Raw genomic sequence first — 72089 nt, 5'->3', positions numbered from 1 at the left:
CATTAATGAAGGGGACAGACGCAGCTAGCAACGCCTTTTGCCCTTTCTCTTATTTCCATCTGGAATTCAGAGCTGATTCTACAGAAGAGGCCACCATCTTACAACTAGAAAGCAACAAAAGTGAAGTTTAAAAGTGTCATGACCTGCAACTATAAAGGCATAGTGGAAGCATTGCTTGCCTTCCCTGGATTGCCTACCTCCAGACTTCTTGTTAGGTTTAAAATGCAAATCCTTATTTTTTAAGCCCATTGGAGTCTAGTGGTGTCATATGCAACTATATACAAATTCCTACCTAATACAAGGAATAACTAAGATTTCTATTCATAGTTTCCTTACTCTATTTATGAATACCTATTATTCCTAAAAAGCTATGATAGAGAGAGAGAGGGAGGGTAAGTGGGGAGAGGAGGAAAGGGGAAGACGGATATGGAGCTGTTAGTGGAGCGGTGGGTCTGCAGCCAGACTAACTAGGTTAGAATCCAAGCTCTGCTACCCTGATTCAGTTCACTTATTTATTCAACAAATATGAACTGAACACATACTATGTGCCAGGCACTATTCAAAGTTCTTGGAAATAAAATTACTTAACCTCTCAGTGCCTCAGTTTCCTCATTAGCTGCTGTGGTTTGGATATGGTTTGTTTGGCCCCACCAAGTCTCATGCTGAAATTTGATCCCCAGTGTTGGAGGGGGGCCCGAGTGGGAGGTGTCTGGGTCATGGGGTGGATCCCTCATGAATGGTTTTGCTCCATTCTCACATGAGTGAGTGAGTTCTCACTCTTAGATCCCATGAGAACTGGTTATGGCACCTCCCTCCCTCTCCCCACCACCTTCCTCTGTTGCTATGTGATCTGGACACACTGGCTCTACTTCCCCTTTCACATGAACAGAAGCAGACTGAAGCCCTCACCAGAAGCAGATGCTGGCACCATGCTTCTTGTACCATCTGCAGAACCATGAACCAAATAAAGCTCTTTTCTTTATAAATTACCCAGCCTTATGTATTCCTCTACAGAAACACAGACTAAGACATTAGTTAAGTGGAGATACTGATAGTACCTACCTTATGGGGTTACTATAAGGATTAAATGAATTACTATTTGTAAATACTTAAAGCAGTATGCAGCATCAGCTAAGTGTTCAATAAATATCAACTATTGCTACTAAAAATAATTTTGTAAAAAGATTAACACAGGAAAAACAAATTTACTTGTGTTAGCAAGAGAAAAATATCAAGCTGTGGAGTGGCATTATCTCATTTTTATCTTGGGAAAGACAGATGTATATTTAATAAGAAGATTGAAATGATATACAATAAGATGTTAACAGGTTATCTCTGAGTGGCATAATTATGATGATTTTAATATATTTCTTTTTACCTCTTTATATTACCTATATGTTCACAGTAACAGATGTTGTTAGCTGAGTAAACATGTATTCCTCTTACAATATAAAGTTTTTTCTAAGTTATATGCACAACCCTCATAAGAAATACTGCTTTACGGAGCTCCAGTGGCACAATCGGTTAGCGCGTGGTACTTATACAGAAATATTGCTTTATAGGGTCATGGAGCCTGACCATGCTCATGTAGTTTGGCTCCCTCCTAAAGGGAGTGGGCATTCTCATTCTCAGGTACGTACAGCCATACCTGGGTTATTTAAAAATAGAAAATAGAAAAATTAGCCAGGTGCGGTGGCATGCACTTGTACTCACAGCTAGTTGGGAGGCTGAGGCAGGAGTATCACTTGAGCCCAGGACTTTGAGTTTGCAGTGTACTCTAGCCCGGTGACAAGAGTGAGAGTCTATCTTAAAACTAATAAACAAACAAACAAACAACACAGGGAATGCTGGTATTGTAGCTGGAGAAATTGTTTGTGGGAATGTAAATTAGTGCAAGCACTATGGAGAACAGTACAGAGGTTTACCAGAAAACTAAAAATAGAACTACCATATGATCCAGCTATCCCACTTCTAGGTATATACCCAAAAGAAAGGGAATCAGTATATAGAAAAGATACCTGTACTCCCATGTTCATTACAGCACTATTCACAACAGCCAAGATTTGGAATTAAACTAAGTTTCCATCAGTGAATAAATGGATATATACATAATGGAATATTATATAGCCATAAAAAAGAATGAAATCCTGCCATTTGTGACAACATGGAGGGAACAGGAGAACATTATGTTAAGTGAAACAAGCCAAGCACAGAAAGACAAATCTTGCATGTTCTCACTCAAATATGGGAGTTCAATATTAAAAACAATTGATCCCACATGGAGACAGAGAGTAGAATGATAGTTACCAGAGGCTGGAAAGGGTAGCAGGGAAGGGGGGATAAAGTGGGGATGGTTAATAGGTACAAAAATATACCTAGATAGTTAGAATGAACAATATTTGATAGCACAACAAAGTGACTATAATCAACATTAGGGTATACTTTAAAATAACTAAAAGAGTGGAATTGGAATGTTCCTAACACAAAGAAATGATAAATGCTTGAGGTGATGGATACTTCAATTACCCCGACTTGATTAATATACATTGTATGTCTGCATCAAAACATCACATGTACCCTATAAATATATATAACTATTATGTACGTATAATAATTACAAATAAATTTTTTTAAAAAACATGTCTGGTTAAAGAATAAACAAAATTTAAAGAAAAAGGCAACCTGCGAAAAAAGTGTGCAATGTATAATATATCACAGAACTAATTTCTCTTGTAAAATCAATAAAAAACTAATAATATCCCAATATACATATATATAATTCCTGTGTCCATCCTATCTCCACATATGATCAATTGATTATTAACAAGTTGTTATCACTAATTCATACTATGTGTTACCAATGTATTAGCAGAATCATAAGATATGCTCCAAGAGGAAAGCTCTTCCAGTACCTTGGAACCTCACTACTCAGTGGGCTCTATGGAGCATCAGCATCGCCCGGGGCTTGTTAGACATGCAGTTTCAGCCCCATCAATCAGAATTTGCATTTTAACAAGATCCCAGGTGACTCATATGCTCGTTAAAGCTTTGGAAGCACTACCTTAAAGTATTACATTGCTTTTCTGCCTTACAAATTCTGCTTCAAAGGCAAAATTCTCACTTAACAATCTTTGGGATCTTCTGACAGATCTAGGTTTGTTGCCTTGGATTTAATTCTAATATATAAAAGGCCAGAAGGAAAAAATATCACATGTGAGATTACTTTGAATAGTCTACCAAATGAACATTCTTTTCCATTGAGGTAGACTAAGAAACCTTAATGAAAACAATGAGTTCACTTTATAGAAACACTCTAGATTTTTTAATTTAGTAGAGTTTTTCTGAAAGTCCCAATCCCACCTACTCTACTGTACCCATCAGCTGCTCTGAACCATCACTGTCAACATAATTGTTGTTAGACACTATTGTTTCTGACCATAGAAGTATAGAACGGAGTTTAAGGAATCTGTGGACAGTAATCTTTTCAGAACTGTCACCTCTCACGCTTCACCACCCTCAAGTAAACAAGAAAGCCAAGCCGTAAGAATGGTGCAGACTTCTAAGAAAGATGCTCAGGGGCAGTTTGTTGGAGCAGGTTCCCCTACAACGCTTGCCAGGTTTCCCTGCACTGAGATGCCACTCCGTGATCAATAATGAGAGTCATTCCTACCAAAACGCTGAAAGGGCAGTCTGGTCTATAATTCCCTAGATAAAATCCCTCCATACTGAATTGAGGACCTGTAAGATTATTCTGTATGTTATCCTGTTTTTGTCTACCTTCATTCAATTCCCTTGATAAAATTATTTTTTACAACTTAAAAATAAAAGTTAACACATTCAGATAAAAATTAGCTTTGTTAAAGCAGAATTGTGGTTTTAGCTTCTTTGGGCACAAAAATTTTTACTCTAATTGACAGTAGGGTATATCTAGTTTAGGTATGTATTATTTGACACTACCTACATGGGTTATTTAACCTGGACTTTACAGAACCAACAAAAGCTTTTTTGGAACAACAGAGCTCAAACTCTACAATTTAATTAGTGGTTTTTACAGTGCTGGGCTGGCTCATAAGAACCACCTGAGAAACATTTTTAAAATACAGATCCTAAGGCCCTATTCTCTGGACTCAGGTTTCTTAGATGACGGGTGAGGTCTGGAGTGGGCATTTTTTACAGACTCCTCCAGATGATCCAGATACACAACGAGGGTTGGATACACATAAAAGAACACCAAAGTCTATGCATTGGGTTCTAGTATCCAATTCTCACTCCTCCACACTGCATAACTAATAACCATTAACACAGAATTTTCAGACAGTATTAAACAGAACACAATTTCTTTGAAACATTAATGAACAAAATGAGAAAACAAAAATAAGATTCTAGACTCAAAAAGTTTTGAGAGACACTGAGTTTATTTCAAAGTTATATATCTTAATTTATATAAAAGACCATTTTGTTTACTATATATGACTATATAACATGTATTACCCATCTCCACCTGGAAGAATGTGGTAGGTGGTATTTCCTTAACTTACCTATAGAACCCTCTTTTTAGTGTTTTATATCATAACACTTTGCAGAACTGGTGTTCTGTAGAACATGGTTCAGGAAATGATCTTAACTGGATTGATTAGGAAGTAGTGTCTGGGATATTGCCATCTGGATCCTCTTCTGTGAGCCCTGTTGTCCTTTCTTGTCCTCCTTCCCTTTGTTCTGCCTCTACTGTGCTGTAATGTCCCCTTCTTTCTAGAGCCCCTTGTCTGGTCACAGATCACTCTTACTCTTGGTTCATGCCCATGTTCAGGCACAGTCATTCAGGACCAAGTCATCACCACCTATTAGCATGAAAGACTTCCCTTGGCTCCAGTCTGCTCTGCAGTATTCTTATTACAGCTGTGATGGTTAACGTTCTCTCTCTCTCTCTCTCTCTCTGGAGAGCACATTCTTTCTGCAGGTATCAGCATTCTTGTGTTCTAAGAGGGCAACTGAAAAGAGACCCTCCATTTGAGCTTCCCCATAACACTTCCTCTCTGACACCATCAAACAACCTCAGGAAACCCCAGGATATTACAGTTTTCATGCTTCATTGTACAGGTGAAACTAAATATTGTTACGGGTGAAACTAAAAATGTTACAGATACAAGAACTTGTTCCCCATCAACCACAGTCTCTATGGTCGGGAGGAAACATAAAGGAATGCAAGAGGGGGCAGAGCCTATTTATTTGGCTGGGAGGATGCTAGGAGATTTTTTTAGACAGATGATGCCCTTCACGTAATGGGGATCAGTCAATGTCCTTGTCATAAATGAGTGTTCAGGCCGGGCGCGGTGGCTCACGCCTGTAATCCTAGCACTCTGGGAGGCCGAGGTGGGCGGATCGTTTGAGCTCAGGAGTTCGAGACCAGCCTGAGCAAGAGCGAGACCCCACCTCTACTAAAAATAGAAAGAATTATATGGACAGCTAAAAATATATATAGAAAAAATTAGCCGGGCATGGTGGTGCATGCCTGTAGTCCCAGCTACTCGGGAGGCTGAGACAGGAGGATCGCTTGAGCTCAGGAGTTTGAGGTTGCTGTGAGCTAGGCTGACACCACGGCACTCACTCTAGCCTGGGCAACAGAGTGAGACTCTGTCTCAAAAAAAAAAAATAAAATAAAATAAATGAGTGTTCACATAGATTTTATAAGCTTCAAATATTACAGCAAGTTCCAATCCTCTCCCAATTCAATTCCTCCTCTGTCATCATGGCAATCCAACAGACAAAGGGAAATTAGGAGAAATTTCCTTCCAATTTTGTCTTGACCAGAGGTCTTTCCATTACTTTGACACTGAAAATAGGTGGTTACTATATATATGGAAAACACATATTCTTTGCATTTCCCAACCCATATTCTACCTCAGAAAGGCCTATAAATAGTCTAATGTAAAGAATGAGAAGAGAAGAGAAAAAAAAAAAAAACAACCAAACAGAAAACCATCACATAATTATACAGCCACTTAAAACCAGGCTGCCCTGAGGAAGTAATGTCAGATAACGAGAGGGAGCAAATCTGAAAGAGTTCTACCCCTCAATTCTGTTTTAATATTAGACCTCTGTATGATTAGTATTAGCGCTCTATGTGATTGATTCATAATTACATATCTCCCGCAGAGACAACAGAGCTGAGCCAAAATCAAGGCCTGCAAGGTCTGGGTCACACAAATGTGAGAGGATAGATTGGACGAGGTGGCATCGCCATGGTGATTACACTTGAAACTGTTCCTCCAAGGGTGGCTCCACAATGGATAGTACCAGACCATGAACAAACTCCACTAGAGACAAAGTGAACTGATGGTTCAGTTATAACTGCTAAAGATAGATGAAGCCACAAAGAGAAGACAGGAGCTATTCTTCTCTGGCCCCTGTGAGTATTAACGTATTATCCCCAGGTCTCCGCACTCTCCGAAGTGGAACTTGCTGCCAGCTAATAATTGGCTAATGGAATTGGAGGTGCTTCTATAGTCAAATGTTTCTGTATTTCTGTTTCTCTGAACTCCTATTACTTGTTACAATATTTTGGAAGTGGTTATCCCAGAGAGCTCTTACAACAATGAAGAACTGTTTGCTGAAGACTGCTTTTATTCCTCATTGGTTTCTTATTGTTCCCTAACCCAATATTGTAACAATCAAGGACCAACTTGTCAGTTCCAGTAGTAAATGGACTGGCAGCCACCAAAAAGTGAGACCCACGTTGTCAAGAACATGCAGTTAGCCAGTAGCTAACAGCAGTTAAGCCAGGAAACTGGGTGGCTTCATTGACTGAATGAGTTCAACCTGCATCAAGGAAATCAAAGAATGTAAATCCCACTCCAGTCCTGCATAGAGTGTCCTGACATATAAATTAGAATATGGTGGTGCAGATGATGCTCCTCTAAATTTCTGGCCATGAGAATATGCTGGAGCTCCTATTGTCAGGAGCAGAATGGACCCACAGCCCCAGCTGCATTCCTCTGGATGCATCACCACATCTGTACCAAAGCCATGCTTCCCTGAGACTGCCCCAAATCTTGACTGTGCATGGCCAGGGCAGTAGTGCAGGCCCATTCCTACAGGATGGGAGACTCCTCTAACAGGTGACCTGGGCTGGAGAACTCTCCATCAATCTGCTTGACATGTTCTTAGAATTGCACTGCCATCTGAGACTCTTCCTGCTGAATTCTCCTTCCTTCTCTTTTTCACGGGTGTTAGATCCACATCACAGTCTGCAGGTTCTCCCCACATACTCCTACTATCTGCCCCCTTTATCTTTCACAAGCATTATCCCCAGTAAATCTCCTGCACATCTAACTCCATCTTGGTGACTGTGGCTCACAGAACCCAAACTGACAGAGAGTTTACACGTAATAGTCAACATTTCTATATTGATTTTAACTCCTTCAAAGTCTTTTCCTATACATGATCTTATTTGATCCATGTAATTATTTGTAAGCTTTTCTTGAGATCTTCACAAATATACAAGTCTCTTCTTCCTTAAATGAATAATCATACTCTACAAGTATCCATGACCTCATACTGCTAAATAAGAATAAGCTGTATTGTTCATTCAACCATTCAACAAATATTGAGTTGCTTCTATGCACCCATCTCTGTTCTGGAGTCCCTTAGGAATATATTAATAGCAGTGAGTAAGATAGATGGTTGGGTTGAGATTGGGGCAGAGCACCCATTTCTGTTCTGGAGTCCCTTAGGAATATATTAATACCAGTGAGTAAGACAGATGGTTGGGTTGAGATTGGGGGCAGAGTGGTGCCACTGAGTAGGCAGAGACAGGAAAAAGCCCTTAGACAGGAAGCAACTAAGAGCATGCAGAGAATCGAAAAAAACTCAGTGTGTCTTGGAAGTAGACAGCAAATGAAAGGGAAGCACTAGATAAGGCTGGTCAGGCAGACAGAGGCAGTGCTTCAGGCCAGAGGAGTTTCCAAGATCTTGCTTCTGTATCCCTCCAAAAGAATTATGAAAAGCTATGTATCCATTCATCCACTGACATGTTATCACTTCACACCTAAATTCTCTGATTTTAAATTTAAATATATAGTTGCAAAGGATTTGATTTCTGGTATATCATAAATACTGACATTTTAAAATAATGGAAAAAATAAATAAAAATAAAAATAATAGAATACCATATCCAAGAAATATCTAAATACCAAAGCTATTGGTACCCAAAACCATCCACTGAAAAAATATATGAACAAGTTCATCTTCAATGCCCAGAAATTTTACATCATTTTTTTCTCCTATAACTTATTCTTTCATCCCACTTTCCCTACTTTCATCCCACATTTCCCCTATAAAATATTTTTATACTTGAAAAGCTTTTACTGATCACCTTTCATCCTTCTCTGCAGCAAAATACATGTGTATAAATTCATGAACTCATAAGCCTCTTGAGGGTAAAATTTTTCCTTCTGGACTGAGTTATCACTTAATTATTAATATGTAGTTTATCAAAAACAATATAAATATATTTAAATTTTTTAACATAAAAAGAAAGAAATTCTTTCCTTGATGGGATGGATGAGGATTTTTAATTGCATTTATGTTTTGGTGGATGAATATTCTTTATTGCTATAATGAGACTGAGTTTAGTATCAATTCTAATGTTTTGTAAGCTCTAAGAATCATTGTTCACATATAAAAATAGATATAACTGGAGCAAAATTTGCTATAGAAATGTCATTCAACTCTTTGAACATCTTCCATTTTACATGCCAAAAACCACACAGTGGCACATCTTCAAATATTATTTTTGTGATCCATCAGCTGACAACTCAATTATGTCTTCCTCAATTTTATTGAAAACAAAGAAATGGAAATCATCCTGAATTGTGAAGAGATATGTTACCATCATTAGAGACATCAATTTCTCAATTTCTGGGAAATATATCAAAAAGACTTTTCCAAGATTTATCAAAAGACTATTAATTATATCTTTCAGTCTTTCATTTAGAGGCATCTTCTTTAACCTAATATACTAAAAATAGTATATTTTACTACCTAAAAATAGTATATTAGGTTAAAGAAGATTATTTAAATTAACAAAATATTGTTAATTATATTCAATATTGTTAATACACTTTCAATATATTGAGTTAAATCTTCAGCTTGAACTTTTAAAAAATGTATTAACAAGGAAATATTCAAAATACTCATCATATACATCTAATCAGGAAAGCTATTCCTCATTGTCAAACAAAATAGCCAATCAGAATTCTGACTTCATCTTTTTATTTCAAATAACCCTGGGACAGCCTCTCCCATCTGAATTCTAATTATAGATATATAGGTAGATAAGAAACGGAGTCCTGCCTGAGTGTGTCATCTGGATATAAAAGAGACATGGACAACCTCTGCTTCAGGAACAAATATGGCTTTTGGTGTGGTTCTTACTAACTTCTAAAAAGGAATTATACACACTGTCCTATGAAAGTTTAAATATTTATTGAAAACTTAGGCCGGGCGCGGTCGCTCACGCCTGTAATCCTAGCACTCTGGGAGGCCAAGGCGGGCGGATCGCTGGAGCTCAGGAGTTCGAGACCAGCCTGAGCAAGAGCGAGACCCCGTCTCTACTAAAAATAGAAACAAATTATCTGGCCAACTAAAAATATATAGAGAAAAAATTAGCTGGGCATGGTGGCGCATGCCTGTAGGCCCAGCTACTCAGGAGGCTGAGGCAGTAGGATAGCTTAAGCCCAGGAGTTTGAGGTTGCTGTGAGCTAGGCTGACGCCACGGCACTCACTCTAGCCCGGGCAACAGAGCAAGACTCTGTCTCAAAAAAAAAAAAAAAAAAAGAAAAGAAAACTTATGGAGGCCAGGTATGGTAGCTTATGCCTGTAATCCTAGCACTCTGGGAGGCCGAGGCGGGAGGATTGCTTGAGCTCAGAGTTCAAGGCCAGCCTAAGTAAGAATGAGACCCCGTCTCTACTAAAAATAGAAAAAATTACCCAGACATGGTGGGGCACATCTGTAGTCCCAGCTACTTGGGAGGTTGAGGCCGGAGGCTAGCTTAAGCCCAGGGGTTTTAGGTTGCTGTGAGCTATGATGACACCACTGCACTCTAGCCTGGACAACAGAGTAAGACTCTGTCTCAAAAAGAAAAAAAAGAAGGAAAAGAAAAGAAAACCTATAAAACTAGGTAATTGCATTAAAATTTTAAATTATTATTATTAGTGACATCTGTTTATATTCAGTTAGAATTGTTTAATGATTAGACTGATGGCATAGTTACAGTGTACGAGCAAATAGAAAATCTGTTTAGACCCAATTTTCTATGGTCGAAAAGGAAAATGAACAAGAGTGAACTCGAGTAGCCAGCGCTGGCTACGTGAAAAATACTGAGGTTGATCCTTGTATGGTGGCCAAGAAAAGAGAGATTGTTTTTCATCACCCAGTCCAATGTAATTCACCCACAAAACACTGCTGGCATTCACACAGCACTATGTCAGCATTATGTACAAAATAAGCCATGCATGATCCATGTTTTAGCAGAACTTACATTTTTGCATGGTCTTACCCATTTGAAATTCAAAAGCAAAAAAAAAAAAAAAAAAAAGATACAGAATTACAATTCACCAAAAGACAAAAGAGGTACCTATGAAACGGTGTACTCAAAACAGGCTTCAAAAATCTTGATCTGAGCCTTGAAGGACAGGTTAGACAGAAAGCATTGCAGGTAGAGGGAACAGTGTAAGGAAAGCCTTAAAGGTGCTTCAAGGGTCAGCAAAGAAATCAACCAGGTTGGCACAGTGGCTTTGAATTAGGGACCAATGTAAGAAAATGTTCAAATTATAAAGAGCCTGAAATGAACCTATACTTAGGCTTGATCTGAGGCAATGGAGAGCCACAAAAGCCTGCTACACAGAGGACAGATAAAAAGAATACACAATGTCTAATGTTCTGTAAATGGGGAAGTTTAAGGAGAGACTAGAGACTACTAAAAAGTTATTGCAATAAGCCACATGTCAGGTGGTGGTGATAGTGAATTAGGGTGATGTAGCCAAAAAAGCAGTAAACTTTAACTTGATTTCTAGTACTAGCTCTGCACTAACTGGCTTCATGATCCTGGACAAGTCACTAAATCTCCTTGGACCTTTATTTTCTCCACTCCAAGGATCTCTTGGGGTTAAGAAAAACATCTTTGGTGACACTAGCAAGACAGCATGAATGAACTAAATTGGTTGGAAGTCTGTTCCCTTCCACTCTTGCTTCAACCAAACCAAATTTGCTTTTATCTGTTTTATTTTTGTCATTATTTTCAATTTTGGGACTTCAGTGTAACATTTGGCAAAAAGTTTCTGCTACTTAAAAAGTTTTGAAAAAATGGAACTATAGGAGTTTCCTTCAAAGACATAAAATTCTAAGATTCTATGGAGCAGAGCAGTTTTACAAGTTCTCTTTACAAGTTCACCTGCTAGGACTTGGGAGCTGATTGAGTAGAGAAGGGAAGAGTAAAGAGTGTCCGCAAAGATTGGATGACAGGAAGACATGAAGCAAATGAGGGTAAAGAACAGGAGCCAGTTCCTGGGAGAAAACATTGATTTTTCCCCTAAAGTGAGTGTGAAGGGATAAACCATATAGTATGAAAGTTTGTGTTTTCTCCTCCTTGTTTTTCTAGTCCTCTCAAAGTATGTCCTTTCCTATTATCTGCAACATCCAAAAAGAGAGTAATTCTATTCCAAACATAATATTAAATATCATATATTATTACTTTCATAATTATTTAGAAATGGAATCAATACAATCTCCAATTAAGAATACAATTTTTAAAATACATTTTTTAAATATGTACTTAAGCAAAATGCTTTTGCTTCAGTGATAGTGATAAGTGCAGTAAAGCTTCAGGGCTGAAATTACCAGCTTCAATTTTCTATTTCCCACATGTAAACCAAGCCAAAATCTCAAGAAATATTTTCTCCAAAGGTACTTCTTTTAACATAAAGGAAATATTAATTTGATATATCTTCTTTTGAAATGTTACCTTTGTCCTAGATTATTCATACTAAATTTTGGATGATATATTCAAGAATGCTTTGAACAAATGAAACTATAACCCTTCCATGTGTAAAGTCAGCATATATTTTAAATTTTCTTTCACAATTGCACTATCACATGCAACTGGGAACAAAAGCTACAGGGAACAGAGTGTAATGGATCGTGGTAACTATTTTAGAACAGCTTGAACCTGCTTGTAGCCTACAAGAAGGCTATGTGAGCTGAATTCAGAAGTGCTAAAATTGGATTTTACTACAAGCTGCAGTTACAGGGGCAAATATGCTTTTTTATAACTGACAATAGAAAGGCTCTCAAATAAAAGGATTCATGCCAATGAAAATGTGTTATCGTCCATGTCCTTCCATTTTGTGCATTTCTTCCTAATACAAAGCACACACATAAATACACATAGAATGGTTTCTAAATCACTAATACATTTTGTTCCAACTGCTTGCCACTAGTGCAACAAATAGCATTTTTCTATCATTCTACCGATGTTATGGTTCTTGTCTCTTGTGAACGGAATTATTACTACTACAGCAAATCAATTGGATTTTAATGTTTTGAGGCACAAGAGAGGTCAAAAGAGTGAGTTTTTGATTTATTGTCTCCATGTTCTAAATGTACCATACTTATGTTTGAAATAATTGTATTAAGCACAGAAAGTAGGAGAAAAGGAGAGAAATGTACCACAGTTTCATTCTATTCTAGCTTTGAATATCCTTAAGATATATTGCTCTTGTCCTAGCTCCTCAGCAGTAACTCTCATTGAGTACAGGGCCACTTTGGTTCAAATTAAAATGTTCAAGTTATACTCACCATCAGCAGGTTCTTAATGAACAGAAACCTCCTACATCCTGGGAAATCATGTCCCTTCAGTATGACTGGGATGATACCCTTCAGTTCCTTGATGAGGGATTATAAACTAATGTATGTAGGGAAGATGATGGCCAAGGATATTTGACACTTGATAATGCTGTTCTGCCACTAAGGTCATCCCACTCACCCCTCGCCCCGTGCCTGGGAACCCAGCATGATCAAACTGAATCCTTTATCAGGAGAGAATGCCACCGTTGAATGGCTCCTTCATTGTTTGGGAACCATGACAGACAGAGATTTAGTTGCCCATCAAGCACATTAGTTCATAGGAAAAAAAAAAAAAACACCTTCATTAATCCCATTTCCTCTAGTCTGAATCCTCCCAAGCACAACCCTCACACTCCCTTTTTTTCTGCGCTGTCACTCTCCAACCATTTCTGACAGAAAGACACAAGCAAGAATTTAATGGTGCAGAACAAGCAAGTCAGCCCTCTCTGCAGTGTACCCATAGCAATGAGAATGTGCTTCCCATGACTCAGAATGAATCAGATAGAGAAGAAAAAATAACGGCACAAAACTTCAGCTTCAGAAATAAATGACAATGTGTGACCTGGAGAAAAGAGACTGCACTACTGATCATGGTCACCCAACAGCTAGTTGTCCTGCCTGCTGCATTCTCCAGGAGCCAGGTAAAATGGAGAACAGGCTTTTCTTCCAGAGGAAATCAAAATGGTCTGTTGTTTATATACACTCCGGCAAAATAAATCATTTACCTCTGTTCTTCCAAGCTACATGTTGTATCCAATTCAGTGGTATATGTCAAAACCTGCTTTTTGCATTTACATTTTTAACTGCCCCAATTTTCTGCCCTTTATATGAAAGCTTAACATATATATACACATACACACACACACATATATGAAGACTCATACAGAATGAGGGCTCAAAATACAAATTATATTTTTTCAGAATATTCAGAACATATACAGAATATATATCTATATATACATACACACACACACATCTCAGAAATACTGAAAAGGGAAAGTTCTTTGGGTTATACCTACTTTTTCCTTTTTCATTATTTCTAATTGAAATACGGGGTATCCCTCAATAGGAATAGCCAGCAAATTTCCTCTACCTACTTGCTACTGTAATTTTCCTTCCTTCCATCCTCCCCTCTCCCTCAGTCCTGTGCTCTCACTGCTGCCTGGATCCTCACCCCCTCCTCATTCCCACACTTGACATTCCATGCCCCACACTTGACTTCACCCCACTGCTAGTGAGATGTGAAACCTACGGTAGAGGACAACCTGTCAAGGGAAGAGAAGGGAGATCAGCGCAAGGAAAACTTCTCTGAACACTCCTTGCTTTTTACCATGCCCCAATGCAATCTGAGAGACAGAAACAAGAGAATATCCCACTTTTCCCCTCTGCCCAGCCTCTCCCACCATTGCCTAATGCTGACAGGCTCGGCCAGAATTGGGAGGACAGAAACAGAGGGACAGATGAGAGAAGGAGGAGATGACCCAGGATCAGATACCAACTCTCCCCCATGCCTTAGCACAATGTGAGTTCTGGGGAAAAGGAGAGGACAAACCCTTAATTAACTGAGATTAAGGTCTTGCCGTCTGGCAAAATAAAGACTCAAAATACAAATTTATTTTAGCTACTTTTCTTGTCCACTTAAGTTTAAGCCTGAGAGTGATAGCTGTCGCCTTCTTAACATGGTAAGAAATATCTACTTTAAACCAACAGCCAACAAAATAACTTACAGTAAAGTGATAGAGGCATTCCCATTAAAAATAAGGATCAAAATATAAGTAAATACATTACACTCATTCTTCTGTTAAATTCAATTTAAAAAATTGAGAACTAGAAATAAAAATAAGCACTTTACTACAAATGAGGACACAAAATCATCATTTATAGCCTATATAAGAATCAATTGAAAATCTCTTAAATTTTTAAACTTCAACAAAATAATCAGATACAAGATAAATATACATTTTCAAAGTCTTGCCTATATAGCATCTAGGACCAAAAAGAAGAAATGAGAGAAAATCAAGTTTATACAAAACAACAGTATAAAGCATAAAATATCTATGAATAAACCTAACCAAAATGTGTGTGATTAATATGAAGAAAACTATGGAATTTTGCTGAGGGAATAAAATATTGACATGTAAGAAGAGATGTCACATATAAAGATGAAAAGATCAAATCCTACTAATGGTAATAAAAGGCAACATCTATTGAAAGCAATGAATAATGGGAGTTATTAATACTTAGTTGTTTTAATTAATGATCACTTACTATATTTCAAGGATTGCTCAAGATGTTTTGTATCTTTTACATTTCATTTCATCTTTCCAACAAACCTATCATATATTACTATCCACATTTTACAGATAATATATATCAGAGTACAAAGCCTGATCTTTTATCCACTTTGATATGTTAACTTTGTTAAAATGTCTGGATTTCTACCCCCAAAGTATATAACTTCAACAAAATACCTGAATAAATTCTATGGAATTGTTTTAACAGGATAAAATTAAAATCCTAAAAGGTATGAAGGGGAAAAAAAGCTTGAAAGAGCAATGCACAGAAGAATTAACAGAGAAGACACTAGTATACACAAATTTTGATATTTGATCAAGGAAGCATCACAAACCAATGGGAAAAACCATTGATTTTTTTCCCCAGGAGGAAAAAGTTACAAACTTATTTTAGCATGTATACACAGGAACTCTCAAAATGAAGATTCTACTTTGATTATATTTTAAATGATGTTGAGAAAATTGACTATTTTGGAAAAAAAAATTGGCCCTTGCTTCACACCACACATTAAATTAAGTTCCAGAAGTTTTAAAGAACTAATTTAAAAAAACACATCATCATCACCATCATAAAGTAGAAGAAACCATGAAAGGATAGACTGAGAATAAAAGCAAAAAAAATTACAAAGAAAAAGTTCAACAAATTTAACTACATAAGAAAATTTCAAATTTCTATAATATATGAATAAAATGTTAAGGTAAAAGTGAGGGAAATATTTGCAATGTATGTGACAAAGAGTTCATATATTAATATGTAAAGAAGTTCCATGAATCAATTTTTGAAAACACAAAGATCCCAATAAAAATATAGACAAAGAATATGAATAGGCAACTTATAAAAGTATTACTCATATATTTTATTTCTGTTTATATTAGAAATAGATATCCATTATGGTAAAGTGCCTTTTACTAGTAATTAGATTATATTATTTATTTTTTAAATTCACTGGAACAAATTTTTATAATATTCTATTTTTAAAGTCTATAGGATCGAAAGTGATCTCTTATTCCTAATTCCTGATATTGGTAATTTGTAGCTTTTCTTTTGTCTGAGTCAAACTTTCTTGCACAGAACCAACTTTTGTTTATGTTGATCCTATTATATGTTTGTTCCATTTTCTACCTCTGTCTTTATTATTTCTTTTTTCTCCTTTCTTTGGTTTTAATTTGCTGTTCTTTTCCAACTTCTTGAGATGGATGCTCAGATCACTGATTTTCACTCCCTCTGATTTCCTAACATATGCGTTAGGTATTACAATGTTCCCTCTAAGCAAGGCTGCAACCTTAAACTTATAAAGTAGTTATAGTGATTTGTTTATTCATGAAGTGAAAGTCAGTTAACTAGGCAAGTTAATTTTTCACAGCAATGATAATAGAAAGATAGTGGCAAGGAGATAACTTTTGGTTAAAGATAAAAATGGCTAGAGTAGATACTGACCATAAATAAGCAAGGATTTCAGGAAACTTAAATAAGAAGACAATGAGAAAATTTTTCCTAAATGTGAATCAGCTTTTGTCTTAATTTCCCCTTTAGGGAAAGTGGTCTCACAACAGATGTTCCATTCTCTTTTAAAGAAACCAGTGTTCATTTCTCCCAAAGCATTGAGATTACCATACATGATCCCTAGTGGTAGCAGGGATTGAAAGAATAACAGATTGTAAAATCATTGAACAGAGGGGGGAGTATTCCTACTGATACCCTGTAAATTTTTACTGGAATCAATGAAGTACAGAGGAAAAGAGAAGGAAATCCACCCGAGCCCCAGAGTCAAAGCCAGTCCCTGGCCCAGTCCCACTCTGCAGTCGCCTGCCTCATCTTTCCTTTCTACATGACAGATGCCACTGTGTCCTTCACCAAAGTCGCTAAGACCACAGTAGCGCCCATCAGGCAGGCCATGCTGCTGCTGCAGGTGCAGCATGCAAGCAAGCAACTCACTGCAGTGATGCAACACAACGGCATTATAGACTGTGTGGTTCATATCCCTAAGGAGCAGGGAGTCTTTCCTTCTGGCATGGCAACCAAACCAATGCCGTCAAGCGTGTCCCCACCCTGGCTATTGTTACCCTCAAAGATAAATACTGGAAGATCTTCCTGGGTGGTGTGGACAAAAGAGCCCAGATTGGACACTACTTTGCACAGAATCTGGCATCAGGTAATGCCACTAGGGCCACATCCTTGTGTTTTGTGTACCCTCTTGATTTTGCAGCTAGCTTGATTTTGTACCTGTCTAGCAGCAGATGTGGGTCAGGCCGGAGCTGAAAGGGAATTGAGAGGCCTCTGTGACTGCCTGGTTAAGACCTACAAATCTGATGGGATTAAGGACTTGTATCAAGGCTTTAATGTGTCTGTGCTGGGTACTGTCATCTATTGAGCTGCCTATTTGGGCATCTATGACACTGCAAAGGGAATTCTTCCAGATTCCAAGAGGACTCACATCTTCCTCAGCTGGATGATCACACAGTCTGTCATTGCCATCGCTGGGTTGACTTCCCATCCATTTGACACCGTTCGCTGCTGCTTGATGATGTAGTCAGAGTGCAAAGGAACTGATATCATGTACACAAGCATGCTTGACTGCTGCAGGAAGATCACTCATGATGAAGGAGGCAAAGCCTTTTTCAGGGGTGCATGGTCCAGTGTTCCCAGAGGCATGGGTGTGCTTCTGTGCTTGTCTTATAGATGAAATCAAGAAGTACACATACTAATAAATTATTTCTGAGCTTCTTTTTCTCCCCCTGAACATGCACGTTGATATAACATATCTTGAGCTTTCTTTGACAGACTCTTGGCTGTCTATTTATCAATGTCAGCTATTAATATTTACTGGTTGAAAATCAGGAGCAATAATATTAAATTACCAGTTTTCTCTTAAAGCCATTTCCATGATGATGATGATAAGGATGAGGATGAGGATGATGGGACTCAGTTATATTTTGTATTTTAGTCACTCCTCATAGTAACAAATTTGAAGAAATAGGAAGGAAGGAAGGAAGGAAAGAAGGGAGGAAGGAAGGAGAGAGAAAGAAAAGAAAGAAAGAAAGACTACAGAAAGAAAAATAGTAAACTTGGCACTCTTACCTTCCAAGAGTTCACTCTATTCTCTCCTGTTGTCTGGTAATGGAGTACCCCAAGGCCCACCTCACTCCTGGCCTCTCTTTTCTTCTTGATCCACGTATACATTCCTGCCCTTGAGCTCATCCAGACTCGTGGCTTTAAATCTCATCTTCCAAATGTATATCACATCTAGACTCCTCTCCCAAACTTCAGACTCGTACATAAGCATTTGTAATAGACATGTCAAATTTAGAATGTCTAAAACTGAACTCCTCATCTCCTCTTTTAATACTTGCTCTATCCACAGCCTTTTTTATCCTGGTTAATGGAAACACTATTTTTTTCTTTTTATTTTGAAATAATTTTAGGCTCACAGATAAGTTGCAAAAATAGTATATTGTTCCTGTGAATCTTTCACCCTGTTTCCCCCCAAAATAACATCTTACATAAGCATAGTACAATTACAAAAACCAGGAAACTGACATTGGTACAATCTTACTAACTACAGACATTACTTGATTTCACCAGTTTTTAATCTGCATTTTTCCCTTGATGTATATAGTTCTATGAAATATTGTCACGTTTACATTTTTGTAACCAGCAGTAGATACAATCAGTATACAGAGTTATTCCATTACCCCAAAGAAACTCCCTCATTTCCTCTCCCCTCCAACCCTAACCCCTGGCAACCACTGATCCATACTTCATCACCATAATAGTGTCACATCGAGAATGCTACATAAATGGAATCATATGGTAGGTGACCTTCTGAGATTGGCTTTTGTCAGTCAGCCTAATATCCTTGACATTCATCCAAGTTGTTACGTGTTCTTTTTGTTTGTTTGTTTGTTTGGTATGGGTAACATTTGCTTATATAAATAGACCGCAGTTTATTCACTTGTTGAGAGATATTTGTGTAGTTCCCAGTTTTGGTCTATTACAAATAAAGCTGCTATGGATAATTTGTGTACTGAGTTTTATTGAACCTAAGTTTTCATTTCTCTAGGATAAATACCCAGGAGTGGGATAGCTGCAACATATGGGAGCGTATGTTTAACTTTATAAGAAATTCCAAGCTGTTTTCCAGAGAAGCCATACCAACAACATATGAGATCTACTTGTTCCACGTTTTCACCAGCACTTGGTATTGTATTTTTTTATTTTAGGCATTCTAGTATCTCATGGTGGCTTTACTTGCATTTCCCTAAGGGCTAATGATGTTAAGTATCTTTTCATGTGCTTATTAAAAATCCTTTGGTTATGTATTTGTTCAAATTTTTTCCCCATTTTCAAATTGGATTGTTTATTTTCTACTATTAAGTTTAATATATATATGCCTATATGTATGTATATATTCTGTATACAAATCCTTTGTGATATATATGAATTGCAAATAATTTTTCCTAGGCTGTGATTTTATTTTCATTCTCGTTACAGTATCTGTCACAGAGCAGATTTTGATGAAGTCCAACACACCAATTTTTTTCTTTTATGGATCATGCTTTTGGTGTCATGTTTTTTTTTTTGCTGTTGTTTGTTTTTTGGTTTGGGGGTTTGTTTATTTATTTATTTACAGACAGAGTCTTGCTTTGTCACCCAGGTTAGAATGCAATGGTGTCATCATAACAATGCAATCTCAAACTCCTGGGCTCAAGTGATCCTCCTGCCTCAGCCTTCCAAGTAGCTGGGACTACAGGCACACACCACCACACCTGGCTAGGTTTTTTCTTTTTTTGCAGAGATAGGGTCTTGTTCTTGCTCAGGTTGGTCTTAAACTTCTGATCTCAAGCAATCCTCCTGCTCGACCTCCCAAAGTGCTAGGATTACAGGGAGGAGCCATAGCCCCTGGCCCGGTATCATGTTTAAGAACTATTTGCTTGCCCATAAGTCAGGAAGGTTTTCTTCTGTATCTTCTCTTAAAAATTTCATAATTTTACCCTTAGCTCTACAGCAAATTTTAGGTTGATTTTTGTATAAAAGATTCACTATCTTCTCAGTTACTCAGGCTGATAATTTTAAAGTTACCTTTGACTTCTCTCTTTCTCTTACACCCACATTAAAACCATTAGGAAGTTCTATTGAATATGTCAGGTTTTAGTCTGAAAATGTTGGTTCTTGGCACACCCATGGCTGAAGAATGACCAGACACACCAAAGTAAGGCAAGCAAGAAAATGAGGTTTATTGAGGACAGAAAGACAGGATTTTAGGCAAGAGCAAGGTATAGGTTTCCAGAGCATGGTACATATATCACAGATGATGACTAGACCCATTGTTGCAGCAAAGTGAGAGCCAAAGGAAGGGCGCAAAAAGAAGGATTGGTTATGGTCTAAGTCTTATTTTATAGTGCCTGGATAGGGACCTCCCCTGTGGTTCAGAGGTCACCATAGAACCACTTTGATTGGACAGCTGGGAGTCACATGACCTGAGCCTTAACTATGGATGTAGGTTCTAGGTCACTTTCCAGACTTTATGGTACCCATACTGCTTGGCCCATGGGCTAGAGTCCTCTGTATTCTTTTGCAGCTGGCACACCAAGTTCTGATTAGCAGATTCGTAGGGTGTTCCCTCCTCCCCCAGGTATGGAAAATTAGGGTGGGGCAGAACCAAGATGGGGCAACAGCACCCACTTTAGTCCCCAGGAGATGCAGAATCCCTCACTATCTACCTAACAATTCTACCTTCTCATCAGTTCCACATCTACCTCTCTGGCCTGGCCCACTGTTATCTTTTGTTGGGATTTACCACACAAGCCTCTTAACTCGTCTTCATTTTCTATCCTTGTCCTCTGCAGTCTATCTTCAACATAGCAATAAAACTGACCTTTTTTAAGGCATAAGAGAGATCGAGCCACTCTTCTGTTAATGGCCCTCGAGTGGTTCCCATTTCTCTACACAACTTGTTCCCTCCCTTACTTCTCTGATCACGTATTCTAGTATTTTATATTCAATCCCTCCACCTGCTCCTCACTGGTCCCGTCATGGATTCTAGCCACACCAGGCATACTGTCACTTCGTTGTCTTTGTACTGGCTACTCCCCTAACTGAAATGTTCCTCCACCAGATAGCCACATGTCTAACTCCCTTCCTTCCTTTAAGACTTTGCTCAAAATTATCTCCTTTGCAATAACATCTTGTTAGTTGATATTGAATCCATTTTTACTGACCCTGACCACTCTAAACTTTTAACGTGCTCCCTGTCACCCACCAGCACTCCCAATTGCTCTTACCCTGCTCTGCTTTTTATTTTGTCCATAGCACTTACCATCTCCTAATGCATTTCCTAATTTACCTATGATTCATATCTGTGGTCTTGTTTGTCACCACCCCCGCCAGAAAACAGCCTTCATGAAGGCAGAGCTCCTTGTTTTGTGCACTGACATAGCCCATGCACTCAAAAGTGCCTGGAAATCATAGATACTCAAGAAGTCTTTTTTTTTTTTAATGATAAAATGATAGTATTTTTTTTAATTAGTGAATCTCAAAGTATGGTTCACCAACTCTTGGGGGTTCCCCAAGTCCTTTCAAAGGACGTGTACAATCAAAACTATTTTCATAATAACACTGAGTTGGTATTTGTCTTTCTCACTGTGTTGATCTTCACACAGATGGTGCAAAAGCAATGGTAGGTAAAACTGCTGGGACTTTCACACCAATCAAGGAAGACAGCAGGACCAAACTGTTCTAGTAATCATTGTATTCTTCACTGCCATGCACTCACAGTTTTTGAAAAACAGTTTCACTTAGGAATGTCCTTGATAAAGCACTAAAAATTGTTAATTTTCAACCCTTGAGTGTACTTTTTTAAAATATTCTGTGTTATGAAATGGGAAGTACTCATAAAACCCTTCCTCTGTATGCTAAAGTACTGGTTGGCTCGAGGAAAGCAACTGGTGAGAGTTTTGAAGGTGCAGGCTGAACTAGACACATTTTCATTGAACGCCATATTTACTTGAAAATACACCAACATAGTATGGTTGTTCAGATGTGGGTATTGGTGGATATTTCACTTCACATTCAAGTCACTTTAAGAAAAACAATGGACAGTGTTTTTTTGCGAATTCTATAATTTCACACATACTCTGGCTTCAAAAAAAATATCCTGTTAGTTGATATTGAATCCATTTTTATTGTGTTTAAGAAGATATTTCATCATCAAGGTAAGTCTCTCAAAACTTTCTTCTGATACATTTTCTCTCTTTCACCTTCAGTTTTTTGTCAGCTCTGAGTATGGGTTTTAGTCAGAACTTTTCGTGTTGCGTGTGCTAGGAACCTAACTTAAATCACCGTAAGCAAAGGAGTGAATTATTAGCTCACAGAAAAACTGGCTCAGAAGGCCCTGAGGTGAAGCTCAATCAAGCCAGGTCCAGCGACTAGACCCCCAGGACTTCTTGTCTCTACTACTTGTCTACACCTGGCTGCATTCTGCATGTGATCTCACCTAAGGGAGCCAGGAAAGTGACATGATCATCCCCAGCTGTATGTTATCCCAGATGAGCAAATGAGAAAAAAGGAGAGCTTCATTCTCCCAGTAGCCATAGTTCATCTCTCTCTCCCTCTCTCTCTCTCTCTCTCTCTCTCTCATACACACACACACACACACACACACACACACGGTCAAATGGATTTGAGGAGAGATAGATCCACAAGAAAAAGATGCTGGCAGACAAAACCACTTTCCCCCTACAACATGAGACAGAATCTCTGTTTATTTGTACTCACTGCTCCCAGAGCTGAGCACCTTATAAAAACAATGTAACGTTTTTGTAAACAGGCAATTCTTGACTTATATTCTTCAGAATCATTACTCTATAATTCCGAGAGCTGTCTGATTTGAGGGAGTGAATTCAATTGACAGTAGAAAATCAATTGCCTTTCACTCACCCACCCCTACCTGACCATTCAAGAGAGAACAAAGAAATTCAAACTGTCAGTAAATTATTATAAAAGTGAAGATGGAGTTAAGTTAGACAATTCATGGAATAACTTATTCAAGTTATAAACCAGAAAAGGCTGCACAGACAGAATGTGGACCTACTTACTAGCAATTACATTTTTCTTTCAGAAACATTGTAGACCAATATTTCTAGATACGAGTTTAGTCAAAGGAAAGTCATTGCCATCTCCATCTCTTAATTTGTTCTCAAAATGCAAGTCTTCAAATCACAGGGTTGAGAATAGGGGCCATTCTCATATCACCATCTCCAGCTGCAGTGGCCACTATCGGTGCCTGACCCATAACCCTGGCCCTTACGTCAGCACATGTCACCAGAGTTCCACTCTCTTTGGCCACCTAAGCACCCCTTGTCCACCCATGCAGGCAGGTTGAACATGCAGAAATATTAACATCCCATCACCGTCCAACCATTGACTTACAGGAGTTGGTTGTGGTGACTCTGCAGGTGACTCAATGGGGAGTGACTCCAGCTCCAGCTGCCCACGGTGGTATCTGGCTTGTAACACACAATTCGCTGGCTGCCTTCACTTCCTTCTCCCACACCCCCACTCACTTGTCAGTATTTCCTTCACCTGCCAAGCAAACTACTTTAATTTGAATCCTTGTCTCAGAGTCTGCTTTTAAGACAAGAGACAGAAAAGAATTAAAAAGCCATGTATTGGGCCGTTCATGCTTTTTCTACACTTTGAAGTCCAAAGAGCTTAGTCCAATAGTCACTCTTTCGCAAACTTGAATAAACTAGGGGAACTAGGCACACAAAAATGAGAGAAAAAGGACCATGAATATATGCACTTGACTCTTACATTAAAGTATTTAGAGTCAGCCTCCTCCAAAACAAAAATGTGAAAAAAATAAAATGAAATGAAGTTAGTGATGGAATAACCAAGGTCATCTGGCCCTGTATCAACCCTCCATCTTCCTGAGTTTAAATTAATAGATTAGAAACAAGTGGGTGTGGGAGGGAGGGGAAGGAAAGGAGAAAGGAGGCAGACACATCATTTTATTTATGGCCTCAAACTACTATGCTGCTTCATTTTCTGATCTCCTTTGTGTCTATGAGCTTTAATAAACCTCAAGGCTGGCACCCTTTGGTGAACTGGCATGTATAATTAACACCTACAGAACTCATAGATTATATACTATATGTTCTGCTTAGGAGGGCAGGAAATCAAGCAATATGTTTTGAAAAAAAATGTTATTTAACTGGTTAAAAGAAGATAGCTGTTGAAGGTATAAGCTTTGGGTGTTCTGAAAAGTTATTCTAACAGATCCTTCTCCTCAAAGTCATATAACCTATTAATATTGTGTTCTAAGATACTTTCCCTTCCATTTCTTAATTAAATGTTTTAAAAGCAAGTTATAAAACACTTGTGTTTCACATAAGTATTCATTTAAATGTTTGGCGAGTACTATCCTAAATGAGCAATTTAAAGACAGAAGGTATTTTACTCACAATTGCTCATATTCAGTATAAATATAAATATACAAACAAAAGCCTACAAATATTGTACTCCTGTCACCCATAATCACAGATTTTAAAATATCAATTTACCTTAATAGTCCAAGCAGCTCATGAAAATTCATTGTCAGGGAAGAACTGAAATGAGTCAAGAGAACAATGTGTTCTTTTTCTTTTACTTCAATTATCTTTACATAATTCCTAATTTTGTGATGAGACATTTTGGAATGTTGATTGCTTTCTTAAAAACCTACTGATTGCCTCAGTACATGCCAGAGGTTCTGTCGGGTATTTAAGGAGTATGTGGGAAGAGAAATTCCAGTAAATTACTTATAAGTCTTAACTCTCAAATTGAATTATTTACTAAGGAATAAATAATTTTTACTTTTAGGGAACTTGACAGTCTTTAAAGCAATAATACTCCAGAGACATTTCACACTTAAGGAAGAAGACACTTAATCCAGGTGCCAATAGCTGTAACTCCAAGGATTCAGGGATGACCCACCTTTAGGTGTGACGGCTTAGTGTTTACACTGTTACAACTGAAAATAATTTGCATCATAACAATATTGAAAATTATACCATTAGCCCTCCCCAAACGTACAGTGTCCCTCTGGGGAGTCTCTGACTGTGTTTCCATCAGAAGGTGATCAACTTAAGGACTAATTGCCTAAGAATATACTTAAATAAACCCCCAAAACACAGACATTGGAAGGACTATAGGGCAAGGTTACTCAGTTATGAGGATGCAAAGTGTGGCTTATGAATTTCTGTATGATCCCTCAATGCCATGAGCCCATTATGCATTTTTTTATGCTTTTTCTTCTTGGGGCAGATGATTCCATCTGGTTTATGTGCACTCTGCTTCAGTTTGCCATTGTTTACAGGATCAAGGGACTGTTGCTGTGGTGGCTCCAACATGGGTAAGAAAGAGCCAAACGGCTAGTTGTGGTGACTTCTCTTGGCTCTGTGAACATAGACATGAAAATCCTACACAAAATCTTAGCAAATCAAATCCAACAATATGTAAAAACTGGTACTACATAGCAGCAATTTCAGCCTTAGGTATTTGTCCAAGAGAATGGAAACATATGCCCATAAAAACTTGTATGTGAATGTTAGTAACAGCCCAAACATCTATCCGCGGGTGAACAGATAAACAAATTGTTGTATATTAGTGCAATGGAATACCCTTCAGCAAGAAGAAGAAACAAAGTACAGACACACGCAATAACATGGATGAATTTCATAGACATTTTGCTGGGTGAAAGTGACCTGGCATAAAATTAGTGTATACTATATGATTCCACTTATGTGAAATTCTAGAATAGTTAAAACTCATCTGTGGTGATTTAAAAAAAAACAGACCAGTGTTTCATTAGGGTTTTTGTGGGGGGAGGGAGGGATATTGCAAAGTGGCACAAGTGAATTCTGAAGAGATAGCAATCTTCTATATCTTCATTTTGATGGCAATGATATAGGTGTATATTTTTGTCAAAAGTCATCAACCTATATGCTCAAAATATATAAATTTTATTATATGAATTATATCTTTAAAAGTTGATATAAAGAGAATATTGCTGAAAAGTGATGAATAAACAGTATCTTTTTTACAAAAAGGTTTTTTATCTTAATTTCAATGATTCTACTCTCTGGAGCCCACTTTCTCCCTCTCCTCCTCATTCCTTATGGTACCAATGCAACAATCCTTTGACCCCAGTGAGCTCTCCAGCTTTCCACTCTCCCTCACCTACCTCCCTTTCTCCTTCTTGCCCTGCACTTCAAGTGGCTAGAACCACATCCCAGATTAAATCGCTCTACCTACTCCACACCTACACCTAATCAGTGGCACGTGGCTGGAGAAAACCACACAACCAGGCTGACCGGACACATTTTAAGTGCATGACCACTAACCCCAGAGGGCCCTACTGCTGGCGGCAATGCTCTATTTAACCCTCTGCCTTGCTCCTCCTATATTCTTTTGGATACTCAAAACTCCAATATCTCTATACTTCCTCACTCTCAGCTGATGATTTTGCTACTTATTGCTGAAGAAAGCAGATCAGAGAGAACTTCTCAGCACACTCCCAACATGAACTACTTGCCTCTCTGCTTCATGCTCCTTCCACGCCCAACAGTTTATGTGCCTACCCTGCCCCTTTGCTCATGCATTAGATTCTGTCCCCTTTCACCTAGCAAGACCTCACTCCAGCAATTATCCTTTATCCCTCAACCTCAGACTTCCCACTTCTTCTGGATATTTCTAATAGCATATAAACACACTGTGATATCTTCCATCATTAAGGAAAAGAAATCTTCCCTTGACCTCCGATTTCACTCCATGTCCCTGCTCCCCTTCTAGAAACACTCCTCAGAATAATTTTCTGTAATTGCTGCCTCTATTTTCCTTCCTCCTTTTCTCTCTTGACCCACTCCAATCAGGCTTTTTTTCCATCACTAAACTAAAATTGCTCTTGTCAAGGTCACAGTGACCTCCATGTAGCCAAATCCCTTGGCTTTTTTTCAATTTCAAAGTCACAATTGATCACTTTCTTCCCTTGGCCTCCAGGATTTCTCTCAGTTCTTCTCCCACTTCTATAGCCACTCTTTTCCAGTTTCCTTTGCTTCTTCCTCCTCATTTTTCAACCTCTAAACTTGGGCATGCTCCTGGGCTCAACCACAAAACCTATTGTCTTTATTAATCCACGAGAAGATGTCCTCCAGCCCTACAGCTTTATATTCCATGTGTACACTGTTGAGTCTCACGTATCTCTCTACCTCCTGAACACCAGACTCTAGAGCCAATTGCATAATGGACATCTCCACTTGGATATCTAATAGACACAGTAACATGTCTAAAATCAGACCTTTAAGTCCCCTCCCGAACTCGCTTCTCTCTCAGCTTTTCCCATATTACGAAAGAAGAATTCCATTATACCAGTCTCTCAGGCCAAAAACCCTGATGTCACCTCTATTAGTTAGGAACTGAGATTAGTTGAGATCAGGAAACCTGAATCCCTTAAACAAATATATTGTTTTTCTCAAGAAACAAGAAGTCCATAAGTGGACAGATCCTGGAATCCTTTTTAGAGGCTCATGAACTTTAAGACTAAAGACTCTGTTATTCTTTTGGCCTTTTCCTCATGGTTTCAAAATGGCATCCATATCTAACTGGGAATGTAATTTTTAACTTGCCACCCCCAACAAAATCAGGGATCTTACAGTAAGGGAAAAAAGAAGATGCATCTACAAGTATCTGCCATATTATCCTTGACTCCTTTCTTTCTCATGTACCCCACATTCTATCAGTTAACAGTCTTGGCTCTACCCTCAAAGTACATCCATAATTCAATCAGTTCTAACCATTTTCACCACCACCAATCTCACCTAGATTACTACTGCATTTACCTCTTAATGGGCTCCTTGCTTTGTGGTTTCTCCCCCACTATTTATTCTTAACAAAGTAACCTGCCTAATTATATCCTGCCACTCTTTGGCCCAAAACCTTCCTATGGTTCCCCTTCTCAGTCAGAGTAAAAACTGAAATCGTTATATTGTTTTAAAGGGCCCATGTAATCTGTTGCTTCAGTTACCTCTATGAATTCATCTTCTACTAAGCCACATTCACTTTCTTGCTGTCTTTCAAACACACCAAGACTCTTCATCCTCAGAGCCTTTGCACTTGCTGTTTCTTCTGCCTGGGATGCTCTTCCCTCATGGTGCCCAGAGAATGTGCTCTCTCACTTCCTTTAAGTTCATGCTCAGGTATCACCTTATCATCCCCTAGATAGAGCAGCCTGCCTCTATCACCATAGTGTCTGTAAGTTCACTGTATGATGCTCACACAACAACACAATCACCTAACAGTGCATTTCTTAGAATGTATACATATATATACATACATATATACTATGCATGTACACACACATACATTTGTATTCCTTAAATTTAGTTTTAATAGCTACTTTGGTACTTAAAGACACCAATGGGCTGGGGTAGTGGCTCACATCTGTAATCCCGGTACTTTGGGAGGCTGAGGTAGGAGGATCGCTTGAGGCCAGGAGTTCGAGACATGCCTGGGCAACATAGTGAGATCTTGTCTCTACAAAAAAAATTTTTTTTTTTAAATTAGCTGGGTGTGGTGGCATGTACCTCCACAGCTACTCAGGAGGCTGAGGTAGGAAGATCACTTGAGCCCAGGAGTTCGGGGCCGCAGTGAGCTATGATCACACCACCATACTGCAGCTTGGGTGACAAAACAAGACTGTCTCAAAAAAAAAACAAAAAAATTAAAAACAAAAAAAGAACACACCAATGAATGGGGAATGTAGCCTTATCTTGGGTAGGTCCTAAGTAGGAAATGCTATCTATGCCTCCTCGGATAGTGCAGCCCCCAAATCTTTGGAGCTAGTACTGGAACATAAGAGAATAAGTGAACACTCTGTGTTCTCCAATAAGTGAACACAGAAGCCCTGACTAGCAGCCCACTAGCATTTGAACTGTCTTTGCACAGGCTTCTCCCTCACCCCAAACCTCATTCCCTCATCTCCATTCCACCACATGAGGCTGTAGTGTCTGCTTGGTTTCTGTAATCAAGTCAGTGGGAGACTTGGCAAAACAGGCAGAATCGTTGACAACACATCTGTTATGCTCTCTGAATGCCTAAAATGTGTTTAGTGAGTTAGAGTTGCTAGGACAGGACTGACGGGTAAGGGGAGACATCTTTAATAAATCTGTCTTTGCATCTTGCTGGAAAACGTGTCTACCACACATTCACGGTCCTGGCACTTGTCAAGTGACAGTTTTGACCATGAGTCTCTAAAATGGTTTAGCAACTTCATTATGCAGGAGAAAAAAGTTAGTAACACAAAAAAATATTCATAATGTTTTACTAAATTAAAAAAGCAGATTATAAAACTACAGTATGCTCCCAATTATTCATATACATAGATATGTGGAATGACATAAATAAAATTATTTTTTTCTGGGTAGTAGACTTACAGGTTGACTTGCTTAACTTTTCTTCTGTGTGCTTATGCACTTTTAAATACCTTTCTATTTCTCTATAGTAGGCATTTACTACTTTTATAATCAGAGAAAAATGTTAGAAGTCACTTTTTTTCTCTTTAGTTTTGTTGAATGCACAATATAGACATTGCAGTGGGAAAACAGCAAATAAGAAATAGAGAATAACAAGTTCATCATATTACCAGGGACTCTTTTGATTGCCAAGTGACAGAAACCCAAACAAGCATAATCAAAATTGCCCAGGCACAGCGGGACCAGAGGCTCAAAAAATGTTATCAAGAGCTCTTGGGCTGCCATCTCTTACCCATTCTCCTTGTAGGTTGCCTCATCTTCTCCTACTATAGACAGCTTCCTCCAAGTGGCTAGGGAGAACAGCTAATATTGTCCCTAGAGCTTGCAATCCCAGTGGATGAGAGACTCTCACTCTCAGAGTTCATACATCAAATCTCAAGGAAGACTCTGTTGTACCCTGCTTGGATCATGTGCCCATACATGAACAAGGGACAGGGAGGAGAGTATTCTGATTAGCCAGGGCTAGGTCACCTGCTCTCTTGGGACAGTGGAGAAAGGGACAGAGTGGAGCAGCCTTGTGCTAGCACCACGCTAAGGGTTCCCCATAATAAAAAAAGATTCTAAATGGAAAGGAAATGGAATACTAGTTAGACACAAACAACGGTCTTCTATTCTGCTTTTTTAAAAGTGATACTTTGCTAAATTATTCTTTCATATCAAATTTAGATGTTTCCTAGTATGGCTCTTTAGTTTTAAACATTAAAATTATTTCTCCCTCATTTATAGAAAGCATGCTACTTATAGGTATAAATATTGAAATGCCTTTACCTTTACTCAGTTGTGATTGGTTTATCTCATTTAGTGGATCTTTAATCAATTCCAGATGACAATCATTATATTGTATTCTTTTTTTTTTCCTTTCTTGTTTTCATGTGAAAATTTCCCACAACAAAAATTTGACAAGTTATCCCCAAATCTGTGTCTAGAAAAAAAGAGTATATTGGCCAGGCATGGTGGCTCATGCTTGTAATCCCAGTGCTTTGGGATGCTGAGGCAGGAGGATCGCTTGAGCCCAGGATTTGAAGGCTGCAGTGAGCTATGATGACACCACTGCACTCTAGCCTGGGTGACAGAGCAAGACCCTGTCTAAAAAAAAATAATAATAATTATAACCTCTTATTACTGTTTCAGTCAGGGTTTTAAGTAGCAAACAACAAAATATTCCTGTCTGACTTAAGTAAAAAAAGAATTAAAGGCCAGTAGGTAGCTCAAAGAAGCTCTGAGAGAGCTTACGGATCAGGCTTGGATGCTGAACCGTCAGGAACAATGTCCAACTACTCTTCAGGAGCCACTGCAGACAAAACACCCATGCCACCACAGTCAGCACCTGTACCATGACTTGCACAAGTGCTGCTCAGCTCACGTGGGGATGCTCGGGACTGATTCCACAAACTCTGGCACTGATGCTTCCAAAAAGCCCAACCTCTGTTGCCATGCTTGCCAAATGACAAATTCTGCGTGCCTCTTCTCTCTCACTGCTGCTCACTTCTGAATTACAGTCACATGCAAGTGCATCTGGTTGATGGAATCCAGGACACATACCTATGCCCCTGCCTCAATGGAAGCAGGGAAAGCAAGTTTCCTGCTGCAATTTGGGAAAGTGGGACTCATAAAAGAGGAAATTTTCCAAACATTAGGAGAGCGCTCAAATGGTGCCAGGCAATCAGAAAGGTTCACAATAACAAGTACCCACAACAAGCCCTGAATGAGAGATTTCTCTCTGGTTAGTGCTTCCTTTATCTTACAGTTGCCACAAATACTCAGAAGACCAACTGAAAGGCGGGACTGATGATACCTACCAAGTAATACAGAGTGTGCCACTTTATGGAGTTACTGATGCTACATGTTACCGATACTACAATAATGCAATTGTCCCTTATTTCTCCACATCCCAAATTCAATGAGACTAAAGCTGGAATCCCAACTTTAAGACAATAAGGGTATTTATCTACATGAAAAACATTTTGTACAAATCATTCACCTGTACCAAAATTCAACCATTTTATAACTCCAAAATCATGTATATCTTAAAAATTAATCTCTTGATTTTTTAAATAAGTGGGATAGTCTGATCATTTGAGTTTCAAAAAATAATTGCACCTTTTCCAGCTATTCTCATATTTACAAAGTAGTATATTAATATTAACTTTCAATATGATCACTTCTATGCATTTTTATAAATGCCAAGGTTTATTCGTCTACCAGGATACATATTCATTTCTCTTTGTGTACCTACTGACAGTGCAAATAATAAAACTTCTTTTCTTCATTTTTCCCTGTCAGCAGCAGTCATATAAATCACGTGAGTCTTTGAATCTCCCACAGAAATTTGAGTTCATTTATCCCTTTTGTGTTAAATTATTTGCAAATGTCTTTTTTTGGTAGAACCCTACATTGTTTTTGCTCATACACCAGCTTTGGTGGCTGTGCAGGCGTGGTTCACACTGCCACCTGGTGTGGCTGGGACAAACTTCCTTCCACTCTGTGGAAGCTGCCAAGGCTGGGATGACACAATGACCTGGCATTTGCTGAGTCATGCCATGGGCTGACCTTTGTTCTAGAGAAATTTGCAGGCCTACATAATATGAGGAGAGAGGTTTGGATCAACAGCAAACACAAATAATTTTATGGAGGAAGGGGAAAACCACAGTCTTCAGTATTTTTAATTCAGCAAGTGCTTATTTAGGGACTTTGTGCCACAGGTGGCACAAGAATAAGGAAGGAACCATCTTTGCCCTAGAAGATCCAGTAATTAAAGGCAAAATGTAATATGAGCTAAGCATAAAACATGCATGGGGAGGAAGAGATCACAAGAAATAATATATAAACAAACAAATAAAAAACAAGAATGCACCTCTTAGGGTGAGTGTCAGACCTTGAAGGAGGTTTGAGATTTTATGGACAGAGATAAGGGAATTGAAGAGGAAGAGGGAAAATATAGACCAATAATAATAGTAATAGTAATAAATTAAAATATCTACTTAGAAAAGAGTCTTATTTTACTTTTACCGTATTATTTTTTATGAGCAAAGTGTATAAGAGAAAACATACAGTTTTCATTTGTGATAAGGATTTTATTAGAAAGATAAAAGATATTTAATTAGTGAAACTAGCATTTAAATTTTGCTTTCCTTGAAAAGCAATTCCTAATGATAGGATTTGATAGCAATTCTCCTATTAAATTTTCTTCAAATCCTTTTTGCCTCAAAAAAAAAAAGACAAAAAAACTCACCTAAATAGATCTCCTATAATTTTATTAAGATAGGATTGTGTATAATTTTAAATAATTTATATTTTATATTCATATTATTAAATAATTCACAATATATTGATATATATTCATAGGACATTAATAGCTGTTCACTTTTAAAGCTTTTTTGAAAAGATGCTTGGATCATCTATGTGATTGTTGATTCTTAGAAATTCAGCAAATCAACTTCATCCCCTCTTTTACTCTTATGGTAAAATTAATGTTTTTATACTGAACATTTTTCTGTTAACATCTTCGATGGCAATTTCAATTATTTGAATTATAGCCTAGACAAGGCTATCGTGGTATTCTGTGCTCTTGAATTTAAATTTTGATTTTATAGAACATGTTCTTGGCATGTTTTTTCTTAGAATTCAGGGTATTTACATAAATTTTATAAATGTTCAATGTCACAGGAAATACACCAACAACTTTTGAATTTTCATTAGAATAGCCTTTGAATACATACTACTGTGGCCTTAATGTTTATGTTCCCCCCAAAATACATATTTTGAAATTCTAACCCCCAAGGTGATGGTATTAGGAGGTGGGGCCTTTGAGAGGTGATTAGGTCATGAGGGTGGAGCCCTCATGAATAGAATTAGTGCCCTTATAGAAGAGACTTGAGGGAGTTTGGACACCCTTTTCACCATATGAAGACACAGCTGGATCTATGAACCAGAAAGTCCTTACCAGACACTGAATCTACCAGTACCTTGGACTTCCCAGGCTGTTTATCCCAGAACTGGGATAAACACATTTCTGTTGTTTATAAGCCACCCAATTTATAATATGTTATTATAACAGCCTGAATGAAATAAGACACATGCCCACTCATCTTGGCAAAATGATTTATATAAGTTGAATAATTACCAATGCTAAACACTTTTTAAATATAAAATTCTATCAACCCATAACTCTAAAAAAAACCTTTACTTTTTATATTAAAATCTATTTTTAAAGGTATATGATAAATAGTATTAAGATTCTTTATTTTTGTATCTTAAGGAATGAAGACGATACTTGAGGAGGAATGCAAAATCTCATTTTTTGTGTAGTGTTTCTCTTCTGGTATGTTTCTAGAATATAAACAATCTTTATTTGACCCGATTTTATGTATTTGCTTTTTTTCTTATTAATAAAAATCCTAAAGGACATTCTATAAAATAATCCTTATACTTTAGAGATAAATATACAATATAGTATTATAATATATAATAACAATTAATGTTGTAGCACAATTTTCCATGTATTTTCAAACCAAATTTTTATTGTGAGTATATTCTTCTGGCCCTATGGTTAATGAAGAATTTTGTAACAAGTAGTAGCAAAATATATGTCACCAGACATTTATTACAGGACCAGCATTTCCTTCCTACTTTGAAGTACATTGTCAAACATTATCATTTTTTAGACATACATCAGTATAGCTTAAAGTAAACTACCATGTTTTTAATATAAGGGAAATTTTGGGTGACATAATTTGAAAGATTTTGATGTTGCCTTATAACCAACTGTGTTTAAACCATAAAATCCTAATATTATGGGCCTTTCCTCCATTATTTTAGCAAAACCATTATGCCATGTCTAGTTACTTAAGAAAGACAATAAAATGAGTAAATTAGCCCTCCAGATTTGAAGATATGTAGCTGTACATTTATTTGGAAGCATTACTTTAGCTGAAACAGCAAAGTCAGTTACTTTAGTAATATAATTCATTTTGCTGCCAGTTTCTATATTGAGTGCTATGGGATGAATTCGGGGCCATCTAAATGGAGTTTTTAATTTTTTATTGCCATGCTTGTTCCTCTAACACAAGTATCTTGAAGATCTTGCTAATGAAGATTAATGTCTCCATCAATATCAGACTTAAGACAGACCCCAAGTAGTAAGCAACATGATGGAGCCTAGGATTTGGGATCCCCAATCTCCTTTTACCTCTCCTCTCACAGATTCTGAAATGGGAGATACAATAAGTCACATATACAGGCTAAATTAATATTTCAACTCACATAGTAACTTGTGTGAGTATGAACTAAAATAAAATTCTAAACCCCCCTATCAACTGAATGGAACCCCTCCTTGGCCAAGGGGACTTCAGACAAATCTTAAAACTGAGTTCTTGGCCATGAAGGGAAAGGAAGTCCTGCTCAGATAATAAATTATTTACAGTACCTAAGGCCATGCAGAACAAAGGTTAAATCACCTGTAAGGCCATGCAGGCCATTAATTTGTTTAACAGATCACTTGAGTTGATATATTGTGGCTTGTCTCTGATTAACAGACTTCCTTTTCTTAACTTAAAACATTTCAAGGCTTTAGACAAAGCTCCATTTCTTTAACCAATTACAATTCAAAGAATCTTTGAACCCACCTATAACCTGGAAGGCCCCCCTCCTTCAAGATATCCCACCTTTTTAGGCCAAACCAACATATACCTTCCATGTATTGATTTATGATTTTGCCCACAATTCTTGTGTCTCTAAAATGTGTAAAACCAAACTGTAACCCAACCGCCCTGGTCAAGGCCTCTTTGACGTGGCTCCCCGGGCCATGGTCACACGTATTTGGCTCAGAATAAACTGCTCTAACTTATTTTACAGAGTTTGCATTGTTGATTTGTTGTTGTTGTTGTTGTTTTGTTAACATGAGATTGGCAGGTGCAGATGTTCATAAGAAGCTGGAAGCATGGCAGCCCCACGATATATTTGAGAGTAGGAATCATGCATCTGTTTCCCACTAATCTTGACATGCCTACTCTTCTCCTGGCACTTCCCCATCAACTCTCTAAATTCAACAAATTTTCGTGTAGCCTCCTCTGAATAAACAAGTGTACCCTCATTCCTATCATATTACCCTTTTTCTTTTTCATCAGCATTCAAAATAAACACATAATAAAATCTTTCTTATTCAGTATTATTTTACCTCTTCATTAAGTCTACTGGCCTTGAAACAGTATTGTTTTCTACTTTTTTATTGCTTATGAACAATGTTTTATCTCCAGTGTGGATTCATAATTGAGCTGATCTTGGAGTTACAACATCTTCATTTTTCTTTAGAGAAATACATTTCAAAGTTACAAACAACAGACTTACAACTGAACTTTGGAACATGTTCATGGATAGGAGGTGGATTTATTGGCATGATCTCTCACACACAAAGGGGAGCAGAAAAAAAATCTATTCAAATGATGCTTTCAAGGTGATGAAACAAGTTCTACCACGGCATTTCATCTGCTTTGGAATATTGAATCTAGCCTCTCTTCCCTTCCTTCCATTAAAAAAAAAGGAGGGTAGAGAGAAAGAAATTGAAGGAGGAGGAGAGGGGAAAAGGGAGAGAGGAAGGAAGAGCCATAACTTTGAATCACATAGGTTCTTACTACTGAGCTGAGTGACCTTGACCTGCAACCTCCCTCAGAAGCCAGCATCTGTACAGTGCTCAAGACATCAGTGGGACTCAGTAATATTGTTCTCTGAAAAACTAATTAATCTTGCCTCTCACAGATAGTCCTAGAGTGTTTCATCAGGAAAAAGAATTGCTAAGGGTAAGGAAGTTTTGATATGGCCAGAAGATACTAACAGAGAGGTTCAAGATGAGTGTTTACAATTAGGTAGAACACAAAGCTGATGATAAGAGCCAAGACATGAACTTCCTTCTGCAATAAAAGTGCCAGGGAGTGCTGTGTAGCAAAATGCAATTATGGAATCCAAGGAATCAAAATAATTCTGAATAAACTCTTAATCCACGGCAAACTGCCTCCCATGTAGACTGCTGCGCAAATGATATCTGCCATTTACCTTGTGTTTTTGCCTCATTGATAGAGTCTTTCTCCCTCTGCTCTGCCTCATTGTGTTCAATGAATCCATCTTTTTGGCTCTTAGTGTGTGAAGAGATTCTAAACAGATTGTGTAGTCTAGCTACAGAAATTCTATTTGGGGACATGCATTGTGAGCCACTTGCCCAAAATTTAACTTACCACAATCTTTGCATAACTTCCTGCTTGAACTCAGATTTCACCAGCAGGTCACTTTTCTGACTTAGAAAAACCAGAGCATTGTTTCCAGAAGGCCAGTGTTCAAAAGTTTACAGGGAATGAAAAGCTCTGGAAGCATTTGCCTCTCTCACCTGTGGAGATTAAATTACTATGTCAGGCACTTGTCATCTGGAGAAACGAAGTCCAGCCTGAGGGACTATAACAAAAGCAAGGAACATCATGGCAGCCTCTACCTAGACGTAGGACCTAGCCAGGCTCTGTCTCTAAAATCTGTACCCATTTGCACTCCCATTCCTTTCCTTCCAGATTTCCCTTTCTCCCTCCCTTTCTCTCTCTCCCTCTCTGCTTTCCTCCCCCCCTCCCTCCCTCATTCTCTCCACTACACCCCCCCCCCCATCAGATTTGCAACTTAAGGAAAGCAAGCTTAGATCTCTCTATATCTAATTTCCTCCTCCATAAAATGAAAGCAATAGACTAGATTATGGCTGCTACTCTGGACAACTGTGTCTCATTTCCATCTTCTCTTCATCTCCCTTGCCACCCCCCTAGTCCAAGTTGTTTTCATTTCTCTACTAAACATCTAAAAACATCTCATCGAGCTTGAGATAAAAATCTCAAACCCTTAACAAGTCCTGCATAGTCGGGTCCCCACCTCCATCTGCAGCCTCACCCTGTGCCACTTTCGCCTCACTCACTAAGTTCCAATCTTACTGGCTTTTGTTCTTATCCAGATACAAGCCCTTTCTTACCTCAAGGCCTTGGCCATGCTGTTCCCTACAGAACATAGTGATAAGAACATGGACTCTGGGGGCTGCTCTTAATGTGTATTCCTGTGCAAGCTTCATAACCTCTCTCTGCTTCATTTTCTGCATCTGTAAAATGAGAATAGAAATAGCACCTGTATCACAGAGATAGTCTGATAACTAAATGAACTAACAAGTACTACCGTACAGTTCCTAGAACACAGGAAGCATTATATGTGTTTATTAAGTTAAATAAGCTCTTCACTGTCTGACTTCTACTCAGGCAGACATTCCCTTATTTCTCCTCACTTCAAACACAATTTTTAATCATTTATTCATTTGTGTGCGGGTTATGTTGTTGTTTGATGTCTGTTTTTCCCATTAGACTCTTAGTTCCATAAGGGTGGTGTATCTGTTTTGCTCACCACTCTATCCCTAGCACCAATAAAATGCTTTGCATATGATGGATGCTAAATATTTGTGGAATGAATAAATAATTTTGAAGGGTTCAAGCTGGCAATCTAATTATTATGGGTTTGTGGGGGCTTTAAATTCTCTCTTTCTCTCTAGGAGTTTTGGAAAAAGAATCAGTTCCAGGCTGGGCACAGTGGCTCCGGCCTGTAATCCCAGCACTTTGGGAGGCCAAGGCAGGAGGATTGCTTGAGGCCAGGAGTTTGAGACCAACCTGGGCAACACAGTCAGATCCCCATCTCTACAAAAAATAAAAAATATTTGCCAGGAGTGGTAGTGAGTGTCTATAGTCCCCACTACAGAGGCAGAAGGATCACTTGAGCCCAGGATTTCAAGGTTACAGTGAGCTATGATTGTGATATCTAGCCTGGTGACAGAGGGAGACTTTATCTCTTAGGGAAAAAAAAAAAATCAGTTCTAAATTTGTAACATTCAGACAGGTTTAGTCGTTTTCTCTCTGTAGTTTCACAGAATAATGGGTATGGTTTAGTCAACGATTTTCTATGAAAATCTCTCCCCACAAAAGGAAGACGTAAAAGAGAAAGAGCCTAGTGGCAAAAGGGCACAGATGCAGTGAATCAGTAACAATTACAGTGTATGGGGTCACCATATGGCAATTCAATTACAAAAGATATTAGAACCACATATGAATTTCTATATATTAATAGAAATTTGCCCTTTATAATAAACATGGAAAAAAGGGGGAGCAAACAGCTTATGCCAAAAACTTCTGGTACTCTTACTTTATTGTTTGTGTAAGTCTGGCTCCATCAAGTTACATAGGTGAGACCCAGGTTATGCCATTTCTATCTACAGAAAAAGAATCCTCATCCTCCAGGCAACAGAAGGGAGCATGAAAACTCGCACAAATCTCATTATCTGTCCTTGAGATTGGAGTATTCCAGGGCTAGACACTTTGCCACCGGCATCCTTATGTACCTTTAGTTGTATCTGTTGCCAATGCAATTTGAAAGACTAATATTTTTCATATGCTTATGTGAAGTGTTTTGGATAAATTAACTCATTTAATCTCCCCACCACCCTGTGTGTTGGTAGTATTATCCAAGGTGACACGGAGTAGGTGGTAGAGCCATATTATAGTTATGACTAGATTGTAAGGTCGATATTTCACCAGAAGAGCCTGCCTTGAAGTATGACACGTTTGACATGATTGGTTAAGACTAGACCAGCAACTTCTTACAGGCGGGTCTGCAGACCCCCGCATCAGAAGCACTGGCAGTGTTTACTAAAAATCCAGATTTCAAGGCCGATGGAAGCAACAAAACCGGGTCAGGAATCCGTTGTTTTAAAAAGCACCTCCAAGTGATTCTGTTGCAGGGGATCTGTGAATGCAGAAAATTCTAGTGCAGACTAAAGCAGGAGGACTCACGCCCAGCCTACTGGCCTTGTTGAAAGCCAACAGCACGCTGCCTTAGCCTACTTCAGCCCGCCTCAGCAACCTCAAACCAAATCCGGTCGCAGCGCCTTCTCAGTCCGCAGCCGCAGAGCGGAGCTGAGCATGCGCCGTACTCAGTCCCCAGCGCTGGGCGGGACTCCCCGAGGCCCTGCCCCCTCGGGAAACCCCGAATCAGAAGACAGGGCTCTCTTAAGAACCCTAATTCCGGCTCCTCCCCGCGGCGGCCCAAAGCCCCGCCCCTGGGTCTCAGACCAATCAAAAGGCAGATTGCTGAAGCTGGGGGCCAATGTACAGGGCCGTCCTTAATTGCTCGCTGCAGTTTGAAACTGTCAGATTGCTGCCGAGGTAGCGGCTGTGCTTGCTGTGGTTTCAGCAGCCACGCGGCGAGAAAACGCGAGTGAAGAGTCGGGGTTTGATCGAGATCGGCGACGGTGGGTAGCGGCGCTCCGGGTGGGCCCTGCGTCCCTGGCTGAAGTGGTGGAGTGGGATTTAAAGTCCTTTGGCCCGGTGTCCGCTCCTGGCGCTCGTCTTGCCCCGACGGGGGCGCTTCAGCTGTTGTGCGGGAAGGTCGATGATGTTTCCCCTCAGAGGCATCTGGGAACGGAGGGCAGGAGTGAGGGGTGCTGAGCGGTAAATGTCCCCATGGGTTCTAGTCGTTTAAAACACAGAGAAAAAATAACCATGTATCAAGCTTTATTGCTTTTAATTAAGATTTTGATTAAGATGGGGCTGGGTAAGAAGGTGATGGAAGAAAACTTCTAGGCGTTTGCTTACTGGCAATTGCCTTCTCCCTCTGCTTCTAGTCCCTGCTTTGAGGAGGGACTGGCGCGCCCCCTCTCCTTGCGTGCAGCTAGGACTGGTGAAGAGTGAGGGGACATCACCCTGCTGCCAATTTACACGTTAACTCGCTCTTCCTCTGACTCTTGAGAGTTACATTTAAAATCCCAGACCCCTCTTTCCTTACCAGCCAGGTAATTACTAAGACGTCATTTTGTATGACGTCATTTTATATGAAGCGCAACAAAAGTTTTGATCTTGTGGTTTCTGATAACGTGGGTTAGAAAATACTGAAAATGTAGTGGACTGATATACATCTGCCATCCATTAAAACAAGCTTCACTTTTCTCCTTTGTTTCTGAACCTAGAAAGAGTAAGGAAATTTCTACTATTGTAGGGTTTCAAATAAATTGTCATACTTTGTTGGCATAAAACAGGCCAGATGGAAAATAGCATATTTTCCAAATGTGCAATCGTTGTTTTGTGTCTGCAATGTCTATAATAAGAAACAATTTTTGAGGTCTCACCAGACTTATCAGCTCATTTATTTTTTATTAATAAATAATCATTACCACCCTACTCCCCACTGCTGTTACCTAGCGGGTCTACAAACAAATCCTGAAGAAAATATATAATGGACCAAGTTACCACAGTGGTGGATTTGAAGTCAGAGAAGCGGTCATTCCTGGCTGCAGATATATGTGCTTATTTTATCCTCCCTAATTGGCTTAACTAAAGACAGTCATGCTGAGATTTAGTTTACTTAGGATGTGTATACACAGTGATACTCATCGAAGAAAGCTGAAATTTCCTTTCTACAATCTAGCTCCAACCTATATTTCCATTCTCATATTGCACTTTTCCTTGTATCTTTTCTACTTCAATTTCTTCATCCCTCATTTATTTTTCAGCCCACTATGATCGAGACCTGTCCCACTTTCTGCTGAAATTGTTCAAGCAAATGTCACAGAAATTTCCTGATTGCCACATTCAGGGGATTCTATCCAATCCTCATCTTTCTTTGGCATCTAACTTTGACTACTCCCTTCTCAAAATTATTGTGATGCTGCTCCCATAATTCTACTTCTTTTTCAGTCTTCTTTGCTGAGTCTTCCTCTCGTTCCCTTTAGATGTTAATGGTTCTGGCTTTAAGCCCTTTCTCACTCACAGTAGTAGTCCTTAACTTTATTAGGGTTATGATTCCCTCTGAACACATTGGAAGGTAAAGATCCTCTTTCTAGAAAAATACACATATGCATTTACGATTAAAATATTGCATACAGTTTGGGTGTGTGAACATCAGGATAAGAACTCTTTCTCACATAACTTTTTGTAGGTAATCTCATTCCCTTTTTTCAGCAGTTCTCATTATGCTAGTGATTCCTGAAACTGGATCTCCAACCTATACCTCCAATGCAGGGCTCCTACACTGCTTAACTCCAGAAAACACTGTTCACAGTGTAGCCGTTGAGAATGGCAGACCTTGGAGTGGTGTACCACACAGCCAACTGTGGCCATGGACTGCATATCTGCAGCTTTACATCAATGCTTTAGAGGCAACCTCATACTTAAAACATCTGATATTGAACTCGTTGTCCTTCCTCCCAACCTGCTCATCTTCCTACATTCCTTGCCTTGGTGAGTGGCACCATCCATCTAGTTACCCAAGCCAGAAATCTGGAACCCATCAACAATTCTTCCTTTTAACCCCTTAACCAATTATTGACCATTATCTCTCATTTCCACTGCCATAACACAACTGTCTTGTAGTCATAACCTCCATACCCTTCCCACTGCTGCCTCCTAGACTCAGGTCCTCATTTATCTCCATGATTACTACCCAAGGGAACATATCTCTCTTGGACTACTGTAGTTGGCTCTCAATTGATCTTTCTTCAATATCCCAGTCCATCATCAAATCTGCCCGAGTGATCTTTCTAAAAAACAAGCCTGATCATGTAACTACCTTTTAAAAACATTTTAATGATTTCTCTAGAATAGAGACCCAGCTTTTTAATATGACAAATCATCATATCATCTTCCATGATCTGGCTGCTCCATACCTTTTCATTTCATCCTTAGCAAGCCTTGCTTTGCACCCTTTGCTTCAGCCTTACCAAACTACTTGCTGTTCCTGGCATGTAAGTCTATGCCTCTGTGTCTTTGCTGTTGCTGCTTTACTGCCTAGAATATTCTCATGCCTTTTATCCATCTTTCACTTCTCAAAACTTGGGTCATCTCCATAAAAACTTTCTCTGCCTCCTTTCCCACTTCTTTACACCCATGGAATCTCACCGTGTGAAAAGTGGCTACTCCTGCCTCCCTAATTTGTACCTCTGTTATTTTAGGGTCTAACAGCAGTTTATTCATAAAGCAATCATTTGTATCATATACATGTCTGGCCCTCTCTACAGACTGTAAAGTCCTTGAGAACAAGGACTTCTTCATTTTACATTCCTTATCAATGTCTTACATGTACCTGTGTTTAGATAGGTTGAGTAGTCACTGTTTTTTAAATAATTTGGTTACATGTCATTAAAAGTACTTTTATTTTTATTATCATTATTATTATTTTGGTTAGGACTTTCCAACAAGTTTTCTATGCATATATTTGAATCTGTTGTTCTGTGTAAACTTTTCTTAAAATAATATTCCCAAAGGTAATTTTCCCAAGAAGGGAATTTGCACAAATTGTTCATTCTGTCGTGGATCAGTATCTTACATAAAAGTGCACAGCACCCAGGTTGTCACACATTGCTCAAGAACAGTCAGTGTTCACAGTCTATTAACCTCAACAGTCCCCACTGGGAATTTTCTAAAGAGCCTTTCATTCTTCTTTTCTCATGAAAAGAGCCTCCATTTCATGAAAGGTAATAACATTTATAAACTCACTAATGTTGAGACTGGGTCTTTAACTGTTTATTCTTGCCCAGTGATTTATGCCTGTAGGTACTCAATATGTTGAATGAGTGATTTAAACGTATCACATGAAGATTATTTGTTGGTTAGGATACTGTTGCACTTATGTGTATCTAGAAAGCATTTTATTTTATTTTATAAATATCAAGGGAAAAAACTAAAGTTAGCTTCTACTGTTTTATAGTATTTGTGCAGAATGACATCAGATGAGGAGAAATACTCACTTCCAGTTGTGCAAAATGAGTCTGATCGAGGCAGCTCTGTCTCTTCAGATCTTCAGGTAGGAAGAAATGTCTAAATTTGCCACGCCTTTTGAATTTTAAACAAGTAATATTTTAAGGGAAAACTAAAAATATGTTTTTTATTTGTTCATTCTACCTACAAAGGAGACTTTCAATTTATCAAACCTTAGGAATTACTTTACTAATTTTGGGAGTTACTTTACCTTGTTTTAACCTTTTACAAAATAGTCATGAACTCTTCAAACACGCTTTGTACCAGCACAGTGAGAGAAGGTGAAAATTTCAAGAAACATTTTTTCTTGAAATTTTTTCATTTTATCTACCTCCCATGAATGCTACTTTCACTTTTAATGCAAATTAATACAATATCAAAGCATTCAAAGTTCTAGAGCTCAAGGTTCCCTTGTGTTCTGCTTGCTGAGGTTTCAGTCTCTGTTGCCACAACATTCAGCAAAATCTGTTGCTCAGGACCTGGACACTGACAGATAAAATGGATTGATTGACTACAGAAGATGTGGTGTTTACATGAAATGTTTTAAATTTCTTTCATTTCATCATAAAAAATATGGATTCAGATTTCTAAAGTAGATTTTTAGTGGGAGAATAATTAAATGTTATAGCTTAAGTTTTATAGTTCTGTCACTTAAGAGAAAAAAAGCTGGACATTGTGTTTATGCCTAGGTAAATTGTTATTGACACTGTATAATATGAGAAAAGCTGTAGGAAAATATTTTATGAAACAAATATGTTCCTTTAATTGAAATCATGGATTTTGAAATTAGGAAGGTATTGGGAAAATATCTGAATATTCACTAGGTTAAAAGTAGTCTGGGATTGTGACACAGATGTTTCACCCTAGCCTTCCCTTTGATGGTACGTCCCATGTAGTGCTGTCTTTTTAGGTGACAGTACTTTCCTGCACCTTTCATCTCTGCCTTATCCAAACTTCAAGAAAGAACCAATGAACTCATTTATATTAACATGTAAACACCTTATAAAGTCTCAGATTGTCATTTTGTCAAGAGACAAAATTTTAAATAAAAAAAAACCTTTATAAAAAAATAAAATAAAATAAACCTCTAGAGTAAAATTTAAGAGAGAGAGGGGAAGAACCTTCTAGACCTGCCAGAAATCATTTTATGTTATTGGTTACCGCTTGTAATATCAGCCCAACTGAGAGTCTGTTAGTAACCTTCAATTTATGACCCTACTGGTTCTTGGACTAAAGTTGAAAACCTGCCCATATTCCCTATAGATACAGTGTTAATTTTAGCTTCCACTAATGGAAACATTTCAAAATATAAATACAAAAAATAATCTTAAAAATAAAATAACATAAAAAATATATATATTTTTACATATGTAGTAAATATATAAATCTAAAGCCCCTTATAAATGAATATTCCCCTTACGGGATTTTTCGTTACTGTCTGAGTTACGTGAATGCTCCATAAACCAGAAGATGGTAAATGCTGAGGGATGGGCAGCATCCATGGTTCTTGTGCACTGGTAACTTCCCCTAAGTGCAGCTCGACACTGTCAGCCAAGATGTCCTGACTGTGATGGTTGAGAGATGGGTGGAGCTATATTTCATGGTCATATCAATCCAGCTACTGGGGGGAGAGAAGGCAAAATTACAAGTTTGAGTTGTTACTCATGGATTCTTGTTTACCATAAAAAAAGCTTGTCTTTGACAATTAAGAAAGGCAATATTATTTACTTGATCCTTAATTTTAAAATAACCCATTTGCCTGTATCTACATATATGAAACTGTAAAATAGTCATTTAAATAACTGATTTTTAAAATCTTTCCCTAAAATAAATTGGAATATATGAGCACTGAATTCTATTGATATATGCCGATTTATGTCCCCTTTAAGTCACAGTCATTGTGGGAACTTTGAAATATGTTTGGATTTTTTTCTTTTTTTCCACTTTTCTGATCCAGAACAGAGGTCAGACTAGGGAAGTCACAAGTTAAGGCCACTAACTTCTACTTCCCCTCCCTTCCTACAGGCTGGAGGTGGTAATAAGCTAACTCTGATTGAGTAGAGCTAATTTGGGTAAATCTAGTTACAATTGCCACCAGAGGAAGGAGACTCTAAAAACTTCATGGACCTCAAAATATAAGATAGCCATCACATTAGTCTGCTTGGGCTGCCATAACAAAATACCATAGATTTGGGGGCTTAAAGAACAGACATTTATTTTCTCACAGTTTAGGAGGCTAGAAGTCCCAGGTCAAAGTCCAACAGGGTGAGTTCCTGGTAAGGGCTCTCTTCCTGGCTTACAGACAGCTGTCTTCTTGCTATGTCCTCATGGCCTCTCCTCAGTGCATTATGTGCACATGGGAGGAGAGAGTGCACAAGCCTCCTGGTGTCTCTTCTTATGAGGACATTAATCCTATTGGATCAGGGCCCTAGCTGATGACCTTATTTAACCTTAATTACTTCATTAGAAACCCCATTTCCAAATATAACGACATTGGGTTGTTCGGACTTCAACATATGAATTTGGGAGGGACACAAACATTCAGTCCATAACAGCCACACTTTTATATATTCTTAGCCAAAATCAAAAATTTACTTTGGCTGTTCGAAAAGTATAATAGGGCATTGTCTGGGCTGCTTTAACAGAAACCAAGTAAGAGTGGCTTAAGTGAGTGCCTTGAAGTTTGATTCTCTCTTGCTGCTTGCTCTGCCATGTGCTAGGGTATTGACCATGTCATTGTCAGGTGCTAGTGCACCAACACGTCTAGCCTATGGGAAGAGGGGAATAGGAAACAAGTAGCTTCCTTTTTAAGGACTTCACCTGGAGTTATACACATCATTTCTGTTCACGTCCCACAGATCAGGTCTCTTGGCCACACCTAGACACAAGGGATGCTGGGAAATATAGCTAGGTGACCATTTGCCCGAGTCAAACCCTGGAACTTTATTAACTTAAATAAAGAGAAAATGGATGCTGCTGGACCATTTGCAGTCTCTATGCCCTTGAAATTTTATATATTTTATTGGTTTATTAGAACCAAATCAGACATCCAGGTTTATAGGAACCAATGAATATCTTGTGTATGGCCCCAATTTATCAAACTATTTGGGAATTTCCTTTTATTGTAATAACTAGAAAACTGATAATGGCTCAGGAAGTATACTTTAAAACTTTAAGGGTATTTAAATCCATTTGAAGAATTATAGTTTTGTCAGTGTAAAAATTAAATGTCATATTGTGATAGTCTAAATAATTTTTTTCTAATAAGAGCCTTCTACCTCAGCGATATCCATCATGTGAAATAGTGACTTTTATTTGCTATCATGAAATGTAAGTTTAAAACTCAGATGTTTATTGTTACCAAGGGGACATCACTAAGGAACAGTTTATTATAGCAGTAGGAAGGAGATTCTGGTAATTGAATTGTTTAAAGATTTTCTCTTTGGACTATCTGTGTTTCTCTTCTGTTGTTAGCTTTAACATACATAAAAATCTGTATTTGCTATACCTAATATTTACTACATGTAAGTATCTATGTTAAATATGTAAATCAAGGTTGAAACTCAAGTCACTCTTTTACATTTAGTGCCCTAAAGATTAGCAGTTTTCAAATAGCATAAACTCTCTTTTCAAGCAATTTTACTTAAAATTCCAATATAGAAAGCAGATTGAAACAAAACTACAATTGTATAGATTTATTTTGAAAATTCAAATATGTGACATTTACTTCTCACAAAGTCAGTTAGCAAAAACAGCTAAACTGCCTTGATAAATGTACATTCAAAATTGGGGGAGTTGGGGGGGGTGATTGAAGGCCAGTGTGGCTTTTATAAGCTTAAGTATCAAATTTGCTTCTATATTTTATTTTGGTTACATAATATAAAGAAAATTCTGAAAATGGTAGCTTTTTAATAGTCTTATCTTCAATTAAACTGATCTGAACCATAAAAAATAAGACAGAAAATTTTTGATTCCATGTTGAATCATCCACAGAATATATCACTTCTTCACACTTTTAATCATAAATATAAAAATCACCCAAGAAGCACTCAAAGGGCTCAAGCATGGAATAAATGCTAAAACATTTTGTACTGTGATAAGCATGTGACTCTATTATGGTAATTAAATTTCTTAAAAACAAACAAATCCAGTAGTTGAATATATTATAAAATTGTAACTTATAATAAATTATTGGTTATTGGCTTCTCATAGGAAGAGTATGAAGAACTACTTCGTTATGCTATAGTGACTCCAAATATTGAATCCAGTGCTTCACAGTCATCTCACCCTAGGGGAGAAGTGGTGCCAGATGTTAGAATTCCTACTGCAATTGATGATATTCTTCATAGTCAAGGTTAGGTATATTTTTGAAGTATCTCTTAATTTAAGATATTATTGAGTTTATTAATAACTCACTTATGATTATGAAATTGCCTTTCCAGATCAATGATTCTTCTTAACCATTGGTGTTTCTGAGTATCATCTGAGGGAACTTTTTACACTTTAATGTTATTCCTGGCTCTTACCTAAGCAGCTGGATTTTTATTTGGACTTCATTTGACTCTTACTTTGATGAAAAGTAATAAAGCAACACCATAGCAATCTCATGTCTTAGTGGAGTATGTTGCATCTCAGTACTTGTTCCAACAGTGTTATGCCAAGATTATCTTGAAAACTAAATCCCTAAGCCCCAAATTAAAGATGGTCCATAGGTGGCCTTCAGCATCCCTTAGGTTACTCTATGAACCACATACTAGTACTTCGTCAGCAGTATTTTATATATGGACATAGAGTACTGTTTAGATTATCATCACAATGGTGAACCCATTGTTCATAATTGAGAACAATTGAGAGCTAATACAAGCCAGGATGTGTGCTGGTAGATGAGTGAAAGGTAGAGAATGGAAGATAAAGCTCCTTTACCTCCATTTCTTATTTAGTAAAGTACGAAATCCCAAACAGCTCACTCTAAATGTTCTTTGAAATGGCACAGAAAGCCTTCCTAAAACAGCCCAGATAATGAACAGTTATCACACTATAGGCGTAGCTCCAAGGATCCCTGTCCTTGAAGGCACATGACACAGCCTACTCAGAGTCAAAAGGCTCCTGGGTTTCTGGTAGGTAACAACCCTAGTGTCTGTTGTTTCTCATCCTCTGTAGACATGGATTTTTCATTGTGCCTTAGTCTTTGGCCTACCGCATTGGAACAACAAATAAAACCGTAGGGCTAGAGCCTTAAAAATATATTATTTATTCTAACACTGAAACATTCTAACACAGAAAATTTTCTATCCACATTTTACTGATTTTCAAGAGATATGAACCTTGGAATTACTCATTTTACATCAGTGAACTTGATCATGTTTTGATTACACTGTGTACCTCAACATGCCATTACTACTGAGAACTCAAAGTGCAGCATACTCTCTTATAAATTTAAATAGGCAATTCAGCATTGTAGCCCTATCTACCTCTACCCTTAAGGGGATTATGAAAAACTTGTTTCCTTTCCCACTGCCAAAAGTACTACTGTACTATTATTCCCAGTGATACAACACAGGGGTCTTTCTCTTGCTCCAACCTTCAGCATTTCAAGGTAATCACCTGAGGTTTAGGATCATTACTCTTTTTTCCCATGTAAGATAGTATTTATTTATGCTCTGCCTTTTCCAAAAAGAATATGAGATTAAAACATATAACATATAGTGAGTTTAGATATCTTTTAGGCATCCTGATTCATAAGTAGCCTTTGATAGATTAGATTATGTAAATTTATCATCACATTCTTTTTATTCTTGGTATTGCAGTCGCTTAGTATAAAGCAGCATGTATCAAAGCTGGCAAAATATATATAAGCTTCTAACACAGCCATTCCTCCAGATTTTTCCCAGTTTCCTTTTTGCCATCTCTTGACTAAATGTTCCTGAAGTGAAAGTAAAGGTCCTTGTTTGGGAGAACCAGTGCCACTTTAGTTTGCCCCAAGTGAAAAGCAGCAGGCCCCTGGAAATATCCAGTGTCATAAGATAGCAAATCCTTTTCTACATTCTAATGTGATTCACCCACTTAGTGTAGTCTTATTGTGAATTGAATACTGTGGTAGACTGAATTATCTTTCACCCATATTTGGTGTGTCAGATGGAGCTTATCAATGATATAATAAGTCTCATTCTAGTCTTAGGTTTTTTTCTTTCTTCTTGTTCTTTGTCTTAGTGTTCCTGTGTACCCAGCATATTGTATATTTTTGTTCTAAAATCTTACTTATGTACTGCTACCTTCTTAAATTAGGTATGTATCATTAAGCATTTTATTTAAGAGTGGTTCAGTTAAATTTTTTAAAAAGTTTTCTTTTCAGCAGGAGATAACCCTTTATTAAGAGAAACTGCAATGGAAGTTGGAAAAGGATGTGATTTCAATATTTCAAGTCATCCAAAGACAGATGGTATGATTTTTCCTTAGCTTATTTTTATTAATATACAACATTTTGTGGTTTGATGAATATTCTCTATGTAGTAAAAGGAATAATTTTGGCATATTACTGGCAGGATTTCAAAATGCTATTGTTGCCAATATAAGTGATAATATTTAAAATAATTTTTTAAGATTCCAAAATGTACAATTAAGACAAGTTAATGCATTATAGTGTGTGGCATCCTTTTTTTAAATTGCTAAGTTAGAGGGCAAGTATTTTAAAAGATGTAATGGGATATTAGATAATTTGGCCAATTTTAAATGTTTTTATAAACCACTGCCCTTTTTCCCAACTTTCAGGCATTTGTGTACCAATGTAATGATTTTCATCCTATCTTTATACCACCTATTCTATCATTTAGTGTTTTTTGTTAAATATGTCCACTTTTTAGCTTAAGTTCATTTTAAAAGGAAACTTTTTATCAGTCATTACTGAATATAACATAAAACTAATATGCACTTGTTACATATAGAAAGTAATGGTAAAAATAAATACAACAAAAACAAAGCTACTAAATTTTGTCAAAATACTGCCAGTAATGTTGCATTTAGCTTGATGCCTGTGTTGTCTTTGTTGGAATAAGAGATTAGCAAGTGCTAAAGAAGTTTTAAAAGCATACCAGTGGCTATAATCCTAACACTCTGGGAGGCTGAGGCAGGAAGGTTGAGCTCAGGACTTCGAGACCAGCCTGAGCAAGAGCAAGACCCCATCTCTACTAAAAAAATAGAAGAATCAGCTGGGCATCATGGTGCATGCCTGTAGTCCCAGCTACTCAGGAGGCTGAGGCAGGAGAATCACTTGAGCCCAGAAATTTGAGGTTGCTGTGAGTTAGGCTGATGCCACTGCACTCTAGCCTGGGTGACAGAGCAAGATTCTGTCTCTCCCCTGCCCCCCCCCCCAAAAAACATACTGGAATCAGATTGAGACTTTTTCCTTGACATGATTAGAATAATTAAAATCCCATAAAAGAGAATGTTCATGTATTTTGTCATTCTACCTTGTTCTTTGGGTTTCTTGACCTTTCTCAAAACACATAAGTAATGTTTCATAGTGTGACTAGCCCAAACCTTGTTATATTTTTTATGCTAAGCATACATATTAAGGAATGATTTTTCATTTTGCAAAGAATTCTTGAAAGATTTACTTTTAGGCAACACGTTCTATGGTAAATTTGTCTGTTTGATTCATTTAGTAAGGGAGGAAAGCTCTTTCATCTTCATTATTAGAATGCTCATAACAAATTTGAGATTTGTGAGAAACGATGATGGATAGTCTACAATTCCAGCATAAATTTGTGATAAAATATTAACTTTTCTATTTTGTGCTTTTTAGAGGTAGATACAAGTTCTCTTTGGGGCTCTGGCTCTCCCCCATGTCCCTGTGTATGGACAGGGTTTGAGTTACGTATATATAGACATACATATATATATACACATATATAGATGTGTATATTTCTCACCTCTGTGATAAAAGACTAACAGGATACCTTACAACAGAGTTTCTCAAAAGCTAAATTACTAGTCTCTTTCTACTTATTGTTGAATTTTAGTAATATTAAGACTCATCCCAGTGTTAAACATATAAAGTAACAATGACCTGTATACAACCACTATGACCTTGGTAAATTACCCCTTTCTGAACCTCAGTTTTCTTCATCAGTAAAATGGAGATAATAATACCTATTTTTTAGGCTAGCATATGCTATGAGAGCTAATCTTTATAATGTTTTTATTACAGAAACATAGAAAGCACTTAATTAGTGGTAATATGGTATGGTTGATAATAGTTTCAGCTCAGGCTGGACCTGGATAAATATATGAAGCATCCTTATGTGGGATAGAGGTCATTAGTTTGGGAGATGGAGGTAGTGTAGGAGGTATCTCATGCTAGTCAGCCCTAAATCAGTAGCAGTAGTGAAATTAAAAATAACCAAATTAAAGTACACCTGAAAGGTAATTTCTCTGCATTTTTCTTGGTCTCCATAGGTAGCAGACATCTTTTAGCCTTCTAATATGATTCGTTACCAATTTGAGCAATTTTCAATTCAGCTTGACTGCTACAACATTTCTTTTATTCTAGGGTCATCACCAGTGTTATCACCAAGGAAGCCTTCTCACCCAGTCATGGATTTTTTCAGTTCACATCTTTTAGATGACTCTTCCTCACCAGCAACTAATTCTAGTCTTACAGATGGCCATGAAATAATTGTGAGCGATTTTCTTGTTTCTGATGAAAACCTTCAGAAGATGGAAAATGTACTTGATCTTTGGAGCTCAGGTCTTAAGGTATTGCAGTTGTTTAATATGCAGTGTAACAGTTTTGCTCTTGATTATACTGTTGATTCTTTTCTTTGAATTAAAAAGTTTTTAAAAAAATCTTTTGTTTCCTGAGAAGATCAGTTGGTGTCCTAAATCTGTGCTTCTCAGTCTTTAATGTACTTGCGAATCACCTGGGATCCTGCTAAACTGCAACTTCATACTCAGTAGGTTTTGGGCAGGGCCCAAACCTGCATTTCTGTCAAGCTCCCCACTGATGCTACTGGTTTAGAAACCATGCTTTGAATTGCCAGGTTTTAAATAGTTGCTGGAACAGTCATACATGTTCCACTGAATTTCTCAGATGTTTTGAAAGGCTCAGCATATGTTGACTGAGACATATTGAGCCTTTACCATATCTTAGTTATGACAAATGAAAATGTCTCCTTTTGTCTGAAACAAAAGATCTGATTTTAGCAATGTATATTCATTTTATAGCCACTCTTATAGCAACCACAATGTATAACTGATAAATCTATGAAAATTTATTTTTACTTTCATGATATTAGTGGCCTCTAAGTAAAACAAAATATTGCAGAAGTGGGAAACTTTTTACTATTTAAAAAAAAAAAAAAAAAGGAGAAAATGACAGTTTTTCTGAAATATATAATTTGAAAAAACTAAATCAAGTATTCACATACATGGAGAAATTATGGTCATGTGAGTTCTCTTTATGGCATTTATATTTTTCTATTATTTGGAACCTTAAATTCTAGAAATGATCTTTTAGTATAGTTTTTACCACTTTCCCTCCTTGGACCAGGTTTCATACTTCTAGTAATAGTGTAAGTCCATTGGAATAGTGTACCTCAAACCACTTAAACTGTTCTGTGTTCAGTTAACCATGTTTTATATCCAGGTTTTTTTGATAACACATGCTTATTTGATATTTTTACTTAGGTCACTCAGCAGGTTGAAAAGACTTAGCAATTTGATGTAAGGTGAATGCTGCGATAAATGGTTTGGGGAAGAAAGGATCAACTCCCTGCTGTCTATAACTGCCTGGTCATATAGCTCAGCCTAGGCTATAATCCTGTGTTTCCTTTTTCCTCGATCCATATTCATATGGACATTAAGTCCTTGAATAAACAAAGGGACTTAGTGAATGGGGCCTGAAGTTTTTTTTAAAATAACAGCAAGATTTCATAGAAAATTACTTAAAATATGAAAAAATTAATAGCTCTTGTGTTGATTGCTTATTCTGATTATTTTTTAATGTTTCCTAATTTCATTGTAGTTTTAAGAAGTGATGTTACGGAACAAAATACTTAATTGTCAGTATACTTATTTTTCAGACAAATGTCATATCTGAACTAAGTAAATGGAAACTTAATTTTATTGACTGGCACCGAATGGAAATGAAAAAAGAGAAAGAAAAACATGCAGCACATTCAAAACAACTGTGCAACCAGATTAACGAATTGAAGGAGCTGCAAAAAGCCTTTGAAATCTCCATTGGGAGAAAAGATGAGGTCTTCTTTTATATATCTTTTTTTAACTGAGATTCAGTAAATGTCTTGCTAGGCAATAAATTCCAAGAACTAATGATTATTGAGTGTATGCTTTGTATACATAAATCAAAACATCACTTTATACCCCATAAATGTATACAGCTATGATTTGTCTATTTGAAATAATATTTTTTAAAGAGTATATGATAATTGTAAGTATACTAGTTTTTTATTTCTAATCTTTTCTTCCTAACTGCCCTTAAGAGAACATCAAAGAACCAGCATTATCCACATTTTAAACCATCCTTTTAGGCATCATTTTAAGCATCTCAAATTTTTTTTTTTTCTTTTGAGCCAAGTTCTCTCTGTGTTGCCCAGGCTGGAGAGCAGTGGCTATTCACAGATGTGATAGCACACTGCAGCCTCGAACTAATGGGCTCAAGCAATCCTCCCACCTCAGCTTCCCCAGTAACTGGGACTACAGGCACACACTACCACACCTGGCTTTAAGTATCTCAAATTCTGTCTATGTCTTTATTCATTGATGAAGTCTTTCTTCATTTTATTGATAAAAACAGAGAACACCTCTTATTTCATTTTCTGTTAGCTTCTTAAAAACTTGAGGGTAAGGTTGAGGTCTGTGCTAATTTTTTGCCTCCTGATAGCTCCTGGAACAAAGCAGATGGGCAACAAATCTGTTTCCCCTGCACCCAGCCCCTACATCCATTTATGGATAGGAGGGTGGTGACTTTCAGAGGAGAAGGACTTGGGGTAGGCAGCTGCTTTTCTGCAGAAGCACCATTCAAGTGTTTTAATGAACTAAAAGTTTTTGGGGTTTTTAAATATATGGATATCTTTTGGTTTTGTAGGATATAATATAAAATTGAACATTTTATGTAGTTTGCTTTTTTGAAACAATGGATACTAATGTCAGTCAATCTGTTATACTCAACATTCAGTTCTAAGGTTTTTAAAATATATCAAATTTAACTTTTTTATTTTGAAGTATCAACACAAAAAGAGTATAGGTATTGTATGTTCTGTTTATGAAAATGAATAAAGTGAATAGCCATGCACCACCATCCAGCTTAATAAATAGAATAGTACCAATGTTGTAGAATGTGTACCCTTTTACTCTTTTGAAATTATTTAAGGAAGAACAGAAATAAATGTCTCTTTAAATGTGCCTGATTTACAAAATCTCTCTTTACTGTGGCCATTTTTAGAAGTATATTTCAGTTATTCAGTTCTTTATGAGAGAGAATATTATCTTAGCATTTAAAAGCCTTTCAAATTTTTTTAAGAGCAAGAATAATAATATCACTGAGAGAGTGCATCAGAATATGACCATTATTTGCTTTTATAAGTTTGTTTAATACAGAAAATCATTAAACAATATTGAGGAACTTCTATATCCAAGGTAGGGACTAGAAAGATATTTAAAACCTGGACCCTTGCCCTCAAGTCTAGCAAATAAAGACTGTATATGTAGCAAAACTTTCAAACATATAATTGTTTTTCCTGAATTAAATGTCAATGACTATATTAATTTTCATATACCATAAACTTTTTACTAGTGATTACCAAGATACAAACATAATGGAGATTGCTTTCTTCTTTTGTTCCCCTTCATTAGTTGATACTTAGTGTATTCATATGGGGAAGTTTATTGGTCTTTTGAAAGATAATAATGAGGTTAACTGGATCAATATAGCAGTGATCTATATTGTTATTCTATTTAGCATTTTTTTGATATAAGAAAATCACTCTACCAATTGCTATTATTGTAATATCACAATAATTGGGTTAATTGCTGTTCACAGGTGATTTCTAGCTTGTCTCATGCCATAGGCAAGCAGAAGGAAAAGACAGAGTTGATGAGAACATTCTTCCACTGGCGAATTGGCCATGTCAAATCCAGACAGGACGTAAGTGAAAAAAAGAGAAAACTCGGGGGCATGGAAAAAAAATTTTTAAAAATAATAAAAATTTAAAAATTAAAAAAAAGACCACTGATGGATATTAAACTTCTGAACTCAAAAGTGTTTAGGACCACTTATTAGAACTCTTGTTAAAGTCAAAGAAAGATTTGTTTGCTACTAAGTATAGTTTGGAAAAAGTACCTCTTAGATTTCATAGACATATGATATATATTATAAGGTGTGTGTGTGTATGTGTATATATATGTGTGTGTGTGTGTGTGTATATATATATATATATATATATATATATATAATTTGCTGCTTCATGGTAGATTAATAAGGATTGTACCTAAATTAGAAATGCCCTGGTAATGGAACGCTTTTAACAAATGTGGCCTCAGATGTGGTTATGTGGAGAAAGAATGTATAATCTTAGACATATCATATGCTTCCTGTATTGTTTCTACTTTTAAAATACCTGAATAAAATCTCTTCATAAAGAGGTTTAAATGCACTTTATACATTAAAAATAGTGCAAATGTCTGTTGTATAGAATTGTCTTAGAGTAAGAATCAAAGAAAGCCATGCCCGTAGAGTTTTTTAAAAATTATCCTTAGTTTGTAGTATATCATTTAAATTTGAACAGCTTTTATTTTAACTAAATAAGAGCTGAGTCAATATATCAGAGTAAATAGTGAACTGAGAAAGAAATATATACATATACATATATATATATATCCCACAAGAAGAGATAGTATACAGACCCACAAGTATAGGAGATGAATATATATATTTTTTAATGTATATTTATGTGAGTCATAGAGTAATCTCTGTGCATTTAGCTTCCAAGAGATTAGTATTTAAGGAAAAGGCTATTACAGGTTGGGTATCCCTATCCCTAATGCTTGGGACCACAAGTGTTTTGGATTTCAGACTGTTTTAAATTTTTTTGCATATACATAATGTGAAATCTTAAGGATAGGACCCAAATCCAAGCATGAAATTCATTTATAGTATTTCATACACACTTTGTACATATAGTCGAAGGTAATTGCATATGATATTTTCAGTAATTTTGTTCATGAAACAAAGTTTGTGTTGATTAGGTATGTATGGAATTTTCCACTTGTGGCATCGGATCAGCACTCAAAGTTTTGGATTTTTGGAATAGGCAATGCTCAACCTGCATTGTGGAGTAGGATTTCTCCTTTAAGAATACTTTCTAGTGTTTTCATTTTTTAATTAATTCCAATATATTAAATCCACATTAATCATACTGAAATGAGCTGTTAAAAATGAGTATTTATGCTTTATTTTGAAAGTTGTCATGTGACATAATGAGGATACATATTTATTTTTAAATGTTAGCTGGAATAGTTGGAACTGCCATCACTTTTGGATAGTTTTTCAAATTTAAGAAAATTGAGAATTGGAACTACTTTTTCAAAAGAATTTAAATTCATCAATAAAATAAAAATAGCATTTTTTCCTATTTGGATCAGTTTTGTATTATATATGATGGCAAGGTGTGTAAATTAAATTAATCTTACTCATGCTAGTGGCCACCAAGCCAAAGAGAAAGCAGTGTCATCTAAAGCCAGAGCTACCAGCTTTTTTGCCTTCCAGCCACTCTCTGTTTATTCTTCTGGTTCTGCCGTCTCCTAAAAGGTCATGTAGATTCATCGCTAGGATGGCAGGTGACAATTTACTCATTTTCTGTTATTTAGCTTTTTCCTTTTTACCCCTAACTTGATTAGCTACATAAAGCAATGATGTAATGGATAAGAGCTCAGGCTCTACAGTCAGGCAGTCTGGCTTTACCCTTCCTACTTGTATTACCTAGACAGGTTACTTAACCTCTCTAAGCCTGTTCGCCTGTGTGCAAGATGAGAATAATATGATTATATAGGATTAAATGATAATGTATGTACACCTACCATCATGTTATGTTTATTACTATTACTACCAATATATTTCAGTCAACTGTGTTTTTGAGGTTGCATATTACTTTCATTTAGGTTTATGAAGGTAAACTAGCTGACCAGTACTTCCAGAGAACTTTACTGAAGAAAGTCTGGAAAGGCTGGCGCTCCATAGTACAAAAGCAGTGGAAAGATGTGGTGGAACGAGCTTGTCAAGCAAGAGCTGAAGAAGTTTGTGTCCAGATTTCCAACGATTATGAAACCAAAGTTGCTATGGTAAACTTTTTTTAAATTTTTACTTTTTTTAATACAGTAAAAAATATAGGTAGACTATTAATTTATAATTAAACTTCTCTTTTGGTTCTTATGTAGCTAAGAATAAAGACAAAAACCAAAAATGTTTATCCTCATGTGAATTTAAATAAAATATGTTCTTATAAGGTTGATATAAAGCAGTTGTATGTAACTTGAAATTATTTTCCCATTGACATTTAATAATAAAATTAACATTTTTCCATGGGAAAACAATTTGGGACCCAAAATGAAATAAAAACCATTCTGAAGAATGCAATAGGCCTCTTAAAGTCAAATATCAAAAGGAAAAAAATTTCATTGTTATAGTACTAAATTCTTTTTTTTTTTTTTTTTTTTTTTGAGACAGAGTCTCACTCTGTTGCCCAGGCTAGAGTGAGTGCCGTGGCGTTAGCCTAGCTCACAGCAACCTCAAACTCCTGAGCTCAAGCGATCCTCCTGTCTCAGCCTCCCGAGTAGCTGGGACTACAGGCATGCACCACCATGCCCGGCTAATTTTTTTTTCTATATATATTTTTAGCTGTCCATATAATTTCTTTCTATTTTTAGTAGAGATGGGGTCTCGCTCTTGCTCAGGCTGGTCTTGAACTTCTGAGCTCAAACGATCCGCCCACCTCAGCCTCCCAGAGTGCTAGGATTACAGGCGTGAGCCACCGCGCCCGGCCGAGTACTAAATTCTTAATATTAAATTTCGTAATAATTTTCTGCAACTCAAAATGACATGCAAAAAATATATAGTCCCTTTAGCTTTGGTCTGTGGAAAAGTGTATTACATATAATGTTGTTCTGCACTTGAAATTTTTTTTTTTTGCCTCTAATATGTATGTAGTTATTTATTTTATATCAAAGTATTACAGGGGTACAAATAGTTTTGGTTACATGGATCACTTTTATAATGCTTGAGTTATGGTTGTAAGTGTGTCACCCAGATAGTGTTCATTGTACCCATTAAGTAGGTTTTCACTCATCTCCCACTCCCCCCTTCCTACTGCTTGATTTCCGATCCGTTGAGTTTTGCTTCCCTCTATGCACATGTGTGCTAATCGTTATTGCCAATTTAATAGTGAGTACATGTGGTATTTGTTTTTGCATTCTTTAGATATTTAAACTTCACTTTGGATAATGGTCTCCAGTTCCATCCAAATTGTTGCAAAAGGCATTAAGTCATCCTTCTTGGTGGCTGAGTAGTATTCCATGGTGTACAAATACCACATTTGTTAATCCACTCATGAATTGATGGGCACTTGGGTTGATTCCGCATCTGTGCAATTGTAAATTGTGCTGCAATAAACATTTGAGTGCAGGTGTCTTTTTGATAAAATGACTTCTTTTCCTTTGGGTAAATACCTAGTAGTGGGATTGCTGGATCAAATGGTAGGTCTACTTTTAGTTCTTTGAGATGTCTCCGTAGTGTTTTCCATAGAGGTTGTACTAATTTACAGTCCCACCAACAGTGTAGAAGCATTCCTTTCTCTCTGCATCTGCACCAGCATCTATTATTTGCACTTTAAATTCTATAAATAACATTTAGTTTTTAAAAATTCTGTTAATATTGCAGGCATTTGGTTATTTTTTTTTTTTCATGAAGGGGAAAGGATATGGCTCTTAATATGTTTTGTTTAATACCCTACATACAAGTTTTATGGTAAGAAGTAACGTATCTTTTTGTATAATGAAAACACATCAGCAATCTTTAATGGGACTGATAGGAAATTCCCCTTGTTTAAGCTTTGATTTTATGGTTAGGAATAAAAATGGTTTTTTGATGGAGAGAAAGGTAAGATACACCTTTTAAAATAAATTGAGGCACACAGCAGGGAAACTATTTTTAATATTTCACGTAAGAATAACCTCACAATATAAGTCTGTTTTTCAGTAATATTCCTCTTTGCATCTCAAATTGTTTTCTTTTTTTTCTTTTATTCTTATTTTAGTTAACTGGAGCTTTGGAAAATGCAAAAGCTGAAATTCAAAGAATGCAACATGAAAAAGAGCACTTTGAAGATTCCATGAAAAAAGCTTTCATGAGGGGTGTATGTGCATTAAATCTTGAAGCCATGACTATATTTCAAAACAGAAATGATACAGGTTAGTATTTCATTGAAGATTCTCTGCCTACTTTCGAAAAAGGATTTGAAGAGATTTCAGTGATGGGTATGGTCTCCAGTACTAATATTCTGCAATGGCTATGTTTGTTCTGGTTCTATATCTGATAATGTCTGCCGCTACCTGAAGAGAGACAACTGGAATCACTTTCTATCAAACACATGTTGAAAGTCAGTGTATGTGTGTTTATGTGTGTTTTATTTTCAAATTAAAAGGGTATTTTATATTGAATTAGTCACTTTCATTAGGGAATTTCAAAGGATCTAGGCACTGTAATCATTGTTAAACTTTGTTTATAAGTTAACTGTTACTCTATATATTTTCTATACAGATAGTCTAAGAAAAGGACTTACGTGGAAATCCAAATTTCTGGATAGAAAGAGGACAACATAGAAAACCATTTCAACATAGGACCTACATAATGCCCTATATTCAGATATTCTGAAATATCTCATTGACTGAATTTCCAAACCTTCACCCCACTGTTTGGTATCACATAGAAAATTCACTAAATTCTAATACTAGGAAGAAAAAAGCTAAAATTGGAAGAAACCCTATGTCCTAGCTTTTGGAAAGTGACATCATTCACTCCTTAGGTCAAAATTAAGTTTTGAGGGAAGATTACTTGATGGGGTGTCACTGCAAACAGTTAAGTGTACAGATATGCACTTAATTCTTGATTTATATGATCTACCTACAAGAATCTGTTTCTCTTACAATGTCAAAAGTGAATATTTTAGTTTTGCTTATTGATTTATTATTATTTGCTGACAACTTAAGAATAAAAGCACATTGTTTATGTTAGGATAGGAGCAAGAGATGAAAATATGTTTATATCAGAAAGTAGTCTTAAAATTTCAGAAAATACCAGGCCATTTATCAGGATAGTTATTTGAAATAATGTGAAAGAACATGAATCTTTAGGCTCAGTGAGACCACAGTATTGTAATAGTTGTGATGCCGGTACACTCTACTTACCTGGGGTCCCAGCTGAGTACATAATTTATTTTTATCTTTTATATAAAAATAAATCATTTATTAGCTTTCACGTGTGAGGAAAGTGGTCTGAAGTCTTCACTGGTTAATGCTGACTTTAACAGTTAATAGTGACAGACTGTATTAACTGAACATTGTATCCAATGTAGTGTATGACAAATATCTAAACCTTTGTTAGGACCAAACTTTAGCCATTATGTGTTTTCATTGTTTGGAGGATAATAGTAATCCTAACTTGGAAGAATTTTAATGGAATCAATTTGTGATTTATAGGGATAGACTCCATAAATAATAAAAAGGAAGAATATGGTCCTGGTGTACAAGGAAAAGAACTTCCTGTTCATTTGGACCCTTCGGCTCCCCAGATACCTGTAGTGGTTGCATCTCCGCTGCTGCCATCGCCACCTGCAGTGGCCAGCGCGACCACCGTTCCCTCTGCTGCTTCCATGACTTCTGCTGGGGCCACTTCCGCGTCTTCTGTTCACGTTCCCGTTTCTCTTCTTGGTGCAGGATCAGCAGCTACTGCTGCACCAGAAGAAATGGTTAGTACAGTTTATACAAGTGCCATGTTATTAATATAAGGGCTCAAAAATTTGTAAATTGGAGATGTTGAATTCAGAACATATTTTCCTGTGGAAGAAAAAAATCTATGTAGTATTTAAGTGAAGCCACAGAAAATATTTAGTATGTAAAGTGGCTAAAACATTAAATTGTAATGAAAAATGATAACTAAAAGTGCTATCATAGTAGTGATAAAACAAAAAGAACTTTTTCTGTTTTTCAAAAACGGAAAACTATATATAGGAAAACTAGATTTAATTTGAGAAAGAGTTGATGACAGTCTATTTTTTAAATTTGAAGGAAACGAGTGGGTATTTTGAAGGAGGTTAATATATAATTTTATATTTTCTATTCAACTAATAGCTTTCCCTTTTCCTGGCTGCAGATATATCACTAATACTGCTCTGTAGGGACTCCATCTTGATTAGGTTTTAATTTTTAATTTATAATTGGGATGGAGATAGGAATAGTGTTTCCCAGAGTTACTGAGCTACTAGCAGAGAAGTGCCCAGAGGAGAATGTTGAATGGGGTTGGCGGATTTGTGTGAGAACTTGCCTGAAGTGAAATTAATCAAGCTATTAATATGGTAAGAGTTTCAGACAAAGCACATGGTGGCTCTGACTCCTCAGCCTCCTGTTGTTAAACCTATATTCTTCAAACCATGTTTCTCAAGAGAGATTGAAGTAGGGATGCAAGTCAAGCTTATCAGCCTCACCTGTGCAGAACCTTTAAAAAAAAAAAAAAAACACCCACTATGACATTCTTCCCCTTTCTGGAGTGGTGGTGGCACAAAGGCATGTATAGTTTTATAAAGTTTCTGAGATGATTCTGATTTGCTTGTCTTTCTCTTCTTCCCAACTCCTAACCACTTACATAAGAGGAAAGAAGATGACAGAATAAATTTTAGGTCTTAAAGTTCCCCTGGCAGGCCATCAGAAGGTACCATTACTCTAGATAGTTCTCTGTAGCCAAGGGAGGGATTGAGTCAGCCAGACAACTGGTCATCTTTAGTAATCCAGCTGGACTGAATTTCAACCTTTTGAGAGCTACTAACTTTGGGGGGAAAATATGTTAAGATCAGCTATTTATCATGTTTGCTCTTAACCCAAACAGGTTAAAAAGATAGAGCATGACTGTAGAAATTAGAATGTGGGAGAGTTTTAACTTAGAAATAAGACACTAAAATTCAACCCTGATGTGTTCAGCTGTTTTTATTTTCCATGATTACACATTTTGAAGTATGATCCTATAGGGACTGGTTTAAATAAACACAGTGTTTGTTTAAAATTTCTCATTTGTCATTCATCTTGCATATGCAGATAATATGCACAGTGCTAAATTTTTCAAAATTCCCTTCTTAAAATGTGACAACACTGGTACATCTGCACATGTATGTAAACCTGAATATGCACGGAAAGAACTGAATGAATGAGTTTGCTTACCACCGTTTTTATTGCTAAGTTTTGAAATAATTTGATCACCTGAGATAATTTTAGAGTCTTTGAAACCTGATAACCACAATATTGAGTCGATAGTCCTTCCTCATCTGTCCCCGATGCCACTACCTCCACTCCTTCAAAAATAGGTACACGTTCCATTTCATTGACATAAGTATGCCTTTAGGGCCAAGGAGAAAGAATCACAAGTAAATCTATCTGTAAGTATAATGCTAGTTTTCTTCCTTCTTTATGTAATTAAATACTAAGATTCACCTCAAATATGCCTTCTTTTTAAAAGAACCATAATAACATACGTAGGAACAAATCTAGTAGTTGCCTAACTTCATGTGAAACCATTGTTGTTGGGAATAGGAAAAGAAGAGAGATTTGTGATCCAGGTCTGGTTATCTTTCTTTTCATTTTAATCACAGAGTTTCCTATGAACATCAAAACTTTTTCCAGTCGGTCTTGGTATTACCAGTAGCTAAAAGGAGGTGTGTGCAGAGAATTAGCAAACAAATAACTGGAGAAAGGAGGATTGCTATGCTAATGAAATAATATCTTCATATGTAAAATCGTTTTCTTTAATGCCAGCATCCTCAGTACATTAAAGAAAATATCAGAATTTCATGGTAAAAAACACTTTTCAAAAAAGGTTTATATAAGCAAATATATTGCGGTTCACAAGGTCGAACAATAGATGGCACTTTACTCTTTGTCTAACTCCGGTTGGAATAATTGAGGGGAAATGTTTTTAGCTGGATTTTAAAGCTATTTGGTAAAGTTTCTCTTCTAACTTTCCTCTTCATCTGAATGGAAAGTGAAAGGGTATTATTAGGCAGTTGGTTCTGCTTTCCGCATTTCATAAATAAGATTGAGGCTTAGGGAGAGTAACTTGCCTGTGGACACAATTAGTAACTGTTAGAGTTGGAATTCAGACTTTGACAATCTAACCTAGACCTCTGTACTCTTAACCAATGGTCAGTGTTATCTTTCTATCAAATATTAAGATATATTGTTTTTAAAATGTTATTTTCTTCTTATTCTTTTTGATTTTTTTGCTTAAGTTGATATGGTTTAAAATGCTAGAACTTTCATTTTTATAGCATTTTTTTTAAGTCAGCTAAGCTGATAAATTTAAAGAGCTCCAATGTGATTGGTACACGTAAGTGGCCATTTAATCAAAAAAGCTGAAGCAGAGAATGATTTTTTTAAATGATATATACATACCTCATACATTATTTTATCCTAAAACATAAATATGTATTAATTTGCTGGTTTTTAATGTGGATCCAAACTGTGCGTGTGTCCACGGATTGTAATTAAGTCATCTTTTTAATATAAGCCACATTCAGTGTATTTTCTATGTTTTCCAGTTTCATTTTCTATAAAACATGAACCTAACAAAATTTTCAAAGCAATCTAATTATAGAATCCTTCTGCGTCTTTTTTTCTCTCCACCTGATTTAGCAGCAATTTTTTCTAATAACTAATCTTTATAAATTCTTTCTAAAATGTCCTTATATTTTTTCAAAACAACTTTTTTCATCAGTTTATACAATTTTTAATTATATAAATATTAATAACAAGTACAAATGACAAACCTTTTGAAAACAAGTAACTGACTCTTGGCAAACATACAAGTCATTTAAGACAGCCTCTGTTTTATTCAAATTAAGTGGATAGAGATTTCTTTTAAAAGTCATTTCTTTAGTGGAATATATATTTTCATCTTATTGAAGGCATTCTAAAGCAATTCTCAACTAGGTTGAATAAAGCTTACCATCTATGGGTAGTTTTCCAACTACTCTAGTTTTTTTCAGTACAAACCTCTGTAGTTTTTAATGCATTCCTTCATCCCCCAGGTGAGAATAGCAGCTACTCAGGGAAGTATAAATAAATACCTCTCAAGTGTGATTGGGCAGGAATAAGGTTACAAGCTCAATTGTACTTCAGTTTTCAATTTTTGGCAAAGAACTTTCTTGCCAGCAATTAATTTTATATTTTAAAATAGCATTTAAGAATCTTCAGCAATTTGTAAAATCTATTTTGTCCCTTATTTTAACAAGAAATAGGATAAAGTTTCCCTGAGGTCAGAAGCATGAGTTTAGTCCACAAAAACATATTTGTAAATATTTTTAAATATGAGATTTGGTTTCTCAAATTCATAAGATCCATAAAAATTCAAAGTTTAAAAAGCCAAATAATTTCTATAAGGATTATAGTAAGAAATAGTCCTCTAAATCCCTCTCCCTAAACTTTGCTAGCTGTTTCTTCTGTGTTCTATTTTTTTCTAAATAATATGCTCATATCATTATTTCTACATTTATTAATTTCAGACATTGCTAATGACTTCCTATTGTGAATAAAAGGATTTGGTTTTTTGATACCACCTTATCCTCTCTTTTCTCTTCTCCCCGATCCTACCTATATATAAATATTTAGATATAGACATTCCAATTTTAAACCAGTATTTATGGCAACTGTGTAAATATAGCTAAGCCATGAATGCATACTATGACTACATTTCCTTTCTAGTACAATTTTTTGTTTCTAGACTTAATTGCTTCATTTTTGTCTCATGATTTTCTGTGCAATAGTGAATTCTTTCCTAACTCTCCAAGGAATTACAAACCCCCATTGAATGCTATTTTCCATACAGTCTTCCAAAATCATCAGTATTCTGTCATTTTAATTTTCCCAGAAATATCTCTCCTTAAGTCCACCCATTTCATTATAAACTGCGACTATCTATAACTAGATGCAGATATATGAAGAAGCACAGATGGACGATAGCAATGGGAAAAGATCAGTATTTAACAAATGCTTTTGGAAAAACTATTTAGAGGAAAAATGAATTTAGATTAATATTTCACACTGAAATTTCAAATGTTGTAATAAGTTAAACCAAAAATAAGTAAATGTTAGAAGAGTATAATTACCTCAGCTGTCCAAAGCAGATTGTTTTGGCTTAATTATGAAAGTAAGAAGAAATTAATGACAGGATTAACTATAATTTTAAAAATTTACATGCATTGGAAAATAAAACAAAAGATGGAAAATGTTTACATTATTAAATTGTATCTGTAATTATTAGATGAGCTTAATATTCATCAGGAGCTTATAAAAAGTTTTAGTAGCAATACCCTTTCAAGTCCTGGCAGATAAAGAACATGGATAGAAAGAAATGCAAATATGAGACATTAATAAGGAAGCACAAATTAAATCAAATAGATTTTACCTCAGACTTAAATGAGCAGCTGTATAATTGATTGGCAGTGAAAAAAATGAGTACACTTATGCATTATTCCTGATGTAAATATAATCTTTCTGGATTATCATTGAGCAGTAAGCAACGCAAGCCATAAAAGCTGACATTACTGTTTGATATGATCATCACACTTTTTACAATATATTCTACAGAAATAACTCTCAAAAGAGAAATCTCTTTTTTACAAAAAATGTGCTATATATAACAGGAAAAGAACTGAGAAAGTTAGACTCATTTGTTGATATAAAAATATCTCATTAAAAATTATAGCAGGTCTGTATTATTTCATGAAAAAAAGTATATTAATAAAGTGAAAAAAAGCAGGATACAAAAACATGTGTAATAATATAATTAATTATGCCTAGGGACCAAAAAGTTCATAAAACAGGTTAAGAGTTGCAGAAGTTAAGAATGATTGGAGGAAGGAAGGGGGTGGGTATGACTGTGCAAGGTAGCATTCTGTACCTTAACTGAGTCATAGTTACAGGAATCTATACAGGTGATAAAATGGCAAGATCTATACACAGACATTATGTCAATGTCAGCTTTCTGGTTTGATGTTGTTATATTAAAATTATGTAAGATATGATTATTGCAGGAAACCAGGTGAAGAGTACACAGGACTTCCCAATATGATTTTTGCATTTTCCTGTGAATCTATCATTATTTCCAAATAAAAAGTCCTTTTTAAGTTCCTAAAATCTTATAAAATATTAATAGTTGGCATACCAAGGTTAAAGGGGTGTTTTGGGGTATTAGTTTTATGTTTTGCTTTTTGTCTCATAATTTTAAGTTTTATTTTTTTCCATGTTAAAATTGGTTGACTATACTATTATTTTAAGTGCCCATGTATTTTCTTCATAAGTTATAGAACCAAAAGTAATATAAATTTTGCTGTGGATTTTCTGCCACTTGGATATTTCCTTGTTCTTGTATTTTTTAGTATGTGCCAAGAGTTGTAACTTCTGCACAACAGAAAGCTGGAAGAACAATTACCGCCCGGATCACAGGGAGATGTGATTTTGCTTCAAAAAATAGAATTAGTAGCAGTTTGGCTATAATGGGAGTTTCTCCTCCCATGAGCTCAGTTGTTGTGGAAAAACATCATCCAGTCACAATGGTGAGTCCACATTTGATGACCTTTTGGCAAAAAATCTTTTTCCTGAGAGTTCATAGACTAACAAACACTTAAATGACATGCTGAGAAGATAAAAATTGATAATGACTAGTACTTGTTCTGCCTTTTCCTGTTACAGTTTTTTTATACTTATAAACCTGCTCTAAATCTACCTTTAGATTTAGATTTCCTCTGTGAGGAAATTAATTTAGGAAACATTGTTTCTTCCAATCAGTATAAAAATTATCAAATGCAAAAAGTAATCCACTGTGGTGTTGGTGGTCAAAATAGCAAAATACATAAATGATTTCTCATTAATTTAAAAAGAGACAAAAACTATTTACTCATTATCCAGCTGTTCATGTAGCCGATATTTGATTAAAAGAAAATTTCCCTACTTCTATAGTTATTAATTTTGGGTCTTTTTTTTAAAAGTCTTCTTCCCCCTTTTTCAACATAATTGTCACTATATTTTTAGATTAAAAATAATTAAAGTTGCAGTTAATTCATGTGATATAAAGGAAGGTGCATTGAGTTTAAAGCAAAAATGTAAACACCCAAGTTAGTGCCTCAGCTTTGCTACTTACTACCTTTGTGACATGTACAAATCAAGTAAAATATTTAAACCTCTATTTTCTCTTCTGTAAAATGGGATTAATAAAAGTACTAGCTCCTAGCTAGTTAGCTCCTAGGGTTATTGCCAGGATTCAGTATTAAATGAAATAATGTGAAAATTAAAAGAGCTGTATAAAGGCACTTTGTAAGACCATGAGCAAATGTAACTTACCAAAAGTTACTAGGAAAGAATACATGGGATATCTCTGTTATTATTTTTTACAATAGTATGTGAATCAACAACTATCACAAAAGTGTAATTTTAAAGAGTTACAAGAACATATCCCTAAAGAGAAATAAGGATTGATTTTAAAAGAGAATGCCCTATATATAAATCCTCAACATTAGACAACATTCCTTTCTACATACTATGTCAAAGTATTAACAATAAAGGAAAGATTTTAAATCCTTTTCTTTCCTCCTGTATTGGATGGTTACTAGATGATTAAATCAAGAGAAGCAGGATTGATTTAAATTGAACTTAAGGTGAAGTATGACCTTGGTGAAGTGGAAGACTGGAGATGGTGGAGGATTTATTTTAGGATTACCTTAGGTTTCATAAATTGGACTGATTCTGAAAGTCTATAGATGACTTCTCTATATGTTTTTGAATATAGGAGATTAGTTACCAAAAATGAGAAGAAATGAACCCATTTCTACTTTCATCAGCACATAGAATCTGCTTTATATGCTGATAAAGCAGAGAGACCGTCCATTTGTGATGTAAAGAAGGCATAAGGAGAGCACGTGTTTATTTTTAATTTAGACAAACTATTGTTTTTATAATAATGATAGGAATTCATATTTTACAGAAGAAAAATCAAAGAATGAAAAACTTAACAATTTGTTTCTGATATTTATCTCCCAAACTGCCCTCCACTTATTCAGAGAACGCAGTAACTAGTTCCCCAGTAACTAGAAATGAACTAGATAGCCGTAAACTGCTTGTAGTATTACCTAATTTGGATTATGGGGCAGACACAATGGCAGTATTCTGTACTGTGTTTTGTTTTATCCCAGGAATCAAGATCCAGAACTACTGTAAACAGTTATTACTAATAAACCAAAGATCAGATTTGTGACACCTTAGCCCCATCTGCTGGATAACTGCTTGCTCCTAGAGCCACTTCATTCTCTGCCATATTTTGTATATCATGATACCAATGGCAGCTTAATTTCTACAGTTCCTCTTGCCTGTCCTCCCCAGAGAGAAATAGCTCTGTCAGGTTAGGTGGTTGGCAACAAAATTTCATACCAGTTGCAAGAGTATCTCCCATTTGTGATGGTTATCCAGTTATTTGTATACAAAGAAACATTTATGTGAGACACTTTAAGAAAGATTATTTTTCAATTTCTTTAAAAAAGAGTTCTGTTTAAAGCAGAATCTGGCATGAGGGCCTTTGTTTTTTAAAAGTTTCATTTTTTTAAGCAAAAACTGCATCTTAGAGATTTTGCAATACATAGTGTTTTGACCAAATATATATAATTTTACTTCAGGTACTTCAAAGATGAGTTTTCTAAGTGGAAGACTCTAATAGAAATCTACATGCACTAGTCAGTGACATGGACTGAAAACTTACCTTGATAACAAATCCCACTGCTGCCTACTAAGAAGCTTTATTGGAGGAAAGCCTGTACTTACACATGTTATTCATATGCATACATGTAATGTGTACATAGTGTGTACACAATTATATGTGTGGACTTAGTCACATGTGCCCTAACTTCAGTGCTCATGTCCAGGATGTTCCCTTCGAGCTCTGAGGTAGTGTACATAAAAAGTTTAGTTGGCTCCCAGGTGAACCAGGTAAAACATGAGGACTCTGCTTTATCTGGTTTGAAGCAAGGACTAGACTGCATCTCCCGGTGTGTCCTGAGATTGGACTCCTCTCAGTCAGAGAGGAAGAAACTGGGTGGAATGAGGGGATAGCTGGGAGCTAACCCTTCTTCCAAACACCACAAAGTTCTTTTCTATACATAGCCTCTGTACGCATTACCAAATTCCACTTGATTCCTCTTTGAGGAATGATGCCCATGGCCCTTTGTATGATCCTCTGGGATAGCTCTGATTTTAAATTATGAGTGTTGAACACATCAAACTGGGTATGGGTTCCTTATGGAGAAGGCTCTCATCTTGTTTAACAGCTGCTTCATTGCTTCTCTCTACTGGATGCTTAATAAATGTTTGTTTTAAATGATAGATGATGAAATGATACATATGTAATTTTATAGGATTATTAAAGCAGATTTTTATCTTTTCAGCAAACCATTCCTCAAGCAACTGCAGCAAAATATCCCCGGACCATTCATCCTGAAAGTAGTACCTCAGCTTCCAGATCACTTGGAACCAGATCAGCTCACACTCAGTCTCTCACAAGCGTTCAATCCATAAAAGTGGTTGACTAAAGTGAATGTGTTCATACCGATGTCTTCTAATTCCTCTGGTTTTGCCAAGAGTTAGAAGTCTTTAGTTTTTAACTTTTCCATATTCTTAGAACATCATGGATACATCAAGTCAATCTGTTCGAAATTACAAGAGACTTTTTCAAGCTCTACCATCTTTTGTAACTATATGTAGAAATTATTTTAATGTTATTTTTTATTTAAGCAATTAATTAAGTAAAACTTTGCTAAATTAAAAGAAAACTGGACTTTGTTTAATATGTTTAGCCTGTCATTGATTATATCATCAAAGTATATGTCTTTTTTTCACTACATTCTTTCTAAAAGACTAAATCATTTCCAATGTTACAGAGAACTTTGAGAGGAACCTTTAGAACTAGTAAAACTGAGATATTTTTATTTTTAAATTAAAAAATTAAGGACCAAGAGTAATAATGATGTTTTAATCACAAAGTTTTTTGTGGCTTCAGTGTATTAGTCTTGGTTTTTCCAGGACTCTAACAATTGCACATAGATGGAAATGGCAATACCCATGAATCACTTTTTAATGCTAAATGTGAAAAAATTTTTAATACTAGCACAGAGTTACAGAAACAAATTTCCTGTTAGAATGATCCTATTTCTGATGTTCTTTTGCTCCTTATTTGAAACTGCAGCATTGAACTCTCATTGTCCTCTCTGAACCATCCAAACATTGTCCTGTGATGGTGTAGCCCTGCACAACTCAGCAAACCATGTAGGCCTGGGCAGAAATGTTTCAATGGCTGGCCAATAAGAAGAAATCATCTGGGCAGAACTGATTTAGGAGAATAAGATCTTGCTTCTAATGGTTTTATCACTATGTTATCTTGGGCCAGACACTTAATTTAAATGAATCTCAGGATCCTCATCTGTGAAATAAGAGTAAAATCCACCAACCCTACCTATTTCACAAAGTATTTATGGGGTACATAAAAATGAATAGTCTGAGGAATCTGTCTAGCGCCTCAATTTCCGTATATTTAACAGAACTAGATAGACTTAATCTGAAGCCTGTTCCAATTTGAACATGCTCTAGTTCTAGTCTCTAATTTTATTCTAGGAAATAGTTTTTCTTGCTACCTCACATTATTAATAGGACATCAGAGAATAAATGTGATCTAGGCAAATATAATTCCATTTTCTAACAGGGCACTCTAAGGCCTTTCTGAATTATGGAAGTATGAGGCTATTTCTTAGAATACTAGATACATAAGCAACACTGTTGCAGGTTCTGGCCCAGCTACCATTATCGCAAACAGCTCCACTCTGCATGGGCTTCCACAAGGTTTTCATTAGCGCAACCCGGCCACACCTCACCTCACACCCTTTCTGTGCGCATGCTCCTTCCCGGGGCTTCCCGACTCACTTCCAGGTGAGTCATGGGAGACCACAGGCTCCACTTAGAGCTGACTCATGCAACCCAGCATTAACACCCTGTTGTTGTAAACAGATGAGGTTCTTCCTCCCTTCTCCCTTGTATGACTTGTCCTGAGATGCATTAGTCTATCATGATTCTCGTAAGAGAGCACCCCCCAGATCAAATAATTAGTTATGCTCATACCAAGCCAATTTGGTAATTCACTTCATCCTGGCTCTCCCC

General features: G+C 36.6%; 1 protein-coding gene and 1 pseudogene across 1 annotated transcript; both read left to right on the top strand.

Annotated features, from left to right (window-relative positions):
* Positions 1–16917: 16917 nt before the first annotated feature.
* Positions 16918–17901, top strand: LOC138398033 (ADP/ATP translocase 2 pseudogene; annotated as a pseudogene).
* A 22112-nt stretch (positions 17902–40013) lies between these two features.
* POC5 (POC5 centriolar protein) lies at positions 40014–70606 on the top strand. The gene is made up of 12 exons (XM_069492352.1): positions 40014–40069; positions 43519–43614; positions 47781–47922; positions 49924–50007; positions 52117–52322; positions 53648–53824; positions 55627–55731; positions 57744–57923; positions 59894–60047; positions 61335–61603; positions 67277–67453; positions 70328–70606. Exons 2-12 carry the CDS (start codon positions 43531–43533, stop codon positions 70469–70471), a joined length of 1722 nt encoding a protein of 573 aa, XP_069348453.1. The 5' UTR covers positions 40014–40069; positions 43519–43530; the 3' UTR covers positions 70472–70606.
* Positions 70607–72089: the final 1483 nt, after the last annotated feature.

This window comes from Eulemur rufifrons, chromosome 17, assembly GCF_041146395.1.
Source record: "Eulemur rufifrons isolate Redbay chromosome 17, OSU_ERuf_1, whole genome shotgun sequence".
NCBI classification, from domain to species: Eukaryota; Metazoa; Chordata; class Mammalia; order Primates; family Lemuridae; genus Eulemur; species Eulemur rufifrons.
This window is presented reverse-complemented; position numbering and strand designations above follow the sequence as displayed.

Bases quoted from the DNA above. Each gene is read 5' to 3' on its own strand.
- POC5 (XM_069492352.1), top strand. From the start codon at position 43,531: ATGACATCAGATGAGGAGAAATACTCACTTCCAGTTGTGCAAAATGAG. The intron at 55,732-57,743 runs GTAAGTGAAAAA...ACTTTCATTTAG, and splicing joins ATGTCAAATCCAGACAGGAC to GTTTATGAAGGTAAACTAGC. The intron at 67,454-70,327 runs GTGAGTCCACAT...TTATCTTTTCAG, and splicing joins AACATCATCCAGTCACAATG to CAAACCATTCCTCAAGCAAC.